The sequence below is a fragment of the Mytilus trossulus genome, chromosome 12 (assembly GCF_036588685.1).
Source record: "Mytilus trossulus isolate FHL-02 chromosome 12, PNRI_Mtr1.1.1.hap1, whole genome shotgun sequence".
Lineage (NCBI taxonomy): Eukaryota > Metazoa > Mollusca > Bivalvia > Mytilida > Mytilidae > Mytilus > Mytilus trossulus.
Genome location: NC_086384.1, coordinates 29,100,966 through 29,173,054, shown reverse-complemented (window position 1 = coordinate 29,173,054; position 72,089 = coordinate 29,100,966). Strand labels below are relative to the sequence as shown.

The following is a 72,089-nucleotide window of genomic DNA, read 5'->3' as shown; positions in this document are numbered from 1 at the left end:
ACAAAGAAACACCAAAATTGCATATACACAAAGGACAGAAGCAAAAATGATGGACAAGAATTCAAAACTGAATATTGCACAATGGTGGGATGTATAAGTACTAGACCACGTCATAAGTATTTCATCAAAATGGACTAAACAATGAAGGTTTAAAAAATACAAGCATGTATTATATTTAAAAATGTATAATATTAAAAGGAATACTAGCAGTTGAACAATGTCTAATCCCCCATTTTGTACAAAAGGAAATGCCTGTACCAAGTCAATGACAGTTGTTTTCTAGTCGTTTGATGTGTTTGAGCTTTACATTTTGCCATTTGTTGAGGCATAAACCGATTTGAATTTCAATGGAGTTCGACATTTTTCTACTGAAATGCCAGATTCTAACCTCAATTAAACTGATCAAAATATTATGTCTTCATTATAGGAGAATCAACCATAATCCCTATTGATTATAGGGTTTTAGAATTATGCTATAATAATTTATACAAGAGGAACATTACCCGTAAAATTCAAACAACTGGTTTTTAAAATGGACGAATTTACAAGGTATGGGCTCAATAATATGTATCATCGTTTCGTGTATATTTGAGTTTAGACGGCATCTATCGAATTGACCTGCGAAGACTGACAATGGTCATATGTGAGAAATAAACATATGAAGATCACATGAATACGGATTCAATGAGATAGAACTATTCACTTGCAAATGAACAATTCATCATCGATGATTCTTAGATTATTTTGACAAAACGGAACCATACTGTCCCCTATGGAAAACAACAATAATATGAAACATTATATTCACCTGCTTCTTGATAATGGCGAAAGTTCCGTCCTTGGAATGTCGTATAAATTGGTCATTAATGATAAACTTGTATTATATAAATTTGTAGTTTTACATGAGTATAAATGTTTAGTTTTTGCTATAGCATTGTCGGTGTGTTTTCGACTAACAAATTTGTATATCCCTTTGGTATATTTCGCCTCTCTTGAAGAATATAAAATGGTAAAAGTCATTTGTGCTGCCTGAACACCGAAAAATTATTAAAGAATTTGTCAAAATTTATCATGTGACTACAAAACATTAGGCTGTTACATATTTGTAATACGTCTATCGTATTTGCCTCGAAATGTCTTCATTTAGAGAAAGAAATATTCTATTAAGAGTCGCAGCCGTTATAGACATAATTGGGCTTTAATATGATTCATATGAAGGTGTTTCGAATACGTTAGATTACAGCAGGTGCTCGTGTTAACGTTTACCAAAAACATGTTTACATGTTTAAAAATATTTTATTTCCTTAATCATTTATCAATAAGACTAGTTTGGTTCTTCACGGGATTAAGGAATTTTAATTGTTGTTATATGTTCTAAAATTTCCTAGTACTATAATAGCCGGTGCATATTTAACATAAATTTAGTTGATGCATATTTGTTTCAAGTTTTCGAATTGAAACAAAATACATTATTACATTTAACATTACGAATCTACATCACTTAATTGAAATATGTAAACAGTATTATTTATCATGATGTACCGTTACACCACTGTTACGTGTTAAGGGAAAGGTTGAGCACTTGCAAACATTTAAAACTCCGTCACATTTGTTATGTGCCTATCATAAATAAGGAGTCTGTAGAACAGTAGTTGTTGTTCGTCACATGTATATCATACTAGTATATACGTCCAAATTCAGAGCTGTAACAAGCTTGAATGTAGTGTTCATACTTTCAACTGTTCAGGGTTCGACCTCTCAGGTCATGACACGTCTCTTCATTTTAAAGGGTGTCATCGTCTTTGCTCTAACTGACGCTTCATGAAGACAACTAACAACCTATTTCTAATTACTATAATCAATGACATATTATCAAAGGTTAATATTAGGCTTCAATTTGACTGAGATAGCGATCTATGTTTTGAGGGAAGTAGACTATATATTTTGCTTTTTTGCACACATAAACATACTCTTTTGTAGAATTATTGATTAAACTGTAAATTTGTAATTTGATAAAAGAAAGTGCGGAGTGTGTGTCCTGCAGGGCTTGGTTAAGTGCGATTATTTATGCATAAAATAAACAATTTCTTAAATGTTTACAAAATGTTCACCCTTTTAAATCAAAATAGAATGAATAAAGCGTAGAACAGGTCTCAATTGTGAAGATGTAAACAATTTGCTTGTTTACATTTTGTCACGTCGAGTACTTTTAAAGCTTACTATAAGTTATGAGTGTTTCTCATTATTAAAGGACGAACAGTTGCCCGGAATTGCTAATTTCAACTCAATCTTAATTTAGATGAATAGTTGTCTCAGTGGCAGATATACTTTATCTCCTTATTTTTGTTTAAATGATTAATTCTATGTATGGAAATGTGGAACTGATGAGTAATGACTGAAAAAATAATGCGTTTTCTTGATGTTTTTTACTGAAAGATACTTATTAATCTGAGTGAAATATTGAAAAATACCATATTCTATTTTAGCTAATCGTACTCTTAAGAAATCTGCTATGTCATCTTATCTGTTAGCAAATGCATTACAACCAAGGAACGAGTCATATTTCTACAATACCTATGGTTAATTTTGCGTATCAAGGTTTTATACGATACGATTTTGTTCTTTGTTTCAATTGATCTCAATTTGTGCAGGTATAACTCTCAACTGTCTATGATGATATGCCAGAATTAATGGATTCTTCCTACATTAAAAGACAACCGTTTTAGAATGATTTCTAAAACATGCAGAGTAAAGGTTTCTTTTAAATATTTTTTCTATGATTAAAAAGTTAATCATGTTATATAGAGATATTCCTAGTTTATCAATCAAATTTGAAAAATAAGGTTCCTTCTCCCTAGTGCAAAGTTGGCTGTAGAGAATTTGGCTATTCTGCTTATGTCCATTTTGTTTGTCATATAGCTTTTTTCATAATTTAATACTAATTCATACTAACTTTGTTTTTTGGGTTTGGGAGTTCATAAAAACGATACGGACGTAACTTATTATCAAGGATCTATTTTCATTGCGGAGAATAAAGTAATGTATACTAAGAAGAAAAGCATTACCCACCACCAAAACCGTCCTTCATTACCCATTTCATATATTTTTAACTATGATTTATGACTAAATTGAAACATTGTCTTTAATAAAACAACACTTTCACCAAAATTTCATTCTACTAAGTTCGACTACTAAAAGTACTTTGAAATTTGGCCTATAGACGTTCTTATGAATCAATCTCGTTTTTCCATCATTCCCATAGCGAAGTTGGTAAAGGTTGGACAATAACAACTGTTAACCTAATAATTGCGCCAATTTCAATACTTTAAGAATTTCGACCAAACATCAGTTTATCAATAGCTAATGTAATCTTTACACTTGACTCGCAACCATCTAATAAGTACGGTTCTTTACTCGTCCCATGGGATAGTACCAAGAATAGTTTGATCAATTTAAACATATACATGCAGTTCAATCAATAACAGCCGGCAAAATAACATTCTACAAAAAATATCCAAGTTAGAACATAAAGAAAGTAGCAACACCATAGTTTAACTAAGTATCCACATTTCCCTCAAATAATACCGGCGCTTGTACTAGTCCTGTTTTCTATCTCTTTATATGCATGCACATCAGGACACATCCGGTTTTCCTACTTTGAAAGTTCATTTCACTCCGTTGGTGTTTGTTGGTAACCTTAATTTTTCTGTTCGTAATCGATTAACGAAACTTGAACACCGGTAGACTACCTTCACCTTTCACTACAATAGTAGAAATTGAAAGGAAATAAACAACACGCTATAAATCAAAACCTGAAAAAAATATGACTACCTAAACATATTTTGTGTAAATGTTTTGAAAAACCTGAATCCTGACGATATGCACATCTTTACTTTGTGTGAAGTCACTTTGGTATTTCAAATGAATTTTAGACCTACAAATTACTGTAGGAAGAATCGAGTGAAAAAAAATATGTCCCAAATTTATCAGACGGACGACCCTGTAAATTTACAAGAATTCATTTATTTTCAGTGTAATTCGTTGAACATTTGAATTCATGGTTCGGCTATACCCTCGAAACTCACAAAAATTGATATCCAACAAATAATAATGAATCCACAGTATATATTGCATGACTCCAAAGAAATCAAAATCCTTACAAAATGTAGATTTTCAGTCTGTAATAAAATTATGTGAAATGAATATTGAAGTCAGTAAGATAATTTGATTTAGCCAACCATATGCGCTTTAACGGATGGATATAAGTGAAATAAACTGGCAATGCCTTGGTAAAAGACGAAAGACAACAAATTGACAAACACGTTAGCAGAACACAATGTCAAAAAATATACACAGGATAATTGTCTAGATTAAATATGTAAAATTCATAAAACATTTCCCCCGTGATATAATCAAAGGGTGTTTTCATCTTTTAGTAATTGAGGCTTAATGCAGACCACCATTAAATTGACTCTTAATGCCAATAATTTTTAATAGAAGTAGGTTAAAATTGTTTGCCCTTTGACACATATAAGCATGCTCTTTTGTAGTTTAATGGATAACACTGCAATTTGTTGTTTGAGAAACGAAAAGATAAACAAGCTCATAGAACACGACGTTAAAAAATACACGCAGGATAAGAGTCTTGATCAAATATGTAATAAAATTGAGAATGGAAATGGGGAATGTGTCAAAGAGACAACAACCCGACCAAATAAAAAAACAACAGCAGAAGGTCACCAACAGGTCTTCAATGTAGCGAGAAATTCCCGCACCCGGAGGCGTCCTTCAGCTGGCCCCTAAACAAATATATACTAGTTCAGTGATAATGAACGCCATACTAATTTCCAAATTGTACACAAGAAACTAATATAAAAATAATACAAGACTAACAAAGGCCAGAGGCTCCTGACTTGGGACAGGCGCAAAAATGCGGCAGGGTTAAACATGTTTTTGAGATCTCAACCCTCCCCTATACCTCTAACCAATGTAGAAAAATAAACGCATAACAATACGCACATTAAAATTCAGTTCAAGAGAAGTCCGAGTCTGATGTCAGAAGATGTAACCAAAGAAAATAAACAAAATGACAATAATACATAAATAACAACAGACTACTAGCAGTTAACTGACATGCCAGCTCCAGACTTCAATTAAACTGACTGAAAGATTATGATTTCATCATATGAACATCAGGCACAATCCTTCCCGTTAGGGGTTTAGTATCATACCATCATAACATATATGAGAAGAACATAACCCGTGTCATGCCAACAATAAATGTCTTTAGTTCCGACGCAAAGACCTTATCAGTGACTCAATATTAACGCCAAAATATGCAATCTTTAATGACTTGACAACAGTATCGTAATTATATCCCTTCTTTATTAGTCTATTTAAAGGTTTTGTAAGTTTCTGAGGTGAATACTGACACCTTTGTGCTTTATAAAGAATATTTCCATAAAAAATTGGATGTGAAATACCTGAACGTATAAAAAGTCTGCATGTTGAGCTATATTTACGAATGATGTCTTTAAACCGATGATAAAATTTAGTAAAAGTTTTGACTAGTTTGTGATATCGAAAACCCTGGTGTAATAATTTTTCAGTAATACATAAATTTCTCTCGTTAAAATCTAAAACATTGTTAGAAACACGAGCGAATCGTACAAGTTGAGATACATAAACACCGTAAGATGGTGACAAGGGAACGTCACCATCTAAAAACGGATAATTAACGATAGGAAATGAAAAATCATCCCTTTTATCATAAATTTTAGTATTCAGCTTTCCGTTAGTGATATAGATATCAAGATCGAGGAAAGGGCAGTGGTCATTATTCACTGGGATAAAGCTGATGACCGTAACTGCATTCACGGTCATCCCAAGATGTCGGATGAAAAATTAGGTCAGTATTTGTATTGTCTGTTTAAGTGTTTCTAAAGCATTTTCTTTACAAAGCATACATTGGTACGATGTAAATGTATAAAAGAATCACACGGAAATCACATATTACTACCCAGAAATGTGTATGAAACAGGAAATTGGATTTGAAAAAATCGCTAAGATGACCGTAAATCGTAAGTAAAATATTTTCAAGATGACCGTAACATAAAACAAGGATGACCGTGATTGGTAAAAAGATGACCGTAATTTGTAATGGATGACCGTAATTTATAAAGGATGACCATCGATTCTAACAGATATCCGTATTTGTATTACCTTTTTTGTATCAAATAATTAATTGTGTTGGTATAAAACGTATTTATAAGACTGCATTATCCTAAAGGTAGAAGAAAATAAGACTTGCTTCAAATGCATAGTTCACCAACTGTATTAAATTGTATCCGAATGAAAGAGGAATCTTGCTAGCTTTGAACATGAGCTATCTTGTAGACAATGTGCTTACTATGTAAACATTTTAACCTGCCTGTAACTTATAACCCAAGGAAACAGGTGTATATATGTTGCACCTGCTTTGCACGATAGTCTTGCATATATATTATTGGAGGGCACCTGTAAAAAATCTAAATTATACAAGTAAAAACCAAATTATAAATTTAGAAGAACTAACAATAGCATTCAAAAGATGTTCCTTCAATTTTAAAGTCAGTGGTAATTATGTCCAAGAAGGGTGTCCAACGGAATTAAAAATGAATTTTATTAGGTCGTTAGTTTTCTCGTTTGAATTTCTTTTACATTGTTATTTAGGGGGCCTTTTATACTGACTATGCGGTATGTACTTTGCTCATTGTTGAAGACCGTCCGATGACCTATAGTTGTTGAGTTTTGTGTCATTTTGGTCTCCAGTGGAGAATTGTCTTTTGGAGAGTTGTCTAATTAGCAATTATACCACATCTTTTTATATTTATGAACTATTGCCAAATATTGAAGCAAAACTAAAAGAGATAGGGCGATACGAAGACTTCATTTCCGTATTGAAATCCTTATCTAATGGAATATTTACTGAACATATTGCTTTTCATTTGTTACGGAAGGTTTAATCTCAGTCAAACCAACTGAGTGCCGAATAAATTTTGCAGTTCCATTGGATCCGGTGTTGTCAATGGACTGTTTGTATATTTCAAGGCAGATGTTAAGATTTTAATCTGATTCCGCTGGATAATCTTATGCTTAATCAAAGTTTTTTTTCTTCAACTTTTCGTCGCATCGCTGTCAATTTGTATTATATTCTTCCCTACACAGTTTGGAGTTATACAAGGAGATAATATAAGTCCTAACCTGTTTAAGATTTTCATCAATGACCTTCCCAACTATTTGGAAAAATCTCTAGACCATGTATATATCAATAGGCATATTATCTCTAAATCCTTAAAAACTAGTACTGTATGCATGTTTTTGAGCATGCTATTAAGCTTATTCCTCTATATGGAAGTGAAATTTGGAGCTCATTCAATCCCTTGATAGCAAAATTTAGATATGGAAACCAACTAATTTGCATAGATAAAATGTATTCAAATTTAACTTGTGAAAAGCTACACAGTAAATTTTGTAAATTCATTCTGGTCGGCACAAATAAAAACACAAATTGTGCAGCCTTATTTTAACTTGGTCGGTTTCCACTGTACTTTTAATTAGTGAGGTCTGTTTTGAATTATTGGCTTAGACTAAAAAATAAGAATAATTTCCTTTATTACAAGATGCATACCAGCATTCAAATCTCTATATTCTCAGTATAAATCGTCATGGTATAGCTTTCTCCAACACATTTTAAAACTCTTCCTGGTTTTGCAAATCTAAATGATGGGGAAAATATTTCAAATAATACCATCAGGAAAATATTGAAAGAGACGTGCATAAAATTTTGGAAGGATCAACTGACCAAGAAATCATAAGGAGAGCTCCGCACTTATGTGACAGTTAAGGATAATTATGGTTTCGAAAAGTATCTATATAAATATCATAACAAAATTTTAGCGTAGGAGATCATTAACAAAATTGAGGGTGTCATCTCACTATTTGCAGATTAAAATAGAACAATACCAGGGTACTCCTCCAAACCTTAGACCGTATGTCAGCAATGTAATTCTGGTAATATTGAAAATGAAGTTCATTTTCTTTTTTATTGCACAAAATATAACGAAGACAGACACTATTTATATCACATCTGAATCATGTTCAAATTTCATTAACTTAAATTCCCAAGAGAAATTGCTACGGCTGCTGTCTTGTGAGAACTCAACTGTATGAAAAGAGTTGTGTATATTCTTGGTTAAACACTGCAAATAGCAGATTTATATTCCATGTTTCGCAAAATAAGTTATTGTTGTTATTTAAAAAAAAAAAATTTAAGTTACAGGCCTGATTCAGTTTCTCTATTTATTTTTGTTCATCTGCTTCTGACACGAGGAGGATTGCTGTTATTGCCTATCGCAATCAACAGTATATCCTACAGCACCGTCCATTGAATTGGTGTCTCCTATACAGATGAACAAATTTATTGTCATTTGTCTATTATAATATCTGTCACGTTATATAATTTTCAATGTTTGTTGCATATACTTTCATTTGTGGTAATTGTATAAATGCCCGCTTTGGGACCCTGATTGGAAAAATAAAATATCTGATTTGTATTCAAATTTTAACGTTGTTATCTATAAATAATTTAATTTTGGATGTAACGCGTCTTCTGATTGGCTGACGTTATTTTGTTATGAGCCCATATACATAATTTAGTCATGTGATCGTGACGTCATCAACGTTTTTTCATGGTTTTCTATGGTTTAAAATGGAATTTAGAATTGAATTAAAAGAAATGACTGTAATATTTTTTCTGTCTATTCGAAATAACATAAAAAAATGTGATGCACACTGTTAAATAACCCGCTACGCGCGTTATTCAGTGTGCACCAAATTTTTTATGTTATTTCTTCATAGACAGAAACAATATTACAGTCATTCCTTAAATATTTAATTATTTACGAGAAATATGAAATTTACTATCTTTGTCATAAACTCTACATACAGCAAATAGTTGAAAAGAAATTGATAAAACATATTTATAACCGCTAAACAAATCTCTATTGAGACAAACTCGACAAACAGTTATGAATACAAATATGAATATTTCTTAAAATTGACGGTCATCCTTTAAAAGTTACGGTCATCCTTAACAATTTACGGTCATCTTTTAACCAATTACGGTCAGCCTTGTTATGAATCGCTAATCATGTTACGGTCATCTCGATTACGATTTACGGTCATCCTAGCGAATTTTTCAAATCCAAATTCCAGTTTTATACACGTTCTTCGGTAGAGATATGTGACTTCCGTGTGAATCTTTTATAAATTTACATCGTTTCAATGTATGCTTTGTAAAGAAAATGATGTAGAAACACCTTAACAGACAATAAAAAAACTGACCTAATTTTTCATCCGACATCTTGGGATGACCGTGAATGCAGTTACGGTCATCAGCTTTACCCCAGTGATTATTAGTATTAGCTTTATTTAAAGTAAGTTCAGCAGGATAAATTTCATTAATATACATACTTTTAAAATTTACGTCAAACAATAATAATATTATTAGCAGCTTTATCGGCCGGGACAAAAACAAATTCCTTGGCTAGTTCTTTTAGTTTATGTTTGATACGAGAAATAGGTTTATTGTGGTTATTGTTAATAGTAAAATGTTCTTTAAAATGTTGAATACGTATATCAACTATCTTCATTACTGAATTAAAAAAAGAGTCCAAAGATTTTTTGTCAGCTTTTTCCCGTTTTATCCATTTCATACAGTAAGTATGGAGTGAGTCGTGGATGATATTACGACACTCATTCCAATTAATAATTGACGGGGGACGATATTTAGGTCCTTTACTGAGGAATGATTTTAACTCTCGGTCTTGAACGATGTTGAGATCTCCTGTTATAACATGGGAAATGGGTCCATAAATATATGCGGAATTACTGCAATTACAAGAAGTAGGTGTATTTTCACTGATATTAACATCTTTACACAATTGACTATAATTAAACAGAAATTTCCGGGTAGATTTCTTGTAAATATAACAAATAAGAGGTAGCTCAGTATTGTCAAAATAACCAGGAATTTGTTCTTTAACAGAATGGTCGTTAAATATACCGGCAATATTTACAAAATCAAAGCCTTTATTGACATACTTAATTTTAATAAAATGTTTTTTATGATCTTCAGGGCGATCAATTTTGGGAAATAATTTAGAATAACAATATGCCATAATAATTTGAACAATTTCATACTTAGGACTGCTATATGAAATTGTGTTGCAATCCTCCAAAATTTTATTTAACTTATTAACCGGTAACGAACAGAGTTTTGTTAACAGATAATGTCTGCCGTTGTTTTTTGAAATAGAAATTAGGTCCGAAATATTGGTATGATTGGCCCGAAATTTTCTTTGATTGCGATTTGTTCTACGACCGTGAGAACGGTTTTTACGAACAGTTTTAGAAACTATATCCAAAATGTTAACGGAGTTGGTTCTAGATATATTACCAATTCCCATGATATTATCATTTAGACCGAGAGAGTAAACTGTCTGTAATTTTTTAATCCAATTTAATTCAATTATTTTCCGTGATCGTACAAACTTTGAATGCGATTCACCAGGCTGCTTATTTACTACTTCTAAAGGTTGAACCGCTAAATATTTAAACGGATGGTTGTGCTTCTTAAGGTGTTGGTAAATGATACTTTTGTATTTATTTGGTCTTTTAAAACGATACAGATGTTCTTGAGTGCGTTTAGATAAATATCGTCCAGTTTCTCCTACGTACTGAATACCACACCCCGGTTTGTTTCATGTGAGTAAATAAATAATACTGTTTGTTTTTCAAGTTATATCAGTTTCAAAATTTAAAGAAAATGTGCGACCATTAAACGTGGACCTTACCGTATTGTTGGTGGAAAGACGGGGACATGTAAGTCATTTTTTGGCATGATACTTATCGATAGAAGGGTAACCACGATTTTTATTGTTAAAAATGTTAGCGATGGTAGTATTTTTAGATAACCGATTTTGAAGATTGAGACGTGTAGATACCCTTTGAACAAGTTTAGTTTTTAGTATTTTTCCGTTTCTAAGCTTCATAATTGTTTTGTTAGTGAATTACATAATAAAGGAGCAAAGATTGGCGTCCAGAATATGAACCAGCATACAATAATTAAAGTTATGTAAAATTGATAAATTTTTTCATAAAACATTTCATAAAACATTTCCCCCGTGATATAATCAAAGGGTGTTTTCATCTTTAATGTAGGTGAGGCCTAATGTAGAAAACCAACCGTATGTTTCTCTTTGCCCTGAACAGTGATTTATTTTAAAATTTTAATAATTGGCTTTAGATTGACTCTTAATGCCAAGAATTTTTAATGGATGTAGGTTTAAATTGTTTGCCCTTTGACACATATTAGCATTCTCTTTTGTAGTTTAATGGATTACACTGCATTTTTTTGTTTGAGAAAACGAAAAGACAAACAAGCTCAAAAAACACGACGTTAAAAAAATACACACAGGATAAGAGTCTTGATCAAATATGTAAAATTCATAAAACATTTCCCCCGTGATATGATCAAAGGGTGTTTTCATCTTTAATGTAGGTGAGGCTAAATGTAGAAAGCCAACCGCATGTTTCTCTTTGCTTTTAACAATGGTTTATTTCAAAATGTTAATAATTAGCTCAAAATTGACTCTTAATACCAATAATTTTTAATGGAAGTAGGTTTAAATTGTTTGCCTGTTGATACATATAAGTATGCTCTTTTGTAGATAAATGGATAAAACTGCAATTTTGTTTGAGACAACGAAAAGACAAACAAGCTAACAGAACACGACGTTAAACAAATATACAAGAATAAGTATCTTCATCAAATACAATGTATGTAAAAATCATAAAACATTTCCCCCTTGATATGATCAAAGGGTGTTTTCATCTTTAAGTAATTGAGGCTTAATGTAGACAACCAACTGCATGTTTCTCATTGCCCTGAACAATGATTTATTTCAAAATGTTAATTATTAGCTTAAAATTGACTTTGTATACCAATAATTTTAATGGAAGTAAGTTTAAATTGTTTGCCCTTTGGTACATATAAGCATGCTCTTTTGTAGTTTAATGGATCAAATTGCATTTTTTTTGTTTGAGACAACGAAGAGACAAACAAGCTAACAGAACACGTAAAACATTACACACAATATAAGTGTCTTGATTAAATTTGTTAAAATCATAAAACATTTCCCCCTTGATATGATCAAAGGGTGTTTCATCTTTAAGTAAATGAGGCTTAATGTAGACAACCAACCGCATGTTTCTCATTGCCCTGAACAATGATTTATTTCAAAATGTTAATAATTAGCTTTAAATTGACTTTTTATACCAATGATTTTTAATGAAAGTAGGACTGAATTTTTTGCCCTTTGATACATATAAGTATGCTCTTTTTGTAGTTTAATGAATTAAACTGTAATTTTGTTTGATATAAATTAAGAAAGTGCGAGATCTGTGTCATGTTGGGCGTTGTTCAGTCCCATTATTTATGCATGAAATAAACAACTTCATACAAACAAGATGCTTATTATTGAAATTCAACAAAAAATGCATGTATAGTAACGATATGTAGTGTGATAGCAAAAGAGGATTGTTTATATTAAAAGCATCAGCGCCTTTAATGTTTATTGGCACAAATTCAAAAAAATATTAAGAATGAAAGTTGTACAGTTTCAATTTTTTCCCCATTAAATGCAAACTGCAAATTTTCGTTTGGATAATGAATCAATATGAAAGCATGTAAACTTGGACGTTATCATATTAACCTTTTCAACTTGTTGTATTCGAGCGTTACTGGCCATCGTTTTGCGTACAAACTTTTAAGCCTCGGTGGTATCTATGATGAGTTTATTTATTTACCGTCTATTTGTTTAAAAGGGAGCTTACGCCGTTCGCTAAACATAAATCAAATGTCCATCGCGTTGTCTATAACAATTTTATAAATCTGTTCACAGAAACTTATTTTTTTTTGCAACTTTCATTTGCGATCATTGAGAATCAAACAAACGCCTTCAAGTCTATAAATGTAATAATATTTAACACATCGACGAAACCAGAAGGCTACCAATTTGTTTTACCTTAATTGTCATTTCTCTGTATATTTCAATGTGATCATTGTGTGCTTTTTAAATATTCCATTTTTATATGAGGGAAATAAGAGGTTTATATTTGATACAAATAAATTTTTTTGTGTCTTGATTTGTTTTGTTTTGTTTTGATTTGATTTGATTTGATTTTTTGCTTCGTTATTGATGTTTTTCACGATAATCGCGGATTTTTTTAATTTGTTATAATGGTTTATTTCTTGTGTTTAGAAAAAAAACCCGCTATATCCAAATTGTCGATATTATTTAAAAAAAAACACAACAATTGTTGTGTTTTTTTATTTCATTTGTTTAATACATATCTTAAGAGATACACAATCTCATATAATGGAATTTGATGCGACTATCATACAAGTGAGAGGTTTAGCGCAATAAAACCAGGTTCAATCCACCATTTTCTACATTTTAAAATGCCTTTACCAAGTCAGGAATATGACAGTTGTTGTCCATTCGTTTGATGTGTTTTATCATTTGATGAGGGACTTTCCGTTTTGAATTGTCCTCGAAGTTCAGTATTTTTGTGATTTTACTATTTACATGACTTTAAGTGTAATTTTAGATTTTATAGTTTTGTTTCGTTCTAGAAATTCAGCAAACATACTCTTGTATTTAACTTAAAATAAATTTGCCTTAAAAAAACCATGTGTAAAGTCCTTCGATGAGACCGGAGGTTAAATAGTATTTTTTTTACGAAACAAATCTTATCCATTGTGTCAAGCATTTTAACTATTTTCAAACAATTCTCTTATCATTTTGAAGAATCTAATATGCTTTGTTATATTTTTTTTGTGTCTTGATTTGTTTTGTTTTGTTTTGATTTGATTTGATTTGATTTTTTGCTTCGTTATTGATGTTTTTCACGATAATCGCGGATTTTTTTTATTTGTTATAATGGTTTATTTCTTGTGTTTAGAAAAAAAACCCGCTATATCCAAATTGTCGATATTATTTAAAAAAAACACAACAATTGTTGTGTTTTTTTATTTCATTTGTTTAATACATATCTTAAGAGATACACAATCTCATATAATGGAATTTGATGCGACTATCATACAAGTGAGAGGTTTAGCGCAATAAAACCAGGTTCAATCCACCATTTTCTACATTTTAAAATGCCTTTACCAAGTCAGGAATATGACAGTTGTTGTCCATTCGTTTGATGTGTTTTATCATTTGATGAGGGACTTTCCGTTTTGAATTGTCCTCGAAGTTCAGTATTTTTGTGATTTTACTATTTACATGACTTTAAGTGTAATTTTAGATTTTATAGTTTTGTTTCGTTCTAGAAATTCAGCAAACATACTCTTGTATTTAACTTAAAATAAATTTGCCTTAAAAAACCATGTGTAAAGTCCTTCGATGAGACCGGAGGTTAAATAGTATTTTTTTTACGAAACAAATCTTATCCATTGTGTCAAGCATTTTAACTATTTTCAAACAATTCTCTTATCATTTTGAAGAATCTAATATGCTTTGTTATATTTCCACAACAAATTATAATCATAAGTAACTATTTCGACCGTCCGAAGCGTTTTTCTGGAAATACCTTCATCAGGACCTCGCAAATTCAAACTTTTTAAGGGATTTTCCGTTTGAATTTTCTTTGGAGTTTTTGTTTTTTTTATTTTACTTTCCCTCTGTAGCGTGAAAAAAGAAAAAAATATTGTTTTGCTTTATGCCAATCTTATCATGTCACCGTGTGACCTTCAACAATTAAGCAAATCTCATACAGTTTAATCAGCTATAAGATGCCATTCGCATGACAAAATATGAATCAATCAAAACAAGAAAAAACATAATAAACATTTCTATTTTGTGATGTTATGCTATTGTTTCAGAAAAAGGGAGAAGGTTTGGGCCCATTAAAACGTGTAATCCCGCTGCAAATGTTTGCACCTGTCCTAAGTCAGGAATCTGATGTACAGTAGTTGTCGTTTGTTTATGTAATATATAGTTATCAAAGGTACCAGGATTATAGTTTAATACGCCAGACGCGCGTTTCGTCTACATAAGACTCATCAGTGACGCTCAGATCAAAACAGTTAAAATGCCAAACAAATATAAAGTTGAAGAGCATTGATAAAAATATATACGTGTTTCTCGTTTCTCGTTTTGTTTATATAGATTAGACCGTTGGTTTTCCCGTTTGAATGGTTTTACACTAGTAATTTTAAGGCCCTTTATAGCTTGTTGTTCGGTATGAGCCAAGGCTCCGTGTTGAAGGCCGTACTTTAACCTATAATGGTTTAATTTTTTAATTGTTATTTGGATGGAGAGTTGTCTCATTGGCACTCACACCACATCTTCCTATATCTATTAAATATTGTTTTCGTATTTTGTTTGTTTGTTAAGTGCATTACTGTTACACATATTGCATGTTTATTAATGTTATGCACATTGCATGTTTATAATGATTTTAAAATCAAAATCAAACCGGAAGTACTTTCAATTGAATTTAAACCGTTGTAATTTGATGATGAATTATATATTTTGAATATAGTAAATACATAGAGTTTGTAATTAAATTCTTTATGGGGACCAGAAATTGTTTTCGTCCTTTTGTTTATCGCTCATGCGATTCAGAAAAGAAACATTATACATATGACATATCATTTGTATATTTTCAGTTGATTTAACTATTTGCACGTGTTTAGTTTTCATTGAAAACATAAAATGTACTTTAACATCTGAATCATGCTATTCATTTATACGGATAAACAAATGAACTTTTATGATTTCACATGCATCTTCAAGGTGATTAAATTTGTTTTATTTTGGTTTCAAAATAATAACGATGATTAAGTTTACATTTTAATTAATTTTAATAATTTAAATATGTTTGAGTCTCCATTATTTTTCATTCTTTATATTTGAGAGCTCCATTTTTTGTATTTGAATGCACAATTTTCATTGTATCTTTGAGTGCCCTGTTATTCTTAATTTTATACTTTTTCATTTGTTATATTTGTTCTTAATTCTATCAACAAGATTAAACCTTCAAACTCACGGCAAAAACCTATAGTAACTATTAATATTCGATTTCCCTTTTCTACATGAATATATTTTGTGTGTGCTAATTAACTGTTTATTAGCCAGTGATTTCCATGGTAGACGATCATTTACTTTTCCTTTTAGTATATATGCATTATTGAGTTTCATATAGTCTCAATGTTTGTATATGACAAGCTTGTTATCACTTAATTTTACAAAACTGCTAATTTTATATTGGAAATATGTTGAAATTTTCGGTGACACATTATGCCATCAAACATTACATTGAATGAACATGTGGTCAAACTAGCATTGATACAGTCTATAAATGAATAGATATAGTCCTCATATAAATTGTGGTACAGTTGACTTGTTATATATGTTTAAAACTGCAGTATTGGTATTTCAAACGTATAGAAAAGATGGAAATGACTGGATTCTAATACAGAAAGTGCAGCTATTGGGAAAAGGAAGAAAATGACCTCGTATCAGAGTAAGCTCATTCTGTTGGTAACAAGACTGTGCAGGGTTTCACTTTATTTTATGAGATATTGTCAAGATTAGTTAAAATGATCTTGTATAATCTGGGCAATGTAAAAACTTATCAAAGATAACAGGCTTAACATTTGTTTTGTCAGACGAGCGTTTCCTCTACATAATACTCATCAATGAGTTTTGAATGAAACAGTTGGAAACCAAATCAAATACTGAGTTAAAGAGCATAGAAATTCGTAAAATTTCTTCAAAGATTTAAATAGATTTGACTAAGTCGCAATGTATAAAAAGTAAACCATTATATGTCAAAGTACGGTCTTCAACACAGAACATTGGCTCACACTAAATATAGCAAGATATAAAGGGCACAAAAAATGACTATTGTAAAAACAATCCAGGAAACAGGCAATACTAATGGTCTAATCAATATAAAAAAAAACCGAGAAACACTGATGAACCACATCAACAAACAACAACCACTGAAAATCAGATTTCTAACATAGGACAGGTGCAAACACATTTGATCTATTACCAATTGTATATACAAAATTAACAAAACAAGGGGGTTGGATGTCAAACAATATCAGATAGACAACCATTACCTTGGACAAATACAAAAAAAACGTACACTCTATTTACAAAACATTATCTTCGAAAAAGGAACTGTTGTATTTACCATATAATATCATGAGATGTGTATTGCAGGTGGTAAATGATTACTCATATATTAAAATTTAATAAAAATATAAACACCTATGACATATCATTTCGCCGTAAGCCTTTATTAACAAACTTTTAAACGAGGACACAATTATTGTATAACGTATTATAAAATTGATGTCAAGACCCCCATATTAAATGAGCGGTTAAATGGTTATCGACGAAACGAGCCATTCGTTGATTAGCCCTATACAACAGCATCAAACAAAAGACCATTTTAAGACGCGATAAAGAAGTTATTATTTTCAAACTTCGTTATTTGATACATACACGACTGTTCAAATAATTGTGAACCATTCAATATACATACATAATGTTATTTTTATGGTTTCGAACAGAGTAAATCCAGTTTGTGTTCATGTAAGAATACTCGTGATAGCGCCTATAAATCAAATCATCTTGAGAAAGATGCCAGCTTATTGACATACTTTGAGAATATTTTACTAATATTTCATTATACATGTATTTAGATTGCAATGTTTCTGTTTAAGAAATGTTGACATACTCTAATGATCTCTAATGTCTCGATGTTACCATTAATTGAATTAGAATTACACAATTTCATTTCAACGTTAAAAAGACCGTGCGTATAGAGAAGGTGATCGCACATAAATACAAATCCCATAGTTAAACCAATCTATATTTTAGCTCATCTATATTATATCAATATAAGTTTTTGTCATGTTGGAGCCATTTGTAGCTTGCTATGCGGCATTGTTTTTGTTTATTTTTGAAGGCCATAAGGTGACATAAAGTTGTTAATAACTATTTGTTTCGTTCATCTATTTAGTTTTTGCAATATCGGCAAAAACATATTATCTTTGGGTAAAGAATAGTTTTTTATTACTTTCTGAAGCATGTGATATCCTTTCTGAATGCTGTGTAAAATATGGACCACCTAATAATTTACTGGTCTTTATAAAAGGAGAAATATATTTACCAAAACATTTAGTTTCGCTGTTTGTGTTTGTGTTTCAATCAAACGTAAAGCTGTTCTTTGCTTTACAGTTTGTCTTTTGATATTGATTTCTGGACATTTCACTGAAACCAAATTTTAGGTATAATATAAGATAAACGAATATCATTGACCGTCGTTTCTATTTATTTGATTGGAAGGTTACTCATGATAATTGCACTCTACATTAATTTGTAATTTCTTAACAACATTCTACTTTTAATGTAAACGTCTATGTACTAATTTCAAAATCTCTCAAATATTGAGAGTACTTCAAACACCATTACAGACAGATTTATATATGTATACATGTACTTAGTACTTAATAAATGTATATTATTGAAGGCAGTATTGTTGACATCTAAATATAGTTTTTTGGGTAGTTTGTTTGCTGCCTTCTGGTTTTGTTTATTTGCTGTCTTCTTGTTATATATTGACATCAGCTTTTATAAGTATTCATTGGATTCTATAATCTTCGTCATTGGTTATCTTAACATATATAACACTGTGTTTTGAGTAAGATGAAAAAATAAAAAGACCGAAAAAGCTAGCATGCATTAGCTAAATAAAATTTTGGAAGACAAGGTTGACAATTTAAAAATATTTTGAGTGTGATTTTGCCAAGATTGAGTCTATTGAACTTAAAGGCACCTTTATTGAACATGCGAGATAGAACACTATGATATGAACCATTTTAATTTAAAAATTTATGTAATTTAATTACGCACGCAACATTTAACAATAATGCATTGTACAAGTACCCTTTAAACAGTTACTGCATCAGTTGGTCCGTCATTTGTCAGCCTTACGCGGAGACTTACAACATATCAAAATTATTATGATATTTCATCACAGATTTTTGAAAGTTTTCATGCAATTTTAGTTCGTATGCTCAATTATGGGAAATGGAGCAAGTGTGAATATTACTCCGGTGAAAGGAGCTGATAGACTGAATAGGGATAATACTGTCGTTAGGTCTGTGCAAAATGGGCATGGTCCTCGATCTAGATCTACAGTGAGTGCCAGAACAAATAGATCAGACCAAAGTAAATCGTCCGGAGAAAATTATGTACCATCAAAAATCGTGAAAATGGTGAGTTTAATATGTGGAGTCAAAATATAGTCATGTTAAAATTACCTTTCAGTATGTAATTGTATGAAATAACGAAACTATTTTTCACGATGAACCATCCATACTCTACATTCAAATTTTTCTTCTGTTGCTCAACATTTTTTTAGGGAAAATGTTTATATTTCACATACTCTCTGTCTCTCACACACACAATTAGTATATATATGGGTTATTATAAAGTTTAGAGATTATTCAATCTCTACATCTGTTTGTATATTTATATTTATTAAGTTGCAGTAATTGATTTTTATATCCGATGATGTATCTTAATTCTTAAGAAGGCTGCAATGTTTTTTTTTGCAAATTGAGACGCCAGACTAAGCTGCTTTTACTATTCGGTAGATTTTGTTTCTTCTTATATAATCTCCGTGTTCATTCTCTCGTATAGAATAGTTATTTAGGTACATTTTCTAGTTGTGCCTGATTTGAAACATATTGTGCCCCTTTTAAATATCATGTGGCTTATTTGGCACGATACAATTAAATACAAATACAAATTAATAAAAGATATATATTTTAAGATCATTAATTTTTAACGCCGATGATTTAAAACAAAAGATGTTGATGAAATTAAAGATAACTATATAAAAGTAGTTTACAAATGATATCTATTTTATGACGTGTCATGACGTGAACTTCGGAAGGTGTCATTTTAAACATAACGAACAAAACCTATTAATTTATTTTAAATCTCTGTTCTATATGTTTTGACCTCCCGTGCATTTTTCCTGAGCACTTTCCTGGTACATCAAGATATGTGCATCTCAGACAGGTACGCACCCACGTTACTATGAAAGTTACTATTTGCTGACATGCATATTCTCAATCCAAACTATTCCAAATATATCAAAGAAAAGCTCACTCATACGCAATCCAATGTTGTGTGTGCTTAGTGGCGATCTGATGAGTTGATCTTTTTTTCAAGCCGATTCTTTAATTTATGTTTTACATGTATGCAGTACGATATTCATCATTGTCTTATGTTAGAGAAGGCTTATTTCTTATATCTGCAATTTTCTTCAAATGTCTGTTAGAAGCCTGTGCTTCAGTGGTTGTTGTTGATTTGCTGTAAGTGTTTTTCGTTTGATGTTTCTTACAATTTAAGACTGCATATTCATTTCCTAATGCAATAACAGATTATATACAGGGATAAGTTAACTATCGTTTAGACAAGCAAACAACGTTGTTGTGTTGGAAAGCACAATCCTACAACTTGCTTAGTACATCAAGTAAAAAGTTATCACAATTATATAACAACTAATATATAAATATATCTATTTTAATATCTTGAAACTGAACTGAACTGGAAGCAATGACATTTTTTTTATCTGATCGCAATAAAGCAAGTAAGCAAACCCGTTGACACATTCCAGACAAAGTCTATACATCAATATATTTACTTGTTTAAAAAAGGACTTTAAAAGTTCAACACGAAAGTTTGATAGTCTGATAGGAAATGTACTTAAAATTCACATGTGGTAAAAATCTCCCCTAGAAGACTTGTCGTATAGCGAATATAAAAATAATAAAACAGTACAGTTTTGTATTTTCTATGTTTTAACTATTAAATCATTATTATTGAAAAGTTTAACAATGTGGGAAAGAAATAATATAAGTATTTAACCGTATCATGATGAATGTGTGATTGAATTACAAAAAACTTACTTCCTTTTATGGTATTTGAACGTATTGACTTATTATTTAAAGGTCGAAATGAATGTGAGAGCTTTGACTAATTCATCATTTATGTTCAATCATGATGAATGTATATATTTATCAAATAGTTCTCGGTCTACTACAAGAGTACCTTATGGTAAAAAATTAATTATTTAAATGCGCAAAAAAGGCGCAACCCAGTACCGACCGTGCGAGGGCTGTATATTATTAGACAGGCAAGGCCGTCAAAAACTTCCCTCATCATCAACAGTCCCAATCATCAATGTGGTAGAGAACATTTCATTTTAGAAGTCCCGTTTGTGACCCTCGGCATTTTTGGTTCTTTGATAGGGCTGTTGTCTCTAGACATATCCCATAAGAACATTTTTAAATCGCCTTTCCCATATGTCTGGATCTTGATATGACGGTTCCGAAAAAAACCCGTCTTCATACTAGAATTTAGAAAAACTCTTTGAATGTCGATAAGTCGTTCAAGGTTTAACAAAAGATGTTATGTAATCATCTGAATTTATATTGAGCCACCACTTGTTGGGACCATGAGTGAAAAGACAATTTTACCTACTATATTATTCATGAAATTCGCAAAATAAAAGAAAAAAGAAATCATTTCATCTTGCCTTCTTATGTTCAAACTATAAAATGCTTGCGAATACTGATGAGGTACCCTTAACGACGAAAGACTTTTTACTCAATTTGAAGATAAATAAAAATTAAGGCTCATTTGATCCTGAAGGTAGCGAAAAACAGACGTTTGACGCTTGACAAAGGGCAATTCCTCATAAACTATACTGTGCAGAGATAGAGACATCATATTGTATGTGTATTTGATAACCTTCAAATCAATCTACCATTTAACAAAGCCATCATTGTTTAAATTATATGTACTGAATAACATATGGAAAATATGATCAACAATGATGTTAAAACCAATTAATATTGTTTAAATGACAAATGTGTGTTTTGAATCATCACGCCGTATAAATACAATTATATGCTGCTTAGCGCACTACACACACACTTTGGTATTATCACTATATACTAGCTAATAAAAGTAGCGATATACGTTTGCATGAAAAGGCCGGGAGGTTATGGTATACAGAAATATGATTAAATAACATGGACAATTTAAACTGTTATGTGTCTTTTAACATATATAATTAACACAAAGAATAAGTTGCTTAGTCTTTAGTTTTTTATGCAGTGTTATGTAGACTGTTGCTTGTATGGCATTGTCTTTTTCGTCATTTTTCGTTTTGTTTCATGAGTTTGTTATAAAACATGTGACTTTTGCATCTGCATTTTATAATAGAATGTAAAGTTTTGAATAATAAAACTACTTAATTAGCCTCCTTGTGTTGAATAAGCACACAGCTTATCCCTAGCATTATTTTATTATGTCTATTAATAATTTTTAGTTTGAACTGAAACTAAGAATACATTTGTCGTTTACGGACTTTCAAGGCTTAACCAAAAAGATTGTTAGTTCTTGTGTATTCACTCGCATCAAACTTTGATGACATTTGATAACAATAACTGCTATTTTAAAAACATAATATACTTAATGTTTGTTTTATTTTTTACACTTGACGGACGATACAGCCAAACATTTATTAGTTTGTTCTTTCATTAGATGAAAAGTTAGATTTTAAATGTAGGAAAGACTCTTTCAATGGAAAAAAATTCAAGCCATATATTTTTATTACTCCACAAAATAAGCATAAAATAATACAAGATAAAATAGATAAATAACTTTATATGAAAATACATATATGAATAAATTGCACCTATAAGTACTGCCAATTATATAATAGCTGTGGCCGTCAATGTCAGAAAGTTTATCATATTCTTACATTTGAAATATTGCTAAGCTTTATGATGTTTTTTTGTTAACAGGAAGGAAGGCGAATTTCGTTGAAATTTGCTACGTTCAAATTTGGTGACTTCCGGCAACTTACCTTCTCCGAATCACACCACTTTTATACAGACGAGGACGAGAAAACACTGGAAGAGATACCACCACCGCATTCTCCTTACACAAGGAAAAATGAGTTCTTCGATCCGGAGGATTATGCTGAGGTTGACAAATGCGCTTCTGGTGTACGTATTTATTTAGAAAACAAAAAACATTTTCATCTAATTCATGCTATTTTTAAAACCATTGGATAGTGTTTATTGTCAAATAAAACAAATCGTTATTATGTTGACAGAAACAAGGTTATGTTTTAGCCAAACATTGCCTATATTTTAAACTTATTTATAAATGCGATGTGTGATATACGACTTTGAGATTGCTATCCAACAAAAAAAAAATCCCATTTTTATGTCTTTTAATACGCACACATAGAGTTATTGACTTATAGCTATAAAATGTTCAAGAAATAGACCAGGGGTTTAAAATTCAGTCTTTAAGTAACATGAACCCAATGATATGCAAAATCAAATATCGTGGCAGAAATCCAACATAAAAAGGCTGGTGGTTTTTCAAAAGTGATCTCACGTTAAGGCTTTTAAGTACTCAGAAAAAACCATACGTTACATAAAGCGAAGAAAGAACACAAAATCTGAAATGGTCTCCCTTCAAATAGATTTGTTTTAGAATATTGTATGTTAGAAAGTAAATATTCTGTTACTTAAATTTATGATTTGAACCTATTTCAGATTCCGAAATCAAAGGCGACATCAGGGACATTAAAATCTTTAGTGTCCCTTCTAACAGACCAATACGAGGACGATATGTCAAAGGTCAGGGCCATTTATGTGTGGTTGACCTCACTCAACATCAATAAACTGTCTCATCCTTTAAAGAACCCAAAAGTCGGTTACACGATGTTCTATCTTATGAAGATAAAAGAAAGACTTGGAAATTATTCTCAGCTGTTTAATAGAATGTGCAAGTAAGGCATTTGATAAATTATGGAATTTGAATACTTGTTGTATGTATAAAAAGAAGATGTGGTATATGCTTGCCAATGAAACAACTCTTTAGCAAAGCCCATATCGCATTGAGCCATAAAAGGCCCCAAAATGATACTTAATCATATATTATAATTTAAACGAGAAAATTAACGGCATAACTCATACATGTACAAAATAATGACCGAAAAACAAATACGTAACACAGCAACAAACGACAACCAATAAAGTAAAGGAGCCCTTTTCACAAAAAATCTGAAGTGTAAAATAATCTTAAGATAAAAATGTTTAGTTGAATTGGAAATAAGGAATATCTTAGACTTACGATAAATTTTACACTTAAGAATTTTTGTGAAAAGGTCTACAGGCTCCTGGCTTAGTACAGGTGCATACCATAATGTGGCGACCAACTCTCTCGATAATCCTGGGACAGTGGTGCAACAGAAAAATACAATAACTGTACAAAACAATTATTATTTATATTTATATTTTATGATTTCTGTCGTGGTTCCATAAAGGAATGGGGAAATTAAATCCGTTCGTGTGGACGCTTTGGCTATATATAAGGTTATAAACTTGTCTGAATTAGTTGAAATATTTGTCCAAAAAAGTAATTAAAAAAAAAAATCAAAATCAGATACATGGAAAGGCAATACCTGATCATTAGTCAATTTTCACTGATCATTTTTGACTAGGGGCCAGTTGAAGCCCGCCTCCGGGTGCTGGAATTTCTCGCAGTGTTGAAGATACTTGTGGCCTTCGCCTGTTTTTCTGAACTTTGGTCGGGTTGTTGTCTCTTTCAAATATTACCCATTTCCACTCTCAATTTTACCAACAATTTCATCTTCATTCAGAACCACCGGTATTTTGTTATAATTTTTTTTTGTACATTTGACTTTAACTGAATAAAAAATAGAAGACACCTTTCTATAATTTGAAGATTAACATATTTTTACTTGTTTCGTTGTCTTTTCAGTATTGCTGGAATTCCTTGTGTTGTAATACATGGATACCTAAAAGGTAACACATATGAAATAGGACAAAAACTGGACATAAAAACTCACTACGGTGAATGGAATGCGGTTTTGATTAGCAGTCAATGGCGGTTTATTAATGCGTTCTGGGGAGCATGTGCACTCGGAAGTGAGAAAGCAGTAAATGCTGCTCAGTATAAACCTGATGAGAACTATTTTGTTCCTGATCCGCAGCACTTGATTCATACGCACTTTCCAGAAGAGGAAAAATGGCAGTTATTAGAAGATCCAATCACGTTTAAAGAATGGGAGGAAAAAGCTTACTTAAAAGAACGATTTTTCGAGTTAGAATTACGTCTTTTGTCTCATCAAGAGTGTGAAATTACTACAGAAAATGGAGAAATAGAAATGATGTTTGCGCTACCGAAAAAGCGAGCAAAAGATTTGAAATTTATGGCATTAGTTTATATGAAGGAGTTTAATGAATGGAAAATCTTAGATGACAAGAAAGTTCAACATGACTTCATTCACGTGCCAATAGCGGAAGCACTTGTAGTAAAACTACGCTTTCCCAAACGCGGAATTTATCGGTTTGAACTCGTTGGTAAAGACACAACAATTACAGAAAAGGATTATGACTTCGATTGGGTAGCCATTTATAAAATCAAATGTGAACAAGCTGCTAGTCCATACTCCGGATTTCCAAGAGTTGGCGCAGCTGGTTGGGGTCCTAACAATGACCATCGGCTGGAGGATCTTGGATTAACTCCTCTCAAGCATACACAAGGGATGATATTTGCAAAAGACGGTTTCACAAAACTCAGGTTTAAATTCGAAGAACCAGAATTAGAAGACTTACAGTTGTCAGTGAAAATGATAACGGTGAAAGAATCTTTGGATGAGGTTCCGACTGAAACCGAGGGTATCCGAGTTGAATCACATGATAAGCATGTGATTGATATAGAAACAACACCCGGAGAAGAGGCAGCAGCGTGTGTTTTTGCTCTTGTTGAAGACAAAACGTATGGATCAGTTGAAGTCAATATTTGTAACTATTTGATTGTTAGTTTTCCTATAGATGAAATAACATTGAAAGACATAGAATCAACGCGGAAAAGTAAGTTATCATTTGTGGAGTCATTTTTATTTTTGATAAGTTATACGATATTTTGCTTTTTGGTTGAATAATTAAATAGAATTAGATTTATTGCAGGTTTTTTTGTGTGTAAAGAACCCATTAAGTTTAGTCCTTTATCGTACTTTTATGTTTGTATAACTAAAAGATTATGGAATATAAGTTCCTTGTGGTAATGAAGGTTTATGAACTAGAACCTGAATTCTGAAATCTATATTTAATTCAATTGTTGTCGTTTATTGCTGGATATCATATTTGCATTTCGTTTACTGTTTTCTTCTACGTCATTTGGTTTCCGGTGAAAATTTGTCTTTTGGGCAGTCATACCCCATCTTCTTATTTATATAGGAACATTAATCAAGGAATTAGATGTAGTGCCCCTGTTCCGATAGAAGATTATAAAGTCTTTACTTGAGTGGGCTAACTTTGAACTTTTAGATAAATTGAAGTGAATCATATCAAACGTACATCCACGTTGTCGATTTATTGATTGATTGCTATTTGCTCTACACCACATTAACATCCACGTTGTCGAAAATATAACACAAATTATTCGGTCTGTTGCAACTGAATTCAAATTATTTTTTTAGCTTTGTTATTGGCTATTGAACAGAAGAAGCTCGATTTGTTGGAAAGAGCAGTAGATATAGTAGAAACAAAAAATTACGAAAGACATATGCCTAAGGAAACTGAAACAGCTCGAGATCTGATAGCACGTCTTCGTAATATACAGAGACTAATGCATGATGTTCTGGCATTAGATAACAGAGTGTTCGCTGAGATTCGATCATATCCGAGTCCTATTCCGGAAATTCACGATGTGATGAAAGCAGCACTGCTTCTTTTGGGAAATTTCGAAGAGGAGACAAAGGTAACTGGCTATAAATAGTATAAAATAATCAATACTCCAAATGAGAAATAAAATCTAAAAGATTAACGTAAAACTTTTGAAATTATGGAATTAACTTGATAAAATGATTGGCGCCAGTGGCACCTTAGTAAAAAGTAGTTACATTCGAAAGACCACGAAATTAATATATAATACATATTCAAGTCAGTGATTAAATAATCTATATAAGTATTTATATTATTTAGGTTGTCTTGGTAAAAAAAAATCATTTTTTTTCTGTTTGTTGTATTAATAGTAAACTTTTTAGCACACATGTTGATAATATATCACTTTGATAGTGTTTTAACATATTCATTGGGGAATATTGTCTCATTAGATGACTTATATTGCATAAGCTCATGAATGCAATTCCAGCTCATCCATTTGCGAATAAGGTTTAGATTTTTAAAATTTTAGCATCGGTCATTGTTGAAGAGACATTAATGTCGAAATACGCATCTGGAACAGTTTTATGTATTTCATAATTTAAATATCAATTTCAATTCCCAAGTCTTATTTTGGTCGATATTCAATTTATTACTTTGGTGATTTTGGTCAATATTTATGCAATAACCCTTTTTCTGTATGGCAGAGCTGGGAATCTGTTTAAACCATATTTTGCCAATCGATAATTTAAAGATATATAAGGACTAGATCAATATTATAGTGTTATTAACTGGCTGTTTCTGTAATGGCACTGGTATAGATTCAAGGTTTGCTGTATTGGCCTCGAAACCCGTAGGGTCGAGGGCCAATACAGCTGACCGAGAATCAATACCAGTGCCAATACAGAAACAGCCAGCTCATAACACTTTTATTAAATGATTATTAGAGAATTAAAAACCGGAAGTGAACGTCCCGTATTAGCCCATGGGCCAATACAGCTTCCCCCCCCCCCCCCCCCCCCCCGCTTTTTTCTGTATTGGCCCTGTTTTTTCCGTTTCAAAACTTAAAGACGTTACAAAACATTGCACATCATTTAACCTGTTTATTTTATGACTTTATTTTAAAAAATATTATACAAATGTTTTTATGCATAACGATACTTCCAAAGTTAAGTAATGGCGTAAGAAAATTGAAAACCGGAAGTGAACGTCCTGTATTAGCCCTAGGGCTAATACGGCTTTTCCCCCCGCTTTTTTCTGTATCGGCCCTGTTTGAAGAGCAATAATAAATCTTGATTTATATCGACAGTGGAACGTCTTTAGTATGGCACATGCTGATTTATCCGTATTAGGGCTTATTTGCTCATATCATTTAATAACATAGAATAATTCACGGCAGCTTTTCGTTATACTTTCTTTTTGAAAATATCATTTTGCTAAATATATATACACTAGATTGTTGTATTAAATAATGTTTCATATTTGCAAACCTAAGTAGAATCGATGTATGCCAGAATTGTATTGTTTTCCTTCTTTTGTAGTACTGGGACAATGTACAAGCATTGCTTGGTAAAATTGGTAAAGAATCAATTAAAAGACGTATAGCTTTGTTTGATATTGATACATTAGAGCTTGATATAGCTTTAGGTGCCAGGAAGATGTTAGGGAATCTTCTGATTGACAATGTTAACCAGGCTAGTGCAGGAGCAGCGACATTTTATGTATGGGTACGTACATGAGTCAAAATAAGTAACAAAAATACCCGAACTCCAAAGCAATTTCCATAAGTGGAAGTCCATAAAAACTGTCAATAAATGTTATCAATCATAGGAAGAACCAACTGTCATATTCCTGATGCGGTTCAGTCATTTCCCGAATAATGTTATGAAAATAAACTCATCATAGATACCAGGACTAAATTTACGCCATATTTATATATACTATTTATGGTCCGCTAAAGTCAAAATAACAACTAACACATATTATGATGATGCAGGCCACAGATGTGACGGTTTATGTTTCAAATCAATCATATCAAAAGATACATGTATAAAATTTGCATACACTACAATTATAAGTACCAATTATGAATTTAATATACAATACTTTCATTACAGTCATTACTGAACCAATGAGCATGTATGTCATAATAAAAAGACAAATGTCATCAATTATTGAAATTGAATTTTTTGAAAAGTAAATTAATTTAGAGTTATCTCCCCTTGACTATAAATTTGTTAATAATAGTGTAACATCTCAACTTTTGGGAGCAGATACCGCCATACCCCTCTTAATGTCCTCATTAGATTCAACCATTAACAATCCTCTTTACAAGGAGGAAGAAAGGGGAAGGGGGAGGGGATAAAAATATATATGAAATTGAATGTCACCAAATTTCTGTACTTGTTTCTCCTTCGGCAGCAATTTGGAAAAGAGGCTGTATATTCAAACATGTGCTTGTAGCAGCGCCCCCTTTCAATTAAAGAATTCCAAAGAGTTTCAAGACAGATAATAACATATGTACCTACTTAACTATTTTACATATTTCTAAAAATTTACAGAACATGATAACACAAGACTGAATACAATAAAAGTTTACAGTCTTTATTTGTGCCATAAAGTCACCTATGCTGCACACAAGTGTATATATTTACGCCAGACGCGCGTTTCGTCTACAAAAGACTCCTCAGTGACGCTCGAATCCCAAAAAAGTTTTAAAAAGCCAAATTAAGTACAAAGTTGAATAGCATTGAGAATCAAAATTCCTTAAAGTGTACAGCTAAGGTAATCTATGCCTGAGGTAGAAAAGCCTTAGTATTTAAAAAAATTCAAAATTTTGTAAACAGTTAATTTATAAATATAACAATATCAATGATAATTCATGTCAGCACAAAAAAGTGCTGACTACTGAGCTTGTGATACCCTCGGGGAAATAAATCTCCACCAGCAGTGGTATCGACCCAGTGGTTGTAAATAAACTCATTATAGATACCAGGACTAAATTTTATGAATACTCATCAGTGACGCTCGAATCCATAAAAAGTTTTAAAAAAGACCTGGTTGTAAAGCTATCTAATCCTCCCACAGACATATAATGAATGTGCCGGGTTAAAAATGTTGTGAGCGCCAACCCTCCCCGATTTGACATTGGGCATTAATGTATCAGCACAACGTCAGAACAAACTATGAACAGCAGTCGAAAAGGCTTTGACCATCAGTTCGATACAAAAAAATCGAACAAAAACACAAACATCAAATGACAGAATTTTTATCCGTCCATCATCTCAACAACAACAAAAACACATAAGTACAGATCTAAGAGTACTCGCAGTTACTGATAGCTATAAAAGCCTATAATAACTGATAAATAAATATGTAAATAAGACAAAAATATCAATCAGTAAACATCAAACATCCAATGGATTTAGTGTAACGGCGTGCTTAGCTCATTTATAATGATCTGTTTAATGCATTTAATGATCGGTTTTAAGGCTGTACAACTAACTGAAAACAATATTGCATAAAAGTTAAAATAAAAAATATTGAAATATTGAAAACGTCTTTTATCACATTTGAATACATTTTTAAATTACGATGATTTTTGTTAAGGTGCAAGGAATTGTGAACGAAATGCAAAGTCGGTATTCAGATATGATTGGATTAGTTGCCCCTCGAACTCATCTGATGAGTGGACAAGGAAAGCCACTTCAAATGGTTTTAGATGTGAATGAATATATGGCACTTCATGACATATGATTACCTTGAGAGGTTAAATTTGACTGTGCTGTTTGATTTTTGAACGCGTTAATCTGCTGTGTTGGTTCTGTTTGAGATTAATATTTACAAAAAAGAACCTAAAACATATTAACATCATAACACACATGGATTACATGTTGCAGTGGGTTTCAGTTTCATATTTGAAGTTTGTTTTAGAGTGCTTTCATTTAATTTTTGCTTAACTCTTAACATAATGGCAAATATAAAACTATAGTTGTATTGTATTGCCTGAAAACTAAAAATTGCATTTTATCCTACTTTCAAGACTTTATGTGGAGTGATAGCAATTAACTAAATGTACACACATTCAATCAGCAAGTGCAATTTTCAATACGATTTATTTATTTGAAGGTGTGTAATGATATCTTTGTCAATTGGCTGTCCAGTGTTGTTTTTTTTTGATAATTGTAACAATAATTTTATTGTTATATTAATATTTTCTTGGCCAATCAAATCAAGAAACAGATATAGACGAACGACATGCTTTTATCATAAATTGTATTGCTATAAGTTAGGGCGTTAGTTTTAACGTTTTTTTGTAACATATTCACGTTCGATCTTTTCATCATTGGGTTCCTTATTTTTAAAGGCAACAAGGTGGCTTATTATTGCTTATATTCACCTCATTGGAACGCTGGTGTAATCTTCTGTTTAGCATTCACACCATATCTGCTCATGTTATATAATCTATATAAAGTTTTATAGTTGATTAATGTTTAAAATTTGGAAGTATCATCTAGATTAAATCATAAACGATGGTCTGAAAGGGTTCCTGCAATTCTGTTTCATTAAAATAATTCTTAACTATAGTATTCATTCATAATTTCAATCTAGATTCGGGCACATCAAAACTCGACTACGATGTTAGCGTTTGTGCATCGTTAATAACCTTTGTGGCGATCACTTTCTATTGGATTGTTTCATTGACTTCAAATACTCTCCTTGTAGAAATGCATAACAATGTATAGACATGTCGATTGTGTTAAGTAACAATCCCAAGTATGATTTTTTTGGTATTTTGTAGACAATTTTTAATGTTCACTTTGGTCAATTTCAGGTAATGGGAGTCATAGAAGAAGTTGAACGACGAAACTACAAAGTGATTGACAATACATTCCCAAGGACGAAACGTCAGAAGAAATAATTATATGGATTCGTCAAAAAATAATTGTATAGTTTATACCATCGATCATGTTTGTGTAGTACACTTAACACGCTGTCAAAACTTTTATTTAGAAATACATTTACCAAAATACAAAAAATCTAATAAGGACACAAACAGCAAACTTACATAGACTAGAAAACAAAATCTTCATTACGACACTAACTCATCGCTCAACTTTTTAAAAGTACCAAAGTTTTATAACCAAAATACTGGCTTTTGAAAAAAAGTAAACTGTTACCATTTATTTTGCTCTTAAATTGGAAAAAAAACATAATGGGGAATTTGTTATATGTGAACATATTTTTTCTGAACATGGTTATAATGCAAACATATTTGTAGGTCTAAAAACGAAATTGAATACTTCAATTCATTATTTTTTTTCATATTTGTTTCACTGAAATTTAAAATTATGATCATTTGTTTTAGGAAATTTCTGTTTTATGTCACCACACAATTTAATGTATTTTTAGTATGTTTGTAAGCATAGATAATTAAGAAATGATATGCATTCCTTGTAGATTATATACATTTACACCAATACTGTAAATTCTAACCATATGTAAAACCATAAAATGACATTACATTTATTTGTTTGATTTATTCACCTAAAAAATCTCAGTCTGAAAAAAACACAATTGAATACTGTTTATTCTGGTATTTTTGCACCCATTTGTTTTTGCTACTTTGTAAAAAAAGACAAGTAAGGGAAATTATAAATGGCAATTTTATTCAATACTGCATAGAGATCAAAATTTATTTTCAAAGGTTTTTGTTTGTGATAACTTGTTCGTCGTAATGACATAAACCTTATAAAAATTTCTAGTAGCTTAAAATTATTTTTGATACACATATTTGTCTTCCCGATAATCATAATACGGTCATATCAACAACTGTTTTACATGCAGTGGTCGCTATTATTATTTAGGTATAGGTCAAAGGTTATGTTTTGAAATGCTCTATCAGATATCCATATTATCAATGAATATCAGCGGTTATCTGATCTACCATTTTCACATTAATGAGTATTTTTCAAAATATTTGCAGTTTTAATAATTTTTTCTGCATTCTTTGTTTCAAAAAATCTAGGTGCTAGTTTATCAAAATGGTAGTTGTCCATTTTTTTTTATTTCAAAATTATTCTTTGTTGCTGAAAGAGACTGGTACAAATGTAAATAATGTAAATGATAATTAGGACAAAAGCAAAGCATCTGCTTGTTAATAAATAAATATTCTCTGTTTTTAATTTTTACATTTAGAATAAGTCCATCAACTTGATGTAAATTTGTCACACGTGTTTATTTATATCTCATCAGTATTTAATGTGATGTTAAGATTTTCATAAGGTCATCATCTTCCTGGTGACGAAATACTTAAATGCACTTACATGTAGTTGTCGTGTATAAAACTAATAATGATATTACTCGAAAAAAACCCAGTAAAAGACCATGGGAGAGAGGTTGGAGATACCAAAAGGATATTCAAACTCATAAAATGAAAATAAATGACAACAGGCAAGACATTTTTAGATACATCATAACCAAAAAAACATAGTATAAGACAAAACACATTTGCCAGTGCCTAACCGTTCTGTAACATGGGAAAATGGTCTAAAATCACATCAAAAGAACAAGCTGTAAAAATCAGTCTGAAAAGGCATTATTCATCATATCAATATAAATAGATATAGGAAAATGTGGAGTGAATGCCAATGAGACAACTCTCCATCCAAAAAACAATTTAAAAAAGTAAACCATTATGGTCAATGTACGGCCTTCAACACGGGGCATTGGCTTACACCGAACAGCAAGCTTTAAAGGGCCCCAAAATTACTAGTATAAAACCATTCAAACGGGAAAACCAACGGTCTAATCAATATAAAAAACGAGAAACGAGAAACACGTATAAATTACATAAACAAACGACAACTACTGTACATCAGATTCCTGACTTAGGACAGGTGCAAACATTTGCAGCGGGATTAAACGTTTTAATGGTACCAAACCTTCTCCCTTTTTCTGTAACAATAGCATAACATCACAACATAGAAAAACACATGATAAATATCAATCGACAGGCTTAACTCAATCAAAAAACGTAATACACTATGAACGAATAAATTTGATCTGCGATATCTGAATGCAAATAAACAGTTAATAAAATATTAGGGACAAACATGCACGGCCAAAATGCAAACAAACACGTCCTAACAAAGCCTTGGCAAGACACAGTATCAACAGATCGAATTAACAAGAAAATACGATCTGAGAGTACGCGCAGTTACTGACAGCTAGTTAAAAGCCAAAAACAATTAATAATAAAAATCATGTATCAGAGTCTAAAATCAACTAAAACACATCCCAGGGGTTTAATATTTTAACGTCATGAACAGTCAGAGAAGACATGACTTGTGCAATGCCAAACATAAATGTATCGACAGGTAGTAGGATTGTGAGAAGGGACTGCACACATATTTTTTAAATATACAAAGTACGAATCTATTTGCCATTTAATAGGGTTTCTGTGTTTTTGACAAATACTAGTATCTCAAATCTCTGTTTGGATCCTCAATACTCTTCAACTTTCTATTTGTTTGGCTTTAAAAATATTTTGATATGAGCGTCACTTAGTCTTACGTAGACGAAACACGTGTACGGCGTACTAAATTATAATCTGGTACCTTTCATAACTATTTACACTACTGGGTCGATGCCACTGCTAGTGGACGATTCGTCCCAGAGGCTATCACCAGCCCAGTAGTCAATATTTCGGTATTGACGTGAATATCAAAAATGTGGTAATTTTTACAAATTCTTGATTGTCAATGCTCTTCAAATTTGTACTTGTTTAGCTTTATAAATATTTTGATATGAGCGTCACTGATGAGTCTTATGTAGACGAAACGCGCGTCTGGCGTACTAAATTATAATCCTGGTACCTTTGATCACTATATTCACCCATATTTGATCCTATAATAGGGAATAATTTCAAATTTTCAAATGTCATATCACATCAGGCAAATGGATGAGTCATTACGAATTATAGTTCAAAGATAATTTAGAAATTATATTTTTACTACCCAATTACCACTTTTATACTGCTATGGTATCTATAAACTATCTACTTTTCCCTATATGTCGTGAGGTACTTAAACAAAACGTCCGACTATTAGAATAATGATCGGCTACTTAAATATTGAAAGTATTTATATGAAGGGAAACCTGTCTTTTGAATAAGACTTATTTCAAAATCAACTCATCAGATTTGTGTGAGTTCTAAAGTGAACATAGTCGAATTGTGAAATGGCTTTCTTCAATCTTATGATGAAAACGGTGCTGACCAATCTGGTCTCATTAGGTAAGTCAAATTACATTATACATTACTATGTATACAACATTTTTAACGGCAAATAATATCTATAGATTGCAATAATGCATTCTTTATTTCATAGTATATTCAACTGATCGTAAGCCTACAACAACAAACAAAGATATAATTTTAATTGTTAACACACAATGCAACGATTACTTTCAATCAAACAGACGTAAGAGAACGTCAAACGGCGTCTAATTATTTTTACAGAAGATAATCTTTTCTATGTACTGTAGATATGTAATCACTCTTGTCTCATGGATTTTTCCAAATGCAATCGATGACACTGATATGGTTATAAGCAAGTCGGCATGTAAAATTCAAGTGTTAGGTTTTTGTACTGGCCATCAAAACGGCCATCTGAAACATTTTTGGTTTTCGATCATTGTTTGTACATAAATTAGGGCGTTAGTTTTCTCGTTTGAATTGTTTTACATTGTCATTTCGGGGCCTTTTATAACTGACTATGCGGTATTGGGTTTGCTCATTAATGAAGGTCGTACGGTGACCTATAGTTGTTGATTTTTGTGTCTTTCGGTCTCTTGTGGAGAGTTGTCTCATTCGAAATCATATCACATCTTCTTTTTTTTAGGGTAGGAAGAACAGTTTGAATTATACATTCATTTTGAATCAAAGCCGTGAGCTTTACAGACAGTTTAATGTAAATAATTATGTCACTTTTCCATCAGGGCTAATGCCTCATCTGAATAACTGAAGGAACTTATATGTGTTGGATACCCAAACTATACACACCACTTTTTATCTTGACGGCTTGTACATGTTTGTAAGTGTTCTTAGATATATCATTCTATTTTACTAATTCCTATACTACAAAACTAGTTATCTATTCTTGTAATAAAGCTTAGAACTCATGAATTAACATTATGTCGATTCGGTTTATTTCTATTTTGGCATTGCAAAAAGGTCATGCACCTTTCATCCTTTTCATAACATCTTTAAAAACACTAAATCCGTTGAATGTGAACTATTTGATACTTTTGTCAGAGAGACATGGTTTATGAGTAACTGTTGTAAGCGGATTTGAACTAGCTTTCAATAACTACGAGTATTCTTATATAAATGCTGTGAAGTATGTCCAGTGCACGATGTTTTGTCGATATTGTCAACATAGAAATGTCAACTTTATAGTGTCGTTATTCTGTTAACATTGTATCCTATCTTTATGATCTGCACCTTTGTGTTTACATGTTTACATCGTTTATTCGTAATGTTAACAATGTCGTGTCAACATCGTGTTTATGTAGTATATCGACTCTATCTATAACTTTCTATTTACATCGTTGACATCGTATACATCGTGATGTTGACAATATCGTTTTACATTGTATAGATGATGTGAACCAAGTCTTTACGTTTGTGTTTACATCGTTCTCATCGTATACATCGTGATGTTGACAATATCGTTTTTACATTCATATATATTTGTCAACATTGTATAAATGTTGTGAACCAAGTCTTAATCTTTGTGTTTACATAGTTCACATCGTATACATCGTGATGTTAACAATATCGTGTTTATGTTTATATGGAGTCCATACATTTCTGTTCACATCGTTCACATCGTATACATTGTGATATTGACAATATCGTTTTTACATCGTCAACATTGTATAGATGATGTGAACCAATTCTTTACCTTTGTGTTTTCATCGTTCACATCGTATACATCGCAACGCAATGTTGACAATATAGTGATAACATCATGTTTATGTTAAATATAAAGTCCATACCTTTCTGTTTACATCGTTCACATCGTACACATTATGTTGTTGACAATATCGTTTTTTACATCGTCAACATCGTATAGATGTTGTGCACCAAGTCTTAACGTTTGTGTTAACATCGTTCGTATCGTATACATCGCAAAGTTGATAATATCGTGTCAACATCGTGTTTATGTTGTATATCGACTCTATAACTTTCTGTTTACATCGTGATGTTGACAATAACGTTTATACATCATTTACATCGTCAACATCGTATAAATAATGTGTACCAAGTATATACCTTTGTATTTACATTGTTCACATAGTATACAATGTGAAGTTAACAATATAAAAAAAAGGTTTTTTATTCATTTATATAATAATTATTCAATGAAGTTTGTCGATTACATGTATATAGTTTGCATTTTTATGTTTTTTTAACAACAAATCTTTAAAAAAAATTTGATGTTATAGCTCTAATTTGACACAAAATGGTGTCAACATAGTTTAAATGGCGATGTGAACAATGTTAACACAAAATCTTTTTAACAATGTATACATCACGATGTTTACGATGTCAACGATTAAAACAATATATAAGAGTTAAGACAATGTAAACGATGTTGACACAACTTTGTGTTAACATTGTACACATTAAGATGTTAACGATGTCAACGATGTAAACAAGATATACGAGTTAAGACAGTGCAAATGATGCTGACCCAACATCGTGTTAACATTGTATACATCGCGATGTTAACGATGTCAACGATGTAAGCAATATATAAGGGTTAAATCAATATATAAGATGTTGACACAACATCGTGTTAACATTGTATACATTGCGATGTCAACAATGTAAACACAATTTATTTTCAAGATTGTATACATCGCGATGTTAAAGATATTAAAGATGTCAACAATATATAAGGGTTCAAACAATGTGAACAATGTTGACACGATATCGTGTTAACATTGTAGATATTGCGATGTCTACAATATTGATTAATCATCGTGCACTGGACATGAATGAATGCTTTGTGTCTATTTTATTATGTTACTTGTGGGCTTCGTATCGGTCTATTAACATGTTCAACATGTTCAACTCCAGCACACTGCTTATGTGTATGTCAAGAGCATGTAATTCAGTGATTGTCGATGAAACGTGTCTGTTATATTTGTTTTCGTAAACAGCATTGCTATCAGTTAGTAAGGTTGTTATTTTTCACGTATAAAATGTTTCATATTTTTGTTAAAATTGAGAATGGAAATGGGGAATGTGTTCAAGAGACAAAGAGCAGACAACAGCAGAAGGTCACCAACAGGTCTTCAATGCAGCGATAAATTCCCGCACCCGGAGGTGTCCTCCAGCGTGCCCCTAAAATGTCTTGTTGTTTTTGTTGATCTTATTTTCATGATGTCCTTATGGTCAAAGGTCCTACCGTGACCTATAAATGCTTACAACTTTGTCATTTGAACTTTGGTTGACAATCATATCAAATCATCTTATTTTCATAAATCTTTTAATTAAACGCATTTACTGTTATTATAGAATCAAGCAAAAGGTTAAACGGGCGTTTAAATATGCGCATCTGCGTCTCAAGCAAAAGAAACAATAAGAAATACGCAAATAGCTATCTCTTATCAGCTAATGATCTTTATAGTTACCATAGTTACATATTCTACATTTTTCAATAAAGTCATCAAATGTCACCAGCTTAAATGATTAATATAAAAAAATCAATATGAAAACTGTTTCATGGCAAACAATGAATGTATGATAAGATTAAAAAAGATAAGAAAAGATAAGAACGAATTACTTTGATTCGGCATGCTCAAATATACAGCACTAGCTCCAAAGAGCTTTTGACCAAATATAAAAAAAAACATATTGATAGCATAAATCAGTCTCATTGTTGACGGCCGTACGGTGACCTATAATTGTTAAATTCTTGGCCGATTTAGTCTCTTGTCGAGAGTTGTCTCGTTAGCAATCAAACCACATCTTCTTTTTATGTAAGATATAAAACCAACATGTTATTCGAAGTTGAAACTGGCAAATTGCAAGTTATACAAAATTTAAATCAAATTTAGAATAAGTTAAAGCATGTTTTACTAAGATTTAAACGTTGAAAATTAATTCAAATTATGGTTAACTATTCAAATAGAGTAGATAATTTTTATAGTTTAAAAATAGTCCTACTTCCCAATTACCAACTTAATACTGCAGTTGTATCTACAAGTTTGCCTATAAGTCGTGAGATACTTTCATAAAACGTCCGACTATTAAATAAATTATCTGCTATGTAAGTACTAAAGTATCTAATTTAGGACGTGAAGTGACATATGTCTGTTCAAGTAGACCAATTTGTTTTTAAAATCATCTTATCATATATGTGTGAGTTCTCGAGTGAACATCACCGAATTGTGAAATGGCTATCTTCAATCTTTTATTGAAAACGTTACTGACCAATTTGATTTCATTGGGTGAGTTATATTACTTTATACATTACAATATTTACAAAACTTTCAACGGCAAAAGGTATTTTTAGATCGCTATAAATAATGTTTTCTTTTCTTCCAAAGTAGGTTTGCTAGAAATAATCAGTAGACATAATACACCATATCTTTTCAGATATTAGTCTCATATCTCTACGCCTAAATCTTATGCATGATGTATTATATAGAATATCTAACATACCGTAATCCTTAAACACACAATAGCGTATTCTTTTGTAAACACAAAATGTTATGATAAGTTTTAATCAAACAGAAAAACGAGAACGTCAAACTGTAGATCAGTCATAGTGTCTCAGGACTCTTTCCGAACGTAAATGGGTTGAAACACGAGCCTGTGTATGCAATTCAATTACTTGCAAAAGAGGAGCTTAAGATACCACAGGGACGTTCAAACTCATAAATCGGAAATAAACTGACAACGCCATGCGCTATAAGAGAAAAGGACAAACAGACAAATAATAGTACTCAAGAAACAAAATAGGAAACTAAACACTAAGCGTTTTGTTTTTGTACGGTCGTCATAGCATTATACTAACGGGTGGTGGTAATGGGTAAATATATTACTAAAAGTTATTAATTTAACATTCTTCTCCAACCAAAGCTGTGCGCTTCAAAGAGAGTTTATTAATAAATAATTACGTTATGTTCACATCTTAGCGCATGCCTTCATTGAACATCTTTATTGTATTGACTTCCGAAACTACGTACACAACTTCTAAATTTCGATTTATCTTGGAGTCTTGTAAATGTTCTTAGATTTATCTTTCTGTTTTGTTACTACAAAGCTAGTTATTTATTATTGTAATAAAGCTTTTGCAAATAATGAATTCAGGTATTGTTTTGAATAAATCAAGTGCTTCTGATGGTTCGGTCATGTTGTTTGAAGGTTTAAATCTGTTTATTACACACACACATTATTATTTCCAATAGAAGTGGTCTTGCTTATTCGGTAACTCATAAAATCGGATTGCATGAATATTAGGTACAACTCAAACAGAGCAGTCTTCTGGAATGAAATGGAAAACAATCTTAATGCAACTGTGATAAGATAATTACCTTAAAGCTGTTTTAGAAACATTGCATTTCCTATCATGTTTTTCTTGATAGAGGGTTGCTGCTCACAAGGAAGCTATTAAACAAAACGTTCCAATTTGTGAAGTTGAAATCATCCCGTCGTAAATTTTACGTACACCATCACGAGTTGGTTAACCGTTATGGAATAACCGTTTCACAAATGATATCGGATATGTTCCTTACTTCGTAACTACAATCCCCTTCGCTTTCATGAATGTGACCTACCGAATTAGACTATTTACCGGATTTGTTATCACATAAGCAACACGACGGGTACCACATTAGGAGCAGGATCTGTTTACCTTTTCGGAGCACCTGAGATCACCCCTAGTTTTTGGTGGGGTTCGTGTTGTTTATTCACTTTTCATTGTTGTGTCATGTGTACTATTGTCTGTTTGTCTTTTTCATTTTTTACCATGTCGTTGTCAGTTTATGTTCAAATTGTGAGTTTGACTGTCCCTTTGATATCTTTTGCCCCTCTTCTTTTATACGTTTCAACTGTTTTTTATTATTGACAGTATTCGTATATATATTCGTTTCAGAGCTTATGGTGCCTTTTCAAAACAGATTTGTTTTTCTTTTTGATAAATAACAATTTATTGACAATCTATCAAAGAACCGTTTAAAATTAATTGAAAACACTTATTTGCAACTGTATCACATATAAAGGAAACAATCAGAAATACACAACCAATGTTATTTGAACATGCACATACAGAATTTTGCTAGGTTTAAGAAGTGTGAAAGCGCTCAATCCTCAACTAACTTGAGACAGTGGTGTTACAGCACAACATGAGCAAACTTTAAAAAAAAAAAAAAAAAAAAAGGCTTAACTAATTGCATATTTCTCGTAATTTGAAACGTTAAAAACCCATAGCCCTGGTGTTGAGACACGAGAAACCTTCATCGCGTTTCCTAGATCTGTTGTTGTGCCCGTTGAAAATTGAATTTTGTGGATAATCCAGGATGTCTGTTATTGAATATGTATTTTCCAAACGATTTTATCTTAGTAAATGCATCACTTGGCTATCACGTCGTCAATGGAGAGAATTTTTGACTTAGTAAAGTCTCATTATTATAGGTATTAGAAGATGTGGTATGAGTACCAATGAGACAACTCTCCATCCAAAACACAATTTATAAAAGTAAACTATTATAGGTCAAATTACGATTGTACAGAGGGGTTGATAAAATTATGGCTCTTTAACGTCCAGGAAATTAAATATATGTTTAGGACAAGGACATGATAATGCGATATGAATATATAAACACAACTATGAACAATACTTTAACACCGAGGTCGATTTTTAACGAGCTAGTTGTCAAAGTGACCGGTCATATGGAGACATGTCCTTCAGCAACGTCTGATTTCTAGTCTTTGATTTAACCCGACAGGGATTCGAACTCACAACCACCATAAACTCGAGGTAAACTAGCTGCCACAAACCACCGTCTGAAAATATTTTTTAAAACTTCGTTTAGCTCTTGTTTTATAATCTAAAAAAACATTGGCATGACACGGGTTATGTTCTCCTCGTATATTTTATGATGGTAAAATACTGGACCCCTAACGGGAGGTGTTGTGCTTGATATTTATATGTTTTTTGCCAATCAGTTTAATTGAGGTCTGGAACTGGCATGTCAGCAACTACTAGTAGTCTTTTGTTATTCATGTATTATTGTCATTTAAAAAAAAATTTGTTACCTATTCTGATATTGGACTCGAACTTCTCTTAAACTGAGTTTTACTGTACGTATTGGTCTGGGTTTGTTTTTCTTCATTGGCTAGAGGTAAAGTGAGAGGGTTGAGCTATCAAAAAACGTGTTTGATTTGCCGTCAGGACCCTCTGGCATTTGCTAGTCTTGTATGATTTTTAATTTTAGTTTCTTGTGTATAATTCGGTGTGTAATATGACGTCCGTTATCACTGAACTAATATACATATTGTTAAGGGGCCAGCTGAAGGACGGTTCCGGGTATGGGGGTTTCTCGCTGCATTAAAGACTCATTGTTGCCTTCTGCTGTTGTCTGCTCTATGGTCAGGTTGTTGTCTCTTTGACACATTCCCTATTTCCATTCTCAATTTAAAATAAAATTGTAAGTGAAATAAGTGAGAGAGAGAATAACATATAATTTTTTAGTATTGTTAATTGTAAGTGTAACAATATTAACGGTGGTATTAAATATTCTTACTTTTATTCTCAGGTAAAGTATTTTATGCTCATACTTTGTTGTAAAAAATGGAATTTAATGAGACTGTATGAGTTTGAATGTCCCTCTGGTATCTTTCGCCCTTTTTTCATACAAGCGACAGATTGATCTAATGATTTAACCAGGTTTTATCAACCAATTTTTTTTTTTTAAAAGATTTAACAAACAAGAATAATAATTAAAGTAAGGAATATTGAAGTTGTTTTCTCATGTTTTTAATGTATGTGAGCTGTTGATTTTTCTTTTTAATAAAAGACATTCCTTTTTGAAATTTCCCCGGTATTCGATAGTTTTACGAATTTGACTTTTTTCTTTATATATGTTTTTGTCAGTATAGCTCATAAAGTTGTTACTCAATGCATTTCGGTCGATTTTCATTGGCAAACCATGTCTAAATTTAAACGTTCCGTACGTAGACAACTATATACTGTTGATGTATCGCTGTTCGTTGAATAACAATTTTCGTGGATTTCGTGGGTACAGGTAAAACACGAATTTAAATGTTCAACGGGTTACAAATATTCCATAGGCTTGATTGCAGACTTTAACAGAAACACGAAACATTTAAATGTCCATGAACATGCAAGTTTTTTTCAATCCACGAAAATAAGTTCCCACCAAAATAAATGAATCCACTGTAATAGCGCTTCAGAGGCACGCAGTTTATGAACTGTTATGTTCATGAACTGATTAAAAAAAAATCCTAACATAATCACACTTTTCAAAGATGAATAAACTGAAAATTTTACAGATTTTCATATCTTTCTTGCATTATTTTGTAGATTAATTGTATTGCAAACTCGTTACCACTGACTTTTTACGCATTCAATTTACCATTCTACTTTACACAAATAGTTTGGGAGAAAAAACGTCTCTTGTTTACATTGCACTCTGTACCTGCCATCGTACTGACATTTTTGTTTTTAATTATAGATAAGCCACCTTTGCTGATAGCTGGAGGTGGTGTCAGCATTAAAGAGGAACCTTTTTGGAATACAAAGAAGATTGTTGATGTATCACCTCCTGGTCTTCCTGTTTCGGTCGATTTTCACTGGGAAAAACAATTCATATACTATTCTGAAATGCCAGCTGGAGACTTATATAGGTGATGATTAACTTATTTTTCGTACACCTCAGTTCTATTGGGATACTTCTTAGTTCCTATTTTTGAAACAAGTGTAAATTGAATAGATCTACTGTTATGAGTTACAACGAATTTAGACCACATGCTGTGACGAGCGGTGTTTCTGGAAACCCCTGCTTTTACATCTCTTAACCATAGTTTTTTTTTTAAATAGCATAAACATTAGAAATCACGAAAAGTGTTCACTACAATATGTTGGTTAAAATAAGTATAAAAAGATATAGCTTTAAAATTATTTTTTAGATTAAAAGAATGAAGAAGTTTGGATAACTTTATTGTTTATTTAACTGTGGGTAGCAAACAATATACCCATGAAAATAAATGAATCCACAGTAACTTATAGTTTACGTTTTATTCGTCGTTGTTTTACTCACTGTTTTCCTTCTGAATAATTATCTATGTTATTGCAGGGTAAAACTTGGAGATGATGGGAGAGTATCACCTAAAGAAAATATCATCACTACTGAATTAATGGACTTTTCTCAATATGCTGTAGACTGGGTACAGGATAAAATTTTCTGGATAGACATTAAGAAGAATGATACTTTGTATGTATCAAATCTTGATGGAACAATGACCAAGACACTGGCGGTTTTAAATCGACTTGTCAGTATCTCGAAACCGATACTGGATCCGTATAAAAAGTATGTATATTACAATTTTATAATAAATGAGTCTAAATTGAAAAGTACTTTCAAACCTATGATTGCGTTGGATAAAAACTGCAATTTTCATACGTGTGCATGTAAAATAAATTTCGTTGTAGAAGGGTCTAAATACAGCACAAACAACATTTTCGAAAAGACCAAGAAAGTGAAAAAGTATATTTAAACAAAACGCATTTGACTAGGTCGAACAACTGATGTTCTTTAACCCTGCTGACTGCCATTGGCGATTGCCGAATGAAATTTATCACAAGATGTAACAAAATGGATCTTAATATAAATTTAATACTAAACAGAAAACAATTAACTTGTGGCCACGATGTTATGCCACAAACATAAGTGTCAATATATTTTTTTGGTACACCAGATCCGGATTTCTTCAATGAATGTCTCTTCAGTGATTTTAGGGATTTTATAGGGATATACAATTTTATAATATATATAATATTTACTATATATGAAGGCAACAGTATTATACCTATGTTCAAAATTCATAAATCGATAGAGACAAAAACAAATCAGAGTTACAAACTAAAACTGAGGGAAATGCATCAAATATAAGAGAACTACGACACAACAGAAACACAACATTAAAATGTAACACGCACAAAAACGAACTATAATATAACGATGACCATTTCCCTGTCTTGGTACAGGGCATGTTAAGATAAAAAAGGTGGGTTGAACCTAGTATATGATTTTTATTATGTTGTATACAATCATTTTTATCAAATAACACATGTGACGTTCATCTATTGCTTAAACTTTCCATTGTTTTCCGGACTGCAAAGTTGTTTGTTTTCATTCATTTGGATGTTAACTTATGGAGAATATCAAGATCAGTATCTTAAAATAGAGTTCACCCATTGGAAAATTCTAATAACGTGACGCGATATCGATTCCAATCGTTTTCTTTATTTCAAAGCGTTTTGTTTGGGCATAAAATCTCAGAAAAGTCAGAACGTTGAGCTAAGGGATTGATATTTTTTTTGAGATTACTTCCTGATGACTGCTTCAATAACAGTTTTTAAAAGACAAAATTAATATATGTATTAAAGCAGGATTGGCTAAGGTGATTAAAAAAAGCCATGCGCATTCACAATTACTTTATGAGCTCAAAGATGCAGAGAACGAGAATGCCCATAAAACGTTCTAAATGAGATTATAGCATAAAGTCTTTCTGGACATTATAGGGATCAAACGTATTGAATGAAGATTAAAACTTAGTAAAACGGTTGATGAATGGCATCGTAGTAATTCATTAATCTTCAAATATCTCAAAATAAAAAAAAACAGATTGAATTTGCGAATCGTAATTCTATCGTATGAAACATAGTATGTCAAATTCAGCTATAATATCCGTAGTTTGTTTTCCGATATTAATCTTGACTGAATCTCTGTCAATTTTGTTATCCATTGAATGCCTTCCCTCTGTTTTATACTTAATGACTGGATATGCATTAAAGAGTGAGTTTATTGTCTCCGAGGTGCAACTATTGCCCTGAGGGGTATTGATTAACTTGCTCCCTGCATATTTGAGCTCACAACGCAATTCTGACTGCGCTTGGTATTTTTTTTCAACACCCGTCTTAATTGTTAAGTTCCGATATTTTGTTTGACCATAATATATTCCTTTCAGATATATTTATTTTACTTCAATCAATGGAATAGAGAGAATAGGAATGAACGGCCTGGACAGAAAGGTTATTTATAGCGGTATTTTCTTCATGGGAACAGATGTAGGTTCCGATATGGCCATTGGTTAGTTATAGAATTTTGTGTATGGACCTTACGTTAAAAACTTTAAAAATATATGATTTGATATGCCTAAATATTATTTTGAATTTCTTATCAAATTGCATGTTGTATTTATATTATATGCACATGGCGTTTTGTGATTTTCAAAGTTGAAAGGGACAATAAATCGGTTTATATCAGGAATTGTATTGATAGTATAGAGTATTTTTATATTAGGTTTATCGTTTGATGTTTGGGCAATGCCATTAAACGTGACTTTTAAAAAAAACTGATGTAGAAATGGGACAAAGCTTTTCCTTATATGAAAGTGAATCAATGGTTTTATTAATTTATTGACATTCAGCCTTCTTTCAAGTTGTGTCATGTTTTATTAACATTAAAAAAACATTATACACATCAAAATTAGTAATTCTTTAAAAAATTACAATAAAATTTCCATTTCTTTTGAAATTGAATAATATCCTAAAAGACTCTAAACATTTATCAAAATATTTCAGTTAATGACGCACGCTTTTACCTTTATGTCTGTCTAATAGTCATGCAAAATTCTGACATAGGTAACACCACAAAAATTCTTTATCAATCAGGAATCTGCCAAGTAGTAGTTTAAACTTAAAAATCATTACGTTTATCTACTTTAAGATTTCCAAACTGATCGAATATATTATAAAGAAAAAATGTATTCTAGAATTAGCTCGATGAAATCCGATGGTACCGATAACAGACAAGAAGTGAAAAATGTTTACAAGAGTAAATTTCTCATCTGCTATCAGGCAAGTATATTGAATAATAGTTGATACAAATATAAGAAGATATGTCAAGAGTGCCAATTTTCCATCCAAGTCACTATTTGTAAAAGTAAACCATAAGGTAGAGTACGGCCTACAACACCAAGCTTAGGTTCACACCTAACATCAAGCTAAAAGGGCTGTCAATATTACTAGTGTAAAATCATTCAAACAGAAAAAACAAGAATGTGTCCACAGTACACGGATGCCCCACTCGCACTATCTTCTTCTTCTTCTTCTTCTTCTTCTTCTTCTTCTTCTTCTTCTTCTTCTTCTTCAGGAAGTCCACCCTATCTGCAGGGTCACCGCATATTTTTTATGTTTAGTGGACCGTGAAATTGGAATAGATTCTCTAATTTGGCATTAAAATTAGAATAATCTTACCTAAGGGAACATGTATACTAAGTTCCAAGTCGATTGGACTCCAACTTCATCAAAATCTACCTTGACCAAAAACTTTAATCTGAACGGACGGACGAACGAACAGACGGACGGACAGACAGACGGACGGACAAACGAACAGACAAACGGACGCACAGACCAGAAAACATAATGCCCCTCTACTATCGTAGTTGGGGCATAAAAAAACATCGGTCTAATCTATATAAAAACGAGAAACACTTATGATTATAATCCTGGTACTTTTGAACTATTTACACCACTGGGTCGATGCCACTGCTGGTGGACGTTTCGTCCCCGAGGGTATCACCAGCCCAGTAGTCAGCACTTCGGTGTTGACATGAATATCAATTATATGGTCATTTTAATAAATTTTCTGTTTACAAAACTTTGAATTTTTCGAAAAACTAAGGATTTTCTTACCCCAGGAGTAGATTACCTTAGCCGTATTTGGCACAACTTTTTGGACTTTTGGATCCTCAATGCCCTTCAACTTTGTATTTATTTGGCTTTTAAACTATTTTGATCTGAGCGTCACTGATGAGTCTTATGTAGACGAAACGCGCGTCTGGCGTATAAAATTATAATCCTGGTACTTTTGATAACTATTTACACCACTGGGTCGATGCCACTGCTGGTGGACGTTTCGTCTCCGAGGGTATCACCAGCTCAGTAGTCAGCACTTCGGTGTTGACATGAATATCAATTATATGGTCATTTTAATAAATTTTCTGTTTACAAAACTTTGAATTTTTCGAAAAACTAAGGATTTTCTTACCCCAGGAGTAGATTACCTTAGCCGTATTTGGCACAACTTTTTGGAATTTTGGATCCTCAATGCTCTTCAACTTTGTATTTATTTGGCTTTTTTACTATTTTGATCTGAGCGTCACTGATGAGTCTTATGTAGAAGAAACGCGCGTCTGGCGTATAAAATTATAATCCTGGTACTTTTGATAATTATGAACCACATTAACAAACGACAACCACTGAACACCAGGAGTTGATTTCACATAAAAAAAAACTTACGATTGGTCTTAAGTCATGAACAAATCAGTATACTTACGATCAATCTGAGTCGTAAGTATTATTGTGAAATCGACTCCGGGCTCCTGACTTAAGACAGGTACAAACAAAATCAGTGGGTTTAAACGTTTTAATATCAACAACCTGAAACTATAGAAATACACACTATAAAATATAAACTTGAATGGCTTAACTGAAAAGACGCATTAACAAAAACATGTCACCCATCACTGAACGAACAAATTTGATATTTGACACAATTTAAATACAAAATCAATAAGACAAAGAAGGGGGGGGGGGGTAGATATGCCTGGAACTATCATTAAATGTTCTGATATAGTTCTATCATTCCAGCAGTTCTGCGATATACATTTTATGATTTTAAAAAGACATTTGAACATTAAACATGTTGGCTAATCTGTTTCGAAATTACAAGCTGTTATAAATTGATAATAAACATGTATAATGGATCTGTAAAAGCGAAAAATGCAAGGTCCATGCACATGTGTCCGGTTTTGAGATCTAAGCCCTAGGACATTTTGTAAGAATTTGTTACAGTATAGGGTTATATATTCGTCTCTCTTTCTTTATTCATTATTTGTTAGGGCTTTATTCCTTATTCTTTATTTATTATGACTATAATTTTCTATAATATATTATATTCTAGTCTTAATATTCTCTATTTTATATTTTGCTTGCCCACTATTCTTTACTTTTTAATCATTATTTTGTATTCTGTTAATCCTTACTATACCATCCGCTATTTTCTCTGGGGAACTTTGTAAGACAAAAAATGTCCTTTGAACACACAACATAGTTTTTATGTTATTGAATGTTTTTATGACAATAGTATCTACTTGAATGAAGATAACAACCTCAAAAGGTTTTATTTAAGAAAATAGAAGCTTTAAATCTTTGAATAAGTAGCTCCCTTATATAACAAAAACTAATGATTCTAGTTATGATGCGAACATCAAATTTAAATGTAAAATCGTTATAAGGGTGCTTAATTTCTTTATTCATTATTTTTTTAAAGACCTTTATCTATTATGACTATAATTGTCTATACTATCTTATATTCAGGTCTTATTATTCTCTATTTTATATTTTGCCTGCCCACTATTCTGCACTTTTGAATCATTATATTCTATTCTATTAATCCTATCCATATCATCCGCTATTTCCTCTAGGAAACTTTGAAAGACAAAAATGTCCTCTGAACACAAAAAAATAGTTATTATGTTATTGAATGTTTTTATGACAATGGTTTCTATCTGAGTAAAGATAACAACATCGAAGCGTTTTATTTAAGAAAAAAGAAGCTTTAAATCATTGAATAAGTTATATGTCATTGTTCAATTTTGCAGGGTAACTTGTATTACCTTGGTTCTTATTATGACATGGACACATTCATGCGCTACAATCCTTCAACCGGAATGACAACTCAGCAAGACCTTGAACACAATTTGTGGGATTACAAGATATATCATCCGTTTGCACAGGCATCAGGTAAGTAACTAAAATAACGAAAAAGGAGAGAGAGGGAGAGAGAAAATGAGAGAATCGGAGATCCAAAAAGATTTACATATGATTTAAATTTTAAGTTTTGTTTATATCTTGGTAAACCAATAGTCTTTTCTTGTTATATTCTTGAAACCCTGTAACACCTTAGTCAGGTGGTGCTGAAAGGGTGATGTAAAATCCTGAATACTGAAATGTTTTTAAAAAGGTAACTTACACAGCTATACTTTTTTGGAAGATATCACTTGTATTCAAAATAACAGTTCATAGAACTAAGAGATATAAAAAAAAAAAAAAAAAATAGAAGAAAATTGAATATAACAAGAATGTGTCCAAAGTACAAGGATGCCCCACTCGCACGTTCACTTTCCATGTTCAATAAACCGTAAATTGGGTAACAAATCTAATTTGTCATTAACATTAGAAAGATTTTACCATAGGAAACATGTGTACTAAGTTTCAAGTTGATTGGACATTAACTTCATCAAAAACTACCTTGACCAAAAACTTTAACCTGAAACTCGCACTTTCATTTTCTATGTTCAGTAGACCGTGATATTGGGGTAAAAATTCTAATTTGGCTCTATAATTATAAAGATCATATCATAAGGAACATGTGTACTAAGTTTCAAGTTGGTTAGACTTCAGCTTCATCAAAAACTACCTTGACCAAAAACTTTAACCTGAAGCGGGACGAACGGACGTACGAACGGTACGACGGACGGACAGACCAGACAACATATTGCCCCTCTACTATCGTAGGTGGGACATAAAAAGACAACATTCATATCAGGTAGAAAATTGGAAATATAATAACGATTAACTCATAAATTGAGGTCATGGCATTACTTGTTACGTAATTTCTTAAAAATGTTTTAGAAAGGACAAAAATACATGTGAATCAAAATTATGGGATAAATTGTTAATTACTGACGTAATAGAAACTTTAAAACAAAAGGTAACATGGAAACAAATATATTCAATGTCTCGGCTAAAGCCTTTTTCGAAAAATTATAAGATATTTGTTTTTGTACAGAAAATGAAATTTTCATTCACATCCGAAGTTTACTCTGAGTTTTTAAGTTGATTTGTAGGAATAAAAAATGTATGCAAAGAAAAAATGAGGCCGAATTTGTTGAAAATATTTATTCAACTCGATAAATGATAATATGAGACAGGTTTATTTCTGTGTCGTTTTGGTCTCTTGTGGACACTTGACTCATTGGCAATCATACCACATCTTCTTTTTTTTATATTATAAACATATTTCTATTCAAATTTCAGGTACAAATCCCTGTGGTAGCAACAACGGTGGCTGTACTCACTTGTGCTTACCTAATCATAAAGGAGAACCAGCGTATACCTGCGAATGTCCGGACAAATATGAGAAACAAGGCAGCACATGTGTTGAATCCCCCTGATTATATTCCTTTGATGTATTCATATTATCCCTTTATCTAAACAAATTAAATAGTTGGATATTCGAAAGCTTAGTATTTAGTTTTCTATGTTATGTCATGTGTACTATTATTTGTCTGTTTGTCTTTTTCATTTTGAGCCATGGCGTTGTCAGTTTGTTTTTGATCTATGAGTTTGACTGTCCCTCTGGTATCTTTCGCCCCTCTTTTATATTGATAGAAGCATTCCTGAATTCATATATCGATTGATAAATGTACTTTTTACGTATAGCATTTATTTAGAACGAATTGGGATTGCGTATCAGAAACATGTTCAACCCTGTTACATATTTTACGCAACAATATGATTACCAATGAGAAATGTGCAAACCAAGATCCAAAGCAAACCATCGGGGACGAAACGTCCACCAGCAGTGGCATTGACCCAAAGGTGTGAATAGTTATCAAAGGTACCAGATTTATAATTTGGTACGCCAGACGCGCGTTTCGTTTACATAATACTCATCCGTGACGCTGATATCAAAATATTTATAAGCCAAGCAAGTACAAACTTGAAGAGCATTGCACTAAAACTAAAAGTATGTGAAGATGACATCGATTGGCTACTAGTATTTTACATCAAATTGGTGCATTAAATGAAGCTATCATAGTAATTGTATTCTTCTTACTCAGATAACTATCATTCTGCGGATTTGTTAACAACTACGAGCTTATAAAAAGCAGACACAATGTAAAGTTCGTCGGGTTGACATCAATTTATATTTCTTATCTTTTATGTAAGTAGCAGGCGTCTTTCCAAGAAATCAAGCGTCTGAAATATCATATCAACTGGGATATGTATTCATCAGATGCAGTCGTTGCTGGAATGTTTTAACATGTAAATGGAAAGTTCACAATTGGAAACTGAAATTATCTCCTTTGTCGGAAACTTTTGCTTTCAACCGACACTCTAGATCTTTGTCAATGTCTAGTTAAGACTCTGTTATATCCTTTTTTTACATGTTTGGTGGGAGAGATGGGTTCAACAAGATCCCAAAACTGTGAATATTTTAGTGAGAGCAAGTCATCTTTTTAGCGGCATGTAAAAGCTTCTTTTCATTCTTCATAATCAGCTCTTGTATAATGTCTGGCTCATATGAATAAAAGAACAAATCGGCTAGAAACTAGCATTGTCCTTTAACTTTACATTTGAAAAGTAAAATAACAAAAATACCGAAATCAAAGAAAAATTCATATCGGAAAGTCCTTTTTTGTGACAAAATCAAAAGATGCAACTCTTCAAACATACGGAAAACAAATGTCGGACTTTTGACTTGGAACAGACATTTTCTTATGTAGAAAATGGTGGCTTTAACCTGTTTATATAGATAGCTAAACCTCTCACTTTTATGACAGTCTTGTAGCATTCCATAATATTAAAAGCATTATTAAAGCATTATGATAGAAAAAGTGTGTTTTTTTTCTTTCCATTTTATATGGGTGATTTTGTATTTTGGTAAAATTTCTCCCCAGTATGACTTTATGAACTAAACTATAGACGTACAAGCATAACAATTTAGTTGTTTGAATATATATTTATTGTATACATAAAAGGGCAATTGGCTTTTAAAATTTATTCAAATAGGTGATGACGTTCACTTATTTGAATAAATTTCGCATATCATATTTATTACATACTAAAACTTTTATTTGAATAATAACAAAGTCTGAAATGAACAAGATACAAATCAAGTGCTCGATAATATGTAACTGCATTTCTTGTGAAGTTTAGTATAGACGCCATCTAAATAAACACATAAATGACTCCTAAAGAGTGGCAACGGTCATTGATTAGCCGTTTTATATGGGGACGAAGTCCCCAATTACGGTTGAAAAATCAATAAAAAAAAATTAAAAAAAAAATGGGAAAATTTCCCGAATTTTTCATTGTACTAATGACCTCAAAATCGTTAACTTTTTTTTCAGATCTAGTTCCTGTTCCGGTTTTCCCGCATTTGCGCAGAAATCTGTCTTGTTTGCATGAGACTGAATTTTTTTTTTATTGATCAGTCTAGTAAAATATAAGATTGGAACTCAATAAAATTTTAATATAATAATTGTTTGATTTGAAAAAAAAACTTTACCTGATGAAAGGGTTTCTTTTGTTTACATTGAATATGACGTCATAACATAAAGAACGTCACAGCTAAATCCCTAATAACAGAACCAAAATCGGGAACGTTACGGTATTTCCGTATCCTTTATTAAAACATGTTTGAAGTAAAAAAAAATATACATACAGACTTCGTCCCCATTCACAGGTTATGCCTGCCTCATATTACTTTATCAGATGACAATTTTTCATCTACATGTATTAAGTTAAAACTCTTTTTAACAAGGTAACTAAAAGAATAAACGTTTTACCATTCATTCGCCGTTTTATACTGAAACTGTGAAAATTATAAAGTTAAAACTATTCTAATCAAAATAAGAAGCTGTATTTTCATCACAAAAAAATCGTTTTCTGCTTTTCCAAATGATTGTTTAAAAAAGGAAGTCAAAACTCTATTAAACAATATTACCAATGGAAGCAGTTGCTCTTTCAACATTGATTAGCTGTTTGTTTACTTCAAAAATAGATTTTCGATTTTCGATAAAGAGAAAACTATATTTAACGAAGTAACCAAAAGAAGAGGTAGCATCATTATCACTACTTAGAATTTTCATACTTTCATACAAAAACCGGTTTATAAATTAAGTAAAATCAATATTTAACAAAGTAACACACAGAAGAAGCTGCAGTTTAACTACTAGTTAATAGTTTTTGTAGCTTTACCAATAGTTTTAATTTATTTTTCAAAGTCAAAACCTTAACACAGTAACCAATAGAAAATGTTGTTGTCTCAGCATATATTCGAACCATAAAGTCAAAAATATGTTTAGCAAACTAACAGACAGAAGAAACTACATTTTAATCATTAATAATCTATTTTACACTTTACAAATTGAAGCTGTTTATCTATGGAATCGAAAATATATTTAACACACTCAGCAAATGAAGAAATTACATTGTCATCACATTTTTTTCATTTTATACTTTACGTCTGGCGTATGAAATTATAATCCTGGTACCTTTGATAACTAATTTCAAACTAAAACCTTTTTTTTTAAAATAAAGTCAAAACAATATTCCACACAGAAACCAATCTAAAATAATGTATTATCTCAACTTCTTTTATCCATGAGTATAAATATGAAGCTAACAAAAAGGAACAACTGAGATAGTTGCATTTAAATCATTTTTTTTCTTGTTTCAGTACATGTGTGCGATATTTGTAGAAATTAATTAAATACATTAACTCATATGAGATGATTTAAATACATTAAAACAAATGCAACAACAAAATAGGTAATTTTGAACTTTGCACAATCGCTGACCTATAAAGTTATGTTTTCTCACGGACATCCGGGACTTTATGCTCTGTCGCTTTCTCGTTGGTGACTTCAATATTAGGATTAGTTGTCGTCTTTTTCAGTATTGGTTTCCTTCGCTGTGGTTGTCTACCTGGTATTGGGTATTGAAGAGAGGCACTGTATGTTGGACTTTCTATTGTTGTGATCTCACCCGGAAGATCCTCTTTGTTTACGTCACCGTGGCTAGTATTCGACCCAAAAGATTTTTCGTCCTTCGCAGAACATCCGGGCATTACATAGACACCGGACGAGTGATGTTGAACTGATGCGATTTCTCCAGGCATGTCAGTGATATCAATAGCTTTTGAGTTAGGTTCTATGTCTGCTTCTATTTCAACTGTGCCAAAATCTTCAACTTTTCCCATCAACCAGAATGTTCTCATATCACCTTTTCCCTATTGAAAAACAAAATAACCAAAATTTAGATAAAATCAAAGTAATGTTACAAACATAATTCAGATTGTCAGAGCCTTCTATAGCCGTCAATCAATATTGTTTTTTCTCATTGTTGTATTACGTACGATGGCCTATAATACACCTTATCGCTAATCCCGACTGATCCGGCCGCTTGAACTTTTAACGTCATACAACAATCACTTTTCCATTGTGGCGTCAAATATTTAGTTTTATGACGTCAACATTTTACGGGAACCTGTGTTATATCCAGTTATGGTGGACAAATAGCTATAAGGTGTATTACTGACATTCACTTCATTTGAATTATTTTGAACTATAGTTGTCTTATTGACAATTATACCTAATCTTTTTATGTTTATATTAATTTTTTTTTTTGTATATGCCCTTTTATGTCTCTCGTTATTCTTAGTCTCTTTTTTCGTAAGCCATTTTAATTCTTACACTATACTTTCAATATATACTACCTTAACTGAAACGCTTCCTCTTTTCTTGATAGTAAACGATTTCGTCTTCCGAAGCAATTGATATGTAGAATAACTGATATGTATCTTATTTGCTGAAAAATAAACAATTTTTAAAATGAGAATGAGAAAATGCATCGAGTTTAAAAGAAAATAATAATATATGTATCGCTATTATTTGTATTTTCGAATATTGATTAATACAAATTCCAGCAGTGTTATTTGATTTAAATATGTAGTCACATGTAACATGCTGTTTCAACTGATCATCCGACGTTTTCAATTATGGCGAACACCATTTTAACTGTTTTAAAGTCAATGTTAGGTGGTAAATTGGATGTTTGATTAACATTTTGAGTTTTGTCTTCTTGTTATTCAGTTCAGTAGTTTGATTTTTACTAAATGTCCAGTAATTGATACTTGGAACGTCAAGTGAAAATGTTAAAAATTGTTGTGTTCATAAATTTTCCTGATATTCAAATCTTTCTATGTTTTGAAGTTAAGGTCGAAATTCGAGTCCCATTATTCCGATGTGTCCAAGACTGAGTATTATTTTTAAATCTCGTGAAAAAATATAAATGTATACAGAAGAAATACACATGCAGACAGACTGACGATCATTTGTAGTAGCTTGATGTAGAAATGGACATTTTTATGTGTTAGAAATATACTTTGATTACTCTTAGTATCTACAAATAAACTATTGAAATTGACGGTAATGTATTTCAACATCAGAGGAGTCGGAAAAATCATCATCCAATAACTTTTTTTCTTTTATAGTTCCAGGTAAACTTTTCTGATTGGCCGACACTCTAGCGCGTGGATATGAATTAATACGCTGTTGCTAAAGACCTTACAAACTAGCGATAATTTTCATTCTCACTCTACTCGAGTGATATGAAAATTATCACAAAAAAAGATGAAAGGAAAAATACATAGCATAGCGATAATGGTACTTTCTACCTGCATAGCAGATACTACGTAGCGTATTGATTTCTTTTACGCAAAACAACAAAAGATCCGGTGTTTCCATTACAAAGTACCCTATGTTCTCAAATATGTAGGATATAATTAATGAGATGTTGTTTCCAAAATAGTCTTGATACTGCAGTATTGCTCAAGGAAGGTAAAACTCGATGATAAGTCGTATTCGGTCATAATTTTTTAACGGAGTACGGGATTGTTGCCACTACAAGAGAAACGTATACGATGTCTTCTATGATACCGATAATTCAAAGAGATTCCTTTAAAGCAGAAACCCTCTACGTAGAAATCACACTATTTTACGCAAGCTCTGGAAAAGTGTAATAACTGATAGATATGTACTCCATATAGGGCCAACAGCTGGAAAAAATTCCTCTGTTCTCATTCGAGGAAACCGCGAATGGTTCCTGCATTATGTAACTACATGCATACAGATACTGATACAGATATACCGGTGCTGCTAGACAAGTGTCACTAAAACACGGAAAGTTCCCAATAAAAAGTCTGAGATAATTTTAAATATATTTTTTTGAAAATAACAATCACATGTAATAAGTATAGGACTGTAGTTGTTTTTGACTTACGTTCGCTGTATGCCTTCATTCTTGATGCGGTGTTGACTGTATCACCAAATAAGCAGTACCGTGGCATCAATGTTCCCACAATTCCAGCCATACACGGACCTAATAAGTATGTAAGAAACATTAGTAATAGATAAATAATCTTTAAAATTCATCCAATTTTCATTATTTTCTAGTACACAGTCATGTAAATTACTGATATGTTTTTTTATTGTCAAATCTAAACCTCAATTTTACTGTCATTCAAAACAACAAATAAATCACAATCAACAAAATTATTATGATAGAGGAAAATTAATTCAGTTAACTGTTATCCCAAAATGATATCGTGTCAAAGTCATCTTAATTTTATGATTTTTTTATGAAGATTTATAAACGGAATATGATGATAACATCCACATCGGTTTTTAACAAAAAATAAAGGAGCACATATAAATATCAAACAATGTTTAAGAAAGTCAATACTATCCAAACATTCCTTTGGTTTCATTGCCATTTTTGAAATCATTCTCCGAGTTGTGTACTACGTGAAAAGTAAAATCACAAAAATACTGAACTTAGCGGAAAATCAATGCGGAAAATCCATAATCACATGGCAAAATCAAATAACAAAACGCATCAAAAACGACAGGACAAGAACTGTCATATTCCTGACTTGGTACAGGCATTTTCAAATGCAGAAAATGGTGGGTTAACCCTGTATCTATAGCGCTAACCCTCTAACTTTAATGACAGTCTCATCAAATTCCGTTATAATTACATTGACGCGTTAAATAAACAACCACAATAAATAAAATAGTCAAAATATGGTACATCATCGTATAACAATTTTGAAAGGGACAATTTAACAAAACACAAAAACATCTAATATCTACGAACACATTGATTGATTTGAGTGTCTGACATCAGAACTTTTTATGAAATCGAGTTTCGTAGCTGCTAAATGTAATATATCAATTAATTAGCATTCCACGTTATTCTTAAGAAATAATTCCTTCATGAAGGAATTATTTCGATTCTAATAGGACAAATACAGTATTTTTATAGGTCGAAGCGTAGGAAAATACCGTAAAAATGTTAAGCTGTTCCCGTTTCCTCCCCGAGGAGTCTGTACATTACATTTTATATTTGACAAGTTTTAAAAAAAATACGAGCAGGGTAAATATATGTTGTTCGATATAACATATTATGAAAGTTTATGTAAGCTACTTGAATGTATATATTTTAAAAGATAACGATGTAAATTACTTTAATATAAACAGTAAATTTGTGCGCATGTGTCAAACATATTTTGTGCTCATTAGAACACGGCTTTGTTTACAAAGCGTAATAAGGGCGTCATATTAGAAACATAATTAGTATACCAATTTCATGACACCGTGTTGAAAACGAGAGTTAAAGACTTGACTTAACATATTTAAAAAATTATAAATAAACTTTTCTAGTTTACCTGAATTAATCCCTATTCTCAACTGAATTGATCTGTTACTGGACAAAACTTTCATTACAGACACAGTACGAAGCATATTGAGGGCGAACTCTGCTATCTCGAATGCATGGCGGTCTTTGTTTCGTTTTGGCAATCCTATAATGTTTCAATGTGTAAGTTGCTCAAATTATGAATGCAAAGAATACAACTATATATATAATATACAACTATAGATTCAAATGTGTAAAAAAATATAAGCTATATATGATTCATTCATCCTTTTAATAAGCTTTATATTTTCAAATATTTTGGCCTCGAGATTCACTGAAGAGACATTGATGTCGAAATGCACATCTAGTGCAGAAAAAATTGGAACCGTTTATGTTATAAATAAATGCCGAAGCAACATTTCTGCATTTGCCATTTCTTTGATGTGTTGAACATTTTTGGATAAGGATTTTTTTCTACAATTCTTTTTACAGAATAAAAATAAATTATGCATATTTAAGGTTTTGTTAGTTTAAATTGAGTGTCTATTACAACAATGGAAGGAAAGAAGAAAAGTATCTAGTATGTAGGTGTCTGTCCCAAGTCAGGAGCCTATAATTCAGTGGTTGTCGTTTGTTTTCAAATATGTTACATTTTTGTTTTTCGTTCATTTTTTTTTTACAAATAATGCCGTTTTTTTTTCTCGTTTGAATTGATTTACATTGTCATATCGGGGTCTTTTATAGCTGATTATGCGGTATGGGCTGTTCTCGTTGTTGAAGGCCGTACGGTGACCTTTAGTTGTTAATGTCTGTGTCATTTTGGTCTCTTGTGGATAGTTGTCTTATTGGCAATCATACCACACCTTTTTTTTTTTTTTTTTTTATATCATTCCATATTTTTATATCAATAATGCAATAGCATTAAAACCTGATGTGTAAGTCGGGTTTTATTTGTAATTTCTTTTCATTAAAATATCATTAATGAAGGAAACTCAAACAATGCTTTAAAAATGTACGAAGCTATAAAGTTTAAACCTGATGCAACCATATAACAATCGTTGATAGTTTCCACTTTGTAAACATCAAAATCATCTAAAATATCATCTACTGTGTTGTACAATGCATTCAATAGTTCAACAATCTCCATGGGTGTAAGATCGACTGTTAGCTTGTCAAACCCATACATATCAGAGAAACAAACAGTGACCATCTTAAAAAACTCAGCGTCAACCTTCTTCTTCTTTTTAAGCATATCGGCAACCTGTCTTGGCACCATTTGGTACAGTAATCCGTCCGTTCTTTTCTTTTCCTTCGTGAGCTCTTTGGTTTTATCAACCAAAGTAAGCGCGTATGTCTGTATGCTGCTAGTTAAGCTCTCTGTTGCTATGATGACAACAGGACAAACAAGAATAACGATAACAAGAAGTACTGCGTTTATGGCGAGTTGCTGTGTTAGGTCATCAATTTCTTTATTAAATTTTTCTATTACAAATGCACTCATTTTTGTCTGAACCCTGAATAGGGTATCTAGATATATTGTCATGTTATCGAAAAAGAAACGCGCTTTTCGTACGTCTATGGCAGCAATGGTGGAGTTTGTCAATTGAATTTCGGCTCGAAAATGTTCTATTGTGGATGAAAAATTAATGGGAAGGTTTTCTATGTTCTCAATATAAATTTCATCCACGACAGTAGAATACATTCCAATACTCCTCATGTATGCACGAAAGCTGTGCAATCTTAAATTATAATTTTCAAAGTAAGAACGCGACTCGAATCCTCCTCGAGCATAAAACATTGTACCAAGAGCACGTTCGACCCCTAGGTTTTCCTTAGCACTTGATAATTTCTGATATGCTACCAGTAATTTCCAGATGAGAGAAAATTTTGATTCAGTGATGGTATTATACAGCCATAATATTATTGTATCAATGCTTCTTGAATAAAAATCTATTTCATTTTGGATTGATAGAACGTTTGGATTAAGGACTCTTCGATGCTCTTGAAGAAACGCCAGAAAATTTTCCTTTGACAAAAACATAACATTTAAATTGTCGATATCGTTTGGCCAGGTCAATTCCAGTATAACTTCATCTGTTTTCGTGTACTCGGATAGAAGAAATGACTTGGTTTCCGGTCCAATGGCGCTTAAATAAAGGACACTCATATCTCGTTCAACTTGGAGGCGGTGTACCAGCTTTCCTAAATCAATGCTGAAGTATAGTGCAGATCGCCTCTGAAAATAGATTTTAAATACACGTACTGAAAACCAATTAATGTTTGCGAGCGGATTGATTTCGAGACTTTTTCGAGTAGAAAAATAACGTGAATATAAATTTTCACGAATATGCTTGACTTGGATCTGTACATATTTTACTACATGTACATTAAAAAATCGCTGAAAGAAATCGCTTTGCAGTAGGCTTAGAAAGACTCGATGCAAAATATACTTATTACGCAAACATAGGTTTGTTTACAGAATACATTCACATACAACTCATAAAAAAGATGTACTCTAAATATGTATTCTTCAGACACTTGTATTTCGATATCGTAATTTTAACAGGTTATATTTATTTACAAATCTGTTTTACAGTTTATCTTATTGTGTCTTAAGGAATATGTTTAGGCAGTTGATAAGCATTCTCAAACAAGACTTTTATTTAACCTGTGTAAATACAATATATTATCTCTTTACCTTGTAATACTCTTCCCTGAAGCCTACACTATCAGCAAGGGTATACACCGTATAAGCCCAGAGGCCTAATATTGGCAGCACATTCAAACAGAGCATTTTGAAGAGCTGAATTCTTTTACCAGACTGAGACAGTGGTTCATCACGACATATTCCTGGAATAAAAACCGATATAGGAATTATTGTGTGTATACATTGGTGAAGCTTCTACTCTAGTCTAGAACTCATAAAATGTATATTTAATCTAAAAAAATATATAGATATATTTCCAGAATTTTATAATTTACCTCTTCCCATAAAAGTTGGCTGAAGAGCATCTATCAGTCCCGAGGAACCACGAAATACCGAACTTGATGATGAACTGAAGTATACTGCGACGTCATTCTTTCTCTTCATAGTTTCCACCAGTAATAATTTCTGTTAAAATAGAATTAACGATACTAGTACTTAATAAGACATTTTGTAGGAACTTAAAGTATTACAAGCTTTATTTCTGATCTACTAGTAATTTGTTATGTTGTGTCACATACTATATATAATTATGTAGTTTTATGGCAATACAGATTTGAAATGAATTGAATTGTAAAAATTATATCAGAACCACGTAATGGATCCGGGCTGATAAAGAAAACCACTTGCTTCCTTTTGAACAAGGTTTTCTGCATAAGATAATGCCTAAACTAAATCAGGAATATGACAGTTGTTTTACATTAGTTTGATGTGTTTGATGAGTTTGAGCTTTTGATTATGCAATTTGTTAATGAACTTTCTATTGCCAATTTCCTTGAAGTTCGTTTATTTTTCTTTATTTTTTTATTTTTTCCTACATGCTAGAGCAATACTTATTGTCCTTTAACAAATGACAAAATCAATGATTGAGTTTAAAATTTAAAACGTTTGGTTTGTCTGTTCTTTTTACATTTCGTTTTTGTCTAAGATATTATCATTAAAATATTTTGACGTTTTGTGATTGTTCTTTTTTTGCTCGAACGTGCCAAAAAAGCAACATTAAAATAAACACCTCTTGCGTGCACCCAATTTGAAACACAAATGTTCATGTTAATCCAAGACTGTTAAATATATATATATATAAAGACAAGACAAGGTGGTATGATTGCCAATGAGACCAAATGACATAGAAGTTTACAATTAAAGGTCATCGTACCTTCAACAATGAGAAGAAAAAAAATACCGTATGTTCATCTGTGAAAGGCTCCGAAACGACAAATGTAAAACAATTCAAACGAGAAAACTTACGGCGTGATTTATGTACAAAACAATGAAAAAGAAAAACCGATATGATAAACAGCGACAAACAACAACCACTGAATTACAATCTCCTGACTTTGGACAGGCACATACAGAATGTGACTAGGTTAAACTAGTTTGTTGGTGTCAAATCACTTCCCTAAACTAAGAGTTCAACAAACTATAAAAGTCAGCTGAAAAGGGCTTAACTCATTAGATCGATACAAAGTAATATGTCTGAAAAGGAAGAAAAGACATACAACTGTCGACCGTTTCAGAATCTGCTGCATTCTGGGTAATATATTCAAAAGCGTACACCAAAACGTTGAGATTTGTTAAAAACGTTCTAAACAATAGAAATTGAACCAATGACGTAACGTTATTTTCATTTTGGTGTACGAACAATGAGATTACCCATTGTTGTCTAGTTTCTGATATGGCGATATCATTTAGAAAACTAAAGATTGAGAAACATAAATTAGTAACAGGAAAGTACGGTGGCAGAATGAGGCCATGAAAGAAAAAAAAAATATGTCGTTCCCTCAAGATGCTATGTCGTTCCCACAAGATAGCTATCTTGTTCCCTCAAGATAATATGTCGTTCCCACAAGATAGTTATCTCGTTCCCTCAACATAGCAATTTCAATACAAAAATGATATGTCGTTCCCTCAAAATACTATGTCGTTCCCTCAAGATGGTATGTTGTTCCCTCAAGATACTATGTCGTTCCAAAAGATAGCTATCTCGTTCCCTCAAGATGATATGTCGTTTCCTCAAGATAGCATGTCGTTCCCTCAAGATATTATGTCGTTCCCTTAAGATACTATGTTTTCCCCTCAAGATGATATGTCGTTCCCTCAAGATGCTATGTTGTTCCCTCAATATAGTTATCTCGTTCCCTCAACATAGCAATATCAATGCAATTTTAAAACTATGTTGAGGGAACCACATAGTATCTTGAGGGAACGACATAACATCTTGAGGGAACAACATAGTATCTTGAGGGAACGACATATCATCTTGAGGGAACAACATAACATCTTGAGGGAACGACATATTATCTTGAGGGAACGAGATAACTATCTTGAGGGAACGAGATAACTATCTAGAGGGAACGAGATAACTATCTTATGGGAACGACATAGTATCTTGTGGGAACGACATAGCTTCTTGATTGAACGACATTGTAACTTGAGTGAACGACATATTATCTTGAGGGAACGAGATAACTATCTTGAGGGAACGAGATAAACATCTTGTGGGAACGACTTAGTATCTGGAGGGAACGAGATAACTATCTTGTGGGAACGACATAGTATCTTGAGGGAACGACAAATTATCTTGAGGGAACGAGATAATTATCATGTGGGAACGACATAGTATCTGGAGGGAACGAGATAACTATCTTGAGGGAACGAGATAGCTATCTTGTGGGAACGACATAGCATCTTGAGGGAACGACATAGTACCTTGAGGGAACGACATAAAAAAAAATTCTTTCATGGCCGCATTCTGCCACCGTAGGAAAGGCATACATTAAACCCAAATTTTCAAAACGTTTAGATTTTGAGTAAAATATTTGAACAAATAATATTGAACAGCTTGATAATAATCATCTGAAATCATGATATATCGACTGTTAATCGCCAAATAAATTACCTTTATCAATTAGTATGACCAACCTAAACATTTTCAACATGATAATTGGATTTTTTACCTACAGTCATGCAGTATTTATCTACAATTATCGTTCTGATTATAATGAAATCGGCATTAACACATAAGCATCTATAAGCTCAATGCAAGTAATTACCTGTAAATAAAATTAACATGAACATTCAGCTTCGTTTCAACATATTTTTTTTTCAGGGAAGATTATGAAAAACCTCAGATAATAAGAAAATTCAGTTTTAAATCATATTTAGGGCAATAAGAAGAAACATTAATCGAACTCTAGAACTTGTATCAATATCATTATAAAATTAAGGAGATGCGGTTTGATTGACTACGAGACGACTTCAAATAAAGTTTATATGTTCCAGACCATATGCGTATACGGACCGTATACGTATACTCGTACGGTTCGACCATACGCGTACGGTCCGGACTGTTTACGTATACTCGTACGGTCTGACCATACGCGTACGGTCGGACCGTATGGTCATGGTCCAATACGAGCTGACCATACATGTTATTTTCTTTCTTTAATTGGATCATATGGGGTTAAATTCAAACAACATTTATCACAATCTTTATATTTAGTTTTACAAATTGTTATTATTACAATTACTAGTAGGTGGTAAAAATGAACAAACGAACAAAACGGAGGTAAATGAAAGACTTATCGGAAACAGTGACAAAATCAGTTTCATTGAATTAATGCAACCCCGTATTATTCGGACGATTCAGGAGAAGATTAGTACATTTTATAAGCCAGCAACTTCAAATGACTGCGAAAATAATTTTCAAGATCGGGTAATAGCAATTTTATTTAATGGTTTTATTTCACAAGTTATGTGTCAAGTAAATTTTTAATACAATTCCAAAAATCAAGGGTAAATATGTTTTTATTTACTTGCAGAGTGTCGGATATATTTCAGTACTTGTAGGGTTGAATCAAGATATGAAATATTTACAATGACAGATGGTATATACACCATGCAATTTTAGCAGCCTTCATTTTTGTCTTTTGTGGATAGTTGTCTCATTGGCAATCATACCACATCTTCTTTTTTATATTCGATTAAAGTTTTGTTATAATTCATTTATTGAAAACCGTATACTTCTGTCCCATTTTTCCTTCCTTTATGTTCATTACTTACGACAATACAACATTTTAAAAGGTGAATTGAGGGTAAAACTTATTTAATCGATTTCCACAACTTGAGGTAAATAAATTCATGGTATATAGACATCACAAAATTAATAGAGACAGATTTAGAATCAACCAACTACAAAAAAAGCAAATGAAACTTACAAATTGAATAAACGTACTACGTCAAAAGTGTCAGAAAACTACCTCGTTAACTCGTGGTGGTGTAACGTCGTGTTGTAGGAACATCGTGCACAACGTTAATACTAATAAATACGTTATTAGATGAGATAAAATATATAAATGCATTTTAAAATACGCAATCAAAAGTAAAACGTCACAATACTTTGTTAAATGCGATATTCGTGCTGCAGTTTTAGTACGTAAACTAGTTTTGTATTACGGTCCACTCGATTTCATTGCATGTATCGAATCAGGATTAGTTTTAAAAAAAAAGAAGCCATCTTTTTTCCATATTTAAATAAATATTGCACCGTTTTTGTTTGTCGCAAAAGATGTTGCTTATCGTGATAGTATTTTTTAGGCTTCAAAATAAACAACACGAAATAATTTAATGTAATACAATTTAATCTTCACAAGTATTGAAAATATTTTGATTTATGATAGTTTAATATTGTATTACTAGTTTTAGTATTGAGTTTGTGCTATATTTGTTGTTTTTGTTACGTTTCAGGACATTGTAACCTTTAGGACTATCCGAAGACACCTATTTGTATATCCTATCTTTAGGACCCAATTTAGGACATGTCTTATTTCAGGAGACTTTCGTTAACCTGACTTAGGACTAAGAAGTGTCCTAAGACCATCCTAAGACATGTCCTAGTCCTAGGACAGCTTTGTTGACACGGCCCCAGCTGAATCCTATTTTTGTACTCTCGCCCAAGGTGACACTTGCTACCACAAGTAACGTGATATTTTTTACGTTTACATGTTTGCAGTTCATGCAGCCATGTTCTTTTGTATATGCATTTTTTTTAGTCGGTATAGTTTTGGTTTGTGCCCTTTGAACTTAAGGACGCTTAACTATGGCAGTAGAATACGCATGCTCGAAAATCCTTTCTGTGATTGGACAAAATGCTGTCATGGTGGGTAATTTGGTTGTGTTTGAAAAAACGTCTCGTTAATTATATCGTGATGGAAAGCAAGTGAAAAACTATAAATATTTGAACAAGATCTTACAAAGATTTATATTTTTATTAAAATAATTGTTTCTCCAATAGCTCTTTGCATCCATGACAGCTGTTTATTCGGGACAATCATATAATTTTTAATGTAAACTTTGTTGTACGAACGTGCACGACTTTTAGAACGCATCAACGCATGTGAGATTTCCGCGGGGTTTTGGTGAATGTTAACAGAAAGATACGAGGACCGAGCCTACTTAAGATTTAATTAAAGAGGTCCGTTTGTCTTTGTGCTTCTGAAGGTTATCGAAATGATAGTTTTAAACATATACTCAAATTTAAATACGTCGGATATCTTTTTTTAAAGATAGTTCTTATTTGTAATGTTGCTAAATATTATAAAAAAGTGTCCTCCCACATTATGTTTACTTACGATATCTTCGATTTCAGTGATCATAATTCAATTGATGTATTACTGATCGACATGCTTAATACAAGAGTTTTACAGTTTTAATTAGCGTGAATGTTTGAAATAGTTAAAATATTTTTATTTCAATTACCATTGCACTTTTTAATATTAATTTGAGAGTTAAGTTGTTGATCTGTTATATGCATTTGTATCTAATAAACTTGACCAACTTCCTAATATTAGTCAGATCGTATGCGTATTTTGAAAAAAGTACGCATTCGGTCCAGACCGTACACGTACAACCAATTTAAAATTTATCGGCATTCAACAATGAAAAAACCCACACTGTATAATCGGAATGTGTAAGGCTTTATGTATGCACATGTATTTGCTCATTTTGAAGACTTTAATCTAATGAGCTGGTAAAAATAAAATACACTAGTCAGTAAGTACCGGGTTTTTTTAAAATATGTATGAGAGGTCATTAATTTTGTTTTAGAGGTACAAGAATTGATTTTACCAGAAACATATACATCCAATATCAATTTTTGTTTTCAAACTTCTTAGATATGAATTGTTTCAATCAATTATAACAAAGAAGTATAAATAATATGTATTTTTGTTCTAAAAAAAACGAAAAATAAAAAAATTACGAATTGACAGCATGGGAAATTGGACACGAAAAAGCAACAAATTTTATATAACTTTCTAATATTAACACCTACCTATTGTTTTTGTAAGTTAAATCTATTCAGATTTATTTTGTGTGAAAATCGTCCGAATAATCCAATTTCAAATGGCCATAGCAAAAAAAGAAGTGCACCCCATATGATTATACTTTATTATTCTTTTACAGTCATATAAACCCAAAACTCAGGTTAAGAACACAAGTTTAATTCTAGAAATGGTTCGCTCCTCAAAGGTGTATATGGTCAACTTTTCACTACATGTATACCCTTGATTTTTAACAATAAAGTGAAATTAAATGTATACTAAAAAAAAATGATAAAATATTATTTATAGCATTTTTACTTATAAAAAAAGAAATTCCAAGTTAATATGTATTTGAAATACAAAAATCTTACCAGCCCGTTGTAAGAATTCTTATTTTCCTATACATGTTTGATGTCAACGTTTAAAAAGAAAGAAATTCCAAATTAATATCTAAAAATAAATGTTTGTTTGAAATACAAAAAAAAATCTTACCAGCCCTTTGTCAGAATTCTTCTTTTCCTTTATATGTTTGCAGTCAACGTTTTGGTATGTGGAACAAAGTAACGTATTTATTATAAAACGTACAAAAAAATAATTATGTCCATCATTAATTCTGCAATTATCGCCTATGTTTAACAAACAAGCAGAATTCCGTCATTTCTAAAACAATTTATTGTATAGTTTACCAACCCTACCGTAAATCAATACTAGATTCTAATGTTTTGGTTATTATAATTTGTAAATTCATGTGCTTTTTTCATTGAAAGAGTACTATTTATTGTTTTCAGTAACAAATAAAAGGAACTTTGATGGAAATAGAAAGAATAGGTAAAATGACATGAAATACGAGGGTTTGAATGTGGTTTATATAATAAAGAATAAAGGCCAAAAAATAATATTTCAAATTATAAAAATTAGCAAAAAATATCAAGAATAGAAAATAATGCGAGCAAAAATATACAGAATAACAGTGAAAATTTAAAAGAATTATACAACATACTGAATAATTCCATAATTGAACGATTTACAAAATAAATTATTCTTCTTATTACTACGGGGCGCCGAATGGGACTCTTGTGGTTTTGTACTCAAAAATTCAATTTTGTACGGACAAAAGTGACTTTTGTTCAACAAAAATGAGTTCAGTTTAACAAAATTTGTATCATACTACAAATTTGAAATTTTGTATGATCTATCAGCGGACAAAAGTCACTTTTGTCATGACAAAATTCATTTTTGTTACACAGACTTGACTTTTGTTACCTAATTTGAAAATTGAGAGACAAAAGTCAATTTTGTATTTAAATTAGTTTAGTTTGGTTTCTGTGAACTAATTTGCATACAAAATCGACTTTTGTTACACAAAATTGACTTTTGTTACACAAAATTGACTTTTGTTACACAAAATTGACTTTTGTTACACAAAATTGACTTTTGTTACACAAAATTGACTTTTGTTACACAAAATTGACTTTTGTTACACAAAAATTACTTTTGTTACACAAAATTGACTTTTGTTACACAAAAATTACTTTTGTTACACAAAATTGACTTTTGTTACACAAAATTGACTTTTGTTACACAAAATTGACTTTTGTTACACAAAATTGACTTTTGTTACACAAAATTGACAAAAAAATTGACTTTTGTCTCAACAAAATTGACAAAATTGACTTTTGTCTCAACAAAATTGACAAAATTGACTTTTGTCTCAACAAAATTGACAAAATTGAATTTTGTTTCAACAAAATTGACAAAATTGAATTTTGTCTCAACAAAATTAACAAAATTGAATTTTGTCTCAACAAAATTGATTTTTGTCTCACGAAAGTCAATTTTGTCTCACGAAAGTCAATTTTGTCTCACGAAAGTCAATTTTGTCTCATAAAAGTCAATTTTGTTGTTAAAAAATTGAATTTTGTCATCACAAAAATGAATTTTGTCGTCACAAAATTGACTTTTGTCTCAACAAAATTGACAAAATTGACTTTTGTCTCAACAAAATTGACAAAATTGACTTTTGTCTCAACAAAATTAACAAAATTGACTTTGGTCTCAACAAAATTGACAAAATTGACTTTTGTCTCAACAAAATTGACAAAATTGACTTTTGTCTCAACAAAATTAACAAAATTGACTTTTGTCTCAACAAAATTTACAAAATTGACTTTTGTCTCAACAAAATTAACAAAATTGACTTTTGTCTCAACAAAAATGACAAAATTGAATTTTGTCTCAACAAAAATGACAAAATTGAATTTTGTCTCAACAAAAATGACAAAATTGAATTTTGTCTCACAAAAGTCAATTTTGTCTCACAAAAGTAAATTTTGTCTCACAAAAGTCAATTTTGTCTCACAAAAGTTAATTTTGTTTCACAAAAGTCAATTTTGTCTCACAAAATTGAATCTTACCGTACACAATTGACTTTTGTGATTTAATTTCCATATCAGGTAACAAAAGTCAATTTTGTATGCAAATATGTTTATATTTGCATACCTTTAAGACAAAATTGACTTTTGTCATGACAAATACGAATTTTGTCTACAAAAATGAATTTTGTCAACACAAATGAATTTTATCATCACAAAATTGAAGTTCTCACAAAACAAGTCTGTAGCACATAGTTTTGTAAGACAAAAATGATTTTGTTATGACAGAATTGAATTTTGTACAAAACCACAAGAGTCCCATTCGGCGCCCCGTAATTACACTGTACAAAAAAAAAATCAATTGTAAAATCTTTAGAAATAACATTTTACAAAATAAGCCTTATATTAATTTATTATAAACGGAATAACACATCCTTAATTTTACTGTGATAAACTTATTCTACAGCGGACATTTTAGCGCATTGATAGGATTTGAGCGAAAAAAAATTGGACGTTTTAGCGCCATTGTAGAATGCATTTTAGCGAAAATTAAAAATGTCAATGCCCATGTTAACGAAATATTTTTAACCCATTATAATATATAATAGATATAAAAACAACTTTAATAGACTCAAGACAGCACTATATAAAACATATGATGTCCATTAAAATACAGCACTTAATATCTAAAAGATTTTATCAAATGTTGAAAGTTCGTTCTAGTCTGGAATTTATATCCTACACAACGTACTCAATGGGTTATGTTGATTTGCATTAGGAACTGCATGTGTAAAGCAAAATTATATCCAGGTGAAATTTGATCCGGAGGAAAAAATGTCACAGTAGTTGTTGTTATTTTTTTATCCGGATGAAAATATTTCCCTGGGATATATTTTCCTTTGCTGTGAAATTATATCTGGGTAGTTAACTTATTGAATATAGATATTAGAAAAAAACTTATCCTTAACAAATACTATGAAATAATAATAGTGTACATTCTATTCTATTCTACCATATAGTGAACGCCTTCAACAAATTGAAGATTATGTCCCAGGAGGAAACTTACAACAAGACATAGATTGAAAAAATGTACATTTTTTTCAGAAATACGAAAAAAATAAAAATATAAATTGTTTTGTATAATAAAGTAAGATGTTGTAATCGAGTTAATATTGATGCTTTGAAATTGAAGATTTGAAAGAGTCTACTGAAGTGCAATTTACAATGTTATCCGGTAGTTTGTTCCAGTCGGTAATAGTTCTTGGAAAATATGATTCTTTTCTGTACTGTGTTTTGCAGGATGGAATTTGGAAACTGTTCGAATTAGAATGTCTTGTTTGTCTTTTTTGTGGAATTAATTTGTTATTTTTAGGAATTGCAACCTTTTCGTGTTCAAAGCATTACCAATCGGGAGTCTTTTCTTCTGTCAGAGATACTGCGCCATTCAAGATGTTGTAACATGTTCCAACGCTTGAGGTGTTTCTGTATTTGTTGGTAACAAAACGCGCAGCCCTCCTTTGAACTTTTTCAATGCTATCTATGTCTTGTTGTAAGTATGGATCCCAAACAGAGCAATCATACTCTAGTGATGGTCTTACTAGGGACTTATATGCTTGTTCTTTAATGGATGTTGAACTCATGTTCAGGTTCCTCCTTAGAAAGCCTAGTGTGCTATTAGCTTTCTTGCATATGTTGTTAATATGTCTGGTGACTGAAATTACATTACACTTATCTGGGTGGAATGCCATTTTCCAGGTAGTTTCCCATGATGCCAGTTTGTCGAGATCTTTTTGTAATGTTAATGCGTCGGAGTTTGATTTTATTGCCAAAGAAACTATTGTGTCGTCTGCAAATAAACGTACTGTAGATGTTAGACCAGTTGGAATGACATTAATA

The 72,089-nt window shown here is 31.6% G+C and overlaps 3 protein-coding genes across 5 annotated transcripts; 2 read left to right on the top strand and 1 right to left on the bottom strand.

Annotated features, from left to right (window-relative positions):
• Positions 1-19,099: 19,099 nt before the first annotated feature.
• On the top strand, positions 19,100-32,449 carry LOC134693748 (uncharacterized). Of its 2 annotated transcripts, XM_063554656.1 has the most exons (8): positions 19,100-19,408; positions 23,018-23,221; positions 23,783-24,018; positions 25,014-26,128; positions 26,737-27,017; positions 28,462-28,647; positions 30,530-30,688; positions 31,755-32,449. In XM_063554656.1, the coding sequence occupies exons 1-7, from the start codon at positions 19,214-19,216 to the stop codon at positions 30,674-30,676; spliced, it is 2,364 nt and encodes a 787-aa protein (XP_063410726.1). In that variant the 5' UTR covers positions 19,100-19,213; the 3' UTR covers positions 30,677-30,688; positions 31,755-32,449. The 2 variants fall into 2 exon arrangements, with proteins under 2 accessions (XP_063410726.1, XP_063410727.1); XM_063554657.1 differs by lacking the exon at positions 30,530-30,688.
• A 2,562-nt stretch (positions 32,450-35,011) lies between these two features.
• Positions 35,012-51,525, top strand: LOC134693104 (low-density lipoprotein receptor-related protein 6-like). 2 transcript variants are annotated; one of them, XM_063553812.1, is made up of 7 exons: positions 35,012-35,216; positions 43,697-43,868; positions 44,318-44,551; positions 46,212-46,333; positions 46,973-47,103; positions 49,911-50,052; positions 51,349-51,525. In XM_063553812.1, exons 1-7 carry the CDS (start codon positions 35,162-35,164, stop codon positions 51,483-51,485), a joined length of 993 nt encoding a protein of 330 aa, XP_063409882.1. In that variant the 5' UTR covers positions 35,012-35,161; the 3' UTR covers positions 51,486-51,525. The 2 variants fall into 2 exon arrangements, with proteins under 2 accessions (XP_063409882.1, XP_063409883.1); XM_063553813.1 differs by lacking the exon at positions 35,012-35,216 and adding an exon at positions 39,329-39,445.
• A 1,825-nt stretch (positions 51,526-53,350) lies between these two features.
• LOC134693102 (uncharacterized) lies at positions 53,351-68,389 on the bottom strand. The gene is made up of 8 exons (XM_063553810.1): positions 68,314-68,389; positions 61,780-61,909; positions 61,496-61,647; positions 59,833-61,033; positions 58,829-58,963; positions 57,382-57,480; positions 55,817-55,908; positions 53,351-55,330 (listed from the first exon to the last, which is right to left on the bottom strand). The coding sequence occupies exons 2-8, from the start codon at positions 61,886-61,888 to the stop codon at positions 54,908-54,910; spliced, it is 2,211 nt and encodes a 736-aa protein (XP_063409880.1). The 5' UTR covers positions 61,889-61,909; positions 68,314-68,389; the 3' UTR covers positions 53,351-54,907.
• Positions 68,390-72,089: the final 3,700 nt, after the last annotated feature.

What these genes read in the sequence shown, in the direction of transcription:
- LOC134693102 (XM_063553810.1), bottom strand. Translation starts at nt 61,888, where the DNA reads ATGAAGAGAAAGAATGACGTCGCAGTATACTTCAGTTCATCATCAAGT. An exon ending in TCAGGGAAGAGTATTACAAG is followed by an intron (nt 61,034 to 61,495) that starts GTAAAGAGATAA and finishes ATCTATTTTCAG; the next exon opens with AGGCGATCTGCACTATACTT. An exon ending in AATGAAGGCATACAGCGAAC is followed by an intron (nt 55,909 to 57,381) that starts GTAAGTCAAAAA and finishes TTTATTTTTCAG; the next exon opens with CAAATAAGATACATATCAGT.
- LOC134693104 (XM_063553812.1), top strand. Translation starts at nt 35,162, where the DNA reads ATGGCTTTCTTCAATCTTATGATGAAAACGGTGCTGACCAATCTGGTC. An exon ending in CCAGCTGGAGACTTATATAG is followed by an intron (nt 43,869 to 44,317) that starts GTGATGATTAAC and finishes ATGTTATTGCAG; the next exon opens with GGTAAAACTTGGAGATGATG. An exon ending in TCCGTTTGCACAGGCATCAG is followed by an intron (nt 50,053 to 51,348) that starts GTAAGTAACTAA and finishes TTCAAATTTCAG; the next exon opens with GTACAAATCCCTGTGGTAGC.
- LOC134693748 (XM_063554656.1), top strand. Translation starts at nt 19,214, where the DNA reads ATGGGAAATGGAGCAAGTGTGAATATTACTCCGGTGAAAGGAGCTGAT. An exon ending in CATCAAAAATCGTGAAAATG is followed by an intron (nt 19,409 to 23,017) that starts GTGAGTTTAATA and finishes TTTTGTTAACAG; the next exon opens with GAAGGAAGGCGAATTTCGTT. An exon ending in TTGACAAATGCGCTTCTGGT is followed by an intron (nt 23,222 to 23,782) that starts GTACGTATTTAT and finishes AACCTATTTCAG; the next exon opens with ATTCCGAAATCAAAGGCGAC.